This window comes from Vulpes vulpes, chromosome 3 (genome assembly GCF_048418805.1).
Source record: "Vulpes vulpes isolate BD-2025 chromosome 3, VulVul3, whole genome shotgun sequence".
NCBI classification, from domain to species: Eukaryota; Metazoa; Chordata; class Mammalia; order Carnivora; family Canidae; genus Vulpes; species Vulpes vulpes.
Window position 1 is genome coordinate 94,218,440 of NC_132782.1, and position 71,255 is coordinate 94,289,694.

General features: G+C 47.4%; 1 protein-coding gene and 1 pseudogene across 1 annotated transcript; one reads left to right on the forward strand and one right to left on the reverse strand.

The window, feature by feature from the left end:
- Nucleotides 1-16,340: 16,340 nt before the first annotated feature.
- On the forward strand, nucleotides 16,341-17,497 carry LOC112929335 (proliferating cell nuclear antigen pseudogene; annotated as a pseudogene).
- Nucleotides 17,498-28,577: 11,080 nt separating this feature from the next.
- Nucleotides 28,578-49,466, reverse strand: C3H16orf82 (chromosome 3 C16orf82 homolog). The gene is made up of 2 exons (XM_072751288.1): nucleotides 49,437-49,466; nucleotides 28,578-29,099 (listed from the first exon to the last, which is right to left on the reverse strand). Exons 1-2 carry the CDS (start codon nucleotides 49,464-49,466, stop codon nucleotides 28,578-28,580), a joined length of 552 nt encoding a protein of 183 aa, XP_072607389.1.
- Nucleotides 49,467-71,255: the final 21,789 nt, after the last annotated feature.

Consider the following 71,255-nt stretch of genomic DNA (forward strand, 5'->3'; position numbering starts at 1 on the left):
GATGCTGTGATGCGTTCACATGGTATACAGTGCTTTCTCTTGGACCTTCTAGACTCTGAGAGCAGGAAGCTCTTGTTTACCACAAGAGCTGTAACGCCGAGTTCAGTGTCTGGGATATAGTAGGTGCTCAGTAAACATTAGTCGCATAACCATGAGATGTCTGACTAAATAACTATCCTTCTAAACAGAAGATTTGGATCACCTCTGTTTAGAAGAATGCATCTGTACAAGACTAGCCTTGGGTAGGCATGCAACCATACTTTCTGACACTTGGATCTTTTTGATCTCAGACATCTAGCCCTCAGAACTTCTAGAAAATACATTTCCATGTTAAAGCCACTCAGTCTCTGGTGTTGTGGCAGCTATAGCAGACCAAAGACTGATTATTCCCCCCCAGGGAAACTGAGCCAGCTCCCTAACTCCCTTTGCTGCAGCTCTGGCACCTTAGTTTATCAAGAGACTCTTTCTCAGGGATGGCTGGCCTGGGGCCACTGCCTGTGGCCAAGGAGAACAAAACCACCAGCAGTTTCCACCTTTGGAGCCCTTGCAGTCTGGAAAATGCATTTCCTATAAACCTCATTAGGGTCAAAATACACAGGAATGTGCCACTAATATATTTAGCTAACTATTTAATTAGGCTCTTGGCAACAGTTTCAGAGGAGTCAGACTGAGTAACAACAGAGTATGTCTGACTATCAAGAAAAAAATGATAATGTGTCAGCAGGTAGGCACTACAAGAGTACTGCTAAGTGTGTCATCAACATGGTCTACCTGAATCCCTGAATCACTTTCTTCAGGTGGGGACCTTTGCTTTTCTGAAAGAAATGCTGCTGTAATTATGTTCACTTTTAGAGCACCGTGAAATAAATGAGAAACCCCAAATACACTAATATATCTCACCTTAAACTGCCTCCTACAGAATTAGTTGCTTTACCATTTGCAAAGGAGGCTTAGTCTTGGAAGAGTAGTAAGGGGACCATTTGTTGCTCTTCTGGACCTTTGCTGGCAGCAGATGTAAGGGTCCAAACTGTGCCCCGTGGCACTCGTTAGCTCAGTCCCCCAAAATGTCACCTGTATAACCGATGGCCCTCTCCAGCACACCCTGCTTGGAGCCACTCACCCCCTATTCCTAATCTGATACCAAGTTCTGTTGATTCTCCCTCTGTGGTGGACACATTCAGTACAGTGACGGCAGACAGCTCTGCTCCCGCTAGCGCCTATATTGTGAGTGCACTGTGCTATATATATAGCAGCTGTGACCACATCTGACTATGTAATTTTTAATTTTTAAAAAAGATTTTATTTATTTGAGAGAGAGAGAGAGCGTGTGAGTGAGAGAACACAAGAAGGGGGAGCAGCAGAGGGAGAAGGAGACATGGACTCCTCACTGAGCAGGGAGCTCAAAGTGGAGCTCAATCCCAGGACCCTAGGATCATGATGATTAACCTCCTGAGCCACCCAGGCACCTCTGACTATGTAAATTTAAGGTCATTAAAATTAAAGTAAAAATTGAATTTCTCAGTCATATTAGCTGTATTTCAAGTGCCAAGTAGCCACATGGGGTGAGTGGGTACCAAATCGGACTGTAGAGATACAGAATACTTCCATCATTGTAAAAGTCCTATGAGACAGGGCTGCTCCAAAGCCTCCAAAGGTCACTGAGCTGTGTGCACATACCACCCAGATGCACAGGGGAGCTACCACACCTGGGGGAGCTACTTCGTCCAGGGGGGATGGGAGTTCCTCAGGTTCCCTGTCCTCCAGTGGGCCAACTCCGTCTCCTGGAGCAGTTCTGTTTGGTTCCTCTGCTGGTCCCCAGTGGGACTGAGCTGGATCCAGGGGCCCACAGGGCTCATTTGTTCCTTGGCATATAGTTCATCTCCCTTTCCTGTCATATCTTCGCTATGGGTCTATAGCATCAGTGAAATAGTAGCTTCATAAAGTGAATTGGAAGTGCCATCCTCTTCTATTTTCTGGAAGAGATTCTGTAGAATTGTTACTTTTCTTTAAATATTTGATAGAATTCTCCAGTGAAACCCTCCGGGCCTGGAGACTTTTGCAAGTTTCAAATTACAGATTCACTTTTCTTACCAGTTAGAGGGCTATCCAAATTACTGGTTTCATATTGGGTGAGTTGGGGTCATTTGTGTTTTTCAAGGAGCTGGTTCATTTCATTTAAGTTATCAAATGTGTGTGTGTAGATTGTGTGTGTTGTTTGTAGTATTCCTTTATTATTGTCCTTTGGATGCCTGCGGGGTCTGTAGTAATATCTCTGCTTCATTCCTGATATCAGAATTTGTGTCTTCCTCCTTTTTGTTTCTGTCAGTCTTCCAAGAAATTTGTCAATTTATTGATTTTTTTCAAAGAACCAGATTTATGTTTCATTGATTTTTTTTCTACTGGTTTTCTATTTTTAGTTTTGCTGATTTTTGTTTTTATCTTTCTTCTGCTTTCTTGTAGGCTTATTTTTTCTAGGTTCTTGAGATGGTAGCTGAGATTATTATTTGAGAGTTTTACTCTTTTCTCATGTAAGCATTTATTTAAGCTATAAATTCTATGTCAACATTTATCTGTGTCCAAAAATTTGGTTATGTTGTATTTTCATTTTCATTCATTTCGATGTATTTTTAATTTCCCTTGAAACTTCCCCTTTGCCTCATAAGTTATTTAAAAGTGTATTGTTTAGCTTCGAAATATTGGAGATTTTATTGTTCTCTTTCAGTTATCCATTTCTAGTTTGATAGAGAACACACACTATATGATTTAAATTCTTTTACATTTATTGAAGTTTGTTTTCTATTCTAGGATGCAGTCTGTTTGGAAATATGTTTTGTGAGCCCTTGAAAAGAATATGTATTATGCTGATATTGGGTGGAGTGTTCCCTAAATGTCAATTAAATCCTGCTGGTTGATGGTGTTGAGTTCTTCTATATCTTTCCTGATTTTCTGACCATTGTTTTATGAGTTGTTAAGAGGGGTGTTGATATCTCTAGCTGTGTTTATGTATTTGTCTCTTTCTTCTTTCAGTTCTGTCAGTTTTTGCTGCACATATTTTGCAGCTCTATTGTTTGCTACATACAAATTTGGGATTATAATGTCTTCTTGGTAAATGGATTCTTTTATCTTTATATGGTGCTCCTTTCTGTCTCTGATAATTATTTTTGCTTTGGAGTTTACTTTATCTGACATTAATATATCTTGTTTTCTTGGTTAGGTTTTCAGGATACATATCTCTCCACCCTTTTACTTTTTTAAAAAATATATTTATTTATTTGTGGGGGCACAGAGGGATAGGGAGAGAGAAACTCAAGCAGACGCTGCACTGAGCATGGAGCCTGATGTGGGGATTGATCTCAGGATGCTGAGATCATGACTTGAGCTGAAGCCAAGAGTCGATGCTTAACCAACTGCACCACCCAGGTGCCCCACCATCTTTTTATTTTTAATCTACATATATTGTTACATTTGAAGGGAGCTTCTTGTAAAGAGCATGTAGTTAGGCCACTCTGCCAATCTCAGTCTTTTAATTGATGTATTTTGACTACTTATATTTAATGTAATTACTGATATGTTAGGGGTTAAGTTTGCCTTTTTATTTTTTTTTGTTTTATGTTTGTTCTCCGTTTTCTTTTACTTGCCTTCCTGTGGGTTACTTGAATAATTTTTAGAGTTCCATTTTGATTAATTTATAGTGTTTTTGAGTTTATATTGTATGCCTTTTTTTTAGTGGTTTTCCTGGATACATTATATATACATTATTTTAAACAGTCTACCAGTGCCAGTATTCATCAGTTTAAGTGAAGTATAGAAGCTTTTCCTTTCTTTACATCTCTTTACAATATTATTTTAAATATTTCTTCTACATACATTTAGAAACACATCAGATAGCATTATAGTTTTTGAATAAACCATCAAACAGAATTGAGAAAACTCAAGGGGAGGTGTAAACATACTGCATTTACCCATATCTCTTTTATTTACTCTTTATTGTTCTTTCTTCCTCCTTGACATTCCATGGTTCCTTCTTTAATCATTTCCTTCTGTTTAAAGAATTTGCTTTCATTGTTCTTTTAAAGTAGGCCAGCTGGTAACAAATGCTTTTAGTTTTCCTTTATCTGAGGATGTCTTGATTTCTCCTCATTCCTGAAGGATATTTTTGCTGAATTTAGAATTTTGGGTTGATAGTTCTTTTCTTATGGCACTTGAAAAAAATGCTACTCTCTCCTATCCTTTGTGGCTTCTGATGAGAAATCCACGGTCTTTCAAATTGTTTTCTCCATAGGTTAAGTATTGTTTCTCTCACTGACTTCCATTTTTTTCTTTTTCTTTAGTTTTTAGAAGTTCAATATGATAAGTTTTTGTGTGGATTTCTTTGGTTTTATCATATTTTGCTGAGCTTCATGCATCTGTGGGTTTCTGTCCTTTGTCAAATTTGTTAAGTTTCACATCTCTAAGCCCTTTTCAGTCCCACCCTCTTTCTCCTCTTCTGGGACTCCAGTGTTAGAGCTTTGTTACAATCCCAGAGATTCCTGAGGCTCTTTTCAATGTTATTTATTTTTTAAGATTTTATTTTATTTAAGAAATCTCTATACCCAATGCAAGGCTCAAACTCAACGATCCTGAGATCAAGAGTGGCATGCTCCACTGACTGAGCCAGCCAGGCATCCCTATTCAAGTTTATAAAGTCTGTTTTCTCTCTGTTGTTCAGATTGGATAATTTCTATTGTTCTGTCTTCAAGTTCACTGATTCTTTCCTCAATTTCCTCTTTTCTGCAGTTGAGCCCACCCATTGAGTTCTTTCATTTATAGTATTTTCAGTTCTAGAATTTCCAATTGGTTCTCCTTTATATATTCTGTATCTTCTCTAAGACTTTATTTCTTTGCCAAGACTCTCTATTTACTCCTTCATTTTAAGTGATTTTTAAAAATTGCTCTTGGAAGCATTTTTGTGATTACTGCTCCAAAATTTTTGTCAGATAATCATAACATGTCTGTCATATCAGTATTGGCATCTATTGATTGTCTTTTTTTTCTTTCAAGTTGAGCTCTTTCTTGGTATGATAAGTGGTTGTCCTTAAAGTAGGCTTTATGCCCAACTTGGGGCTTGAACTCACAATCCTGAGATCAAGAGTTACATGCTCTATTGACTGAGCCAGGCAGGTACTCCTACAAGTAATTTTTGATTGAACCCTGGACATTTTTGTATTATGTTCTGAGAATCTGAATCTTATTTAAACCTTCTGTTTTAGCTGGCTTCCTCTGACATTTCTCTGACAGGGGGTGAGAGGGTCCTAACCTCATTACTGCCAGGTGGGGATAGGAGTTCAGGTTACCCATTTGACATCTGTTGATACCCATGTGGGAGTCTCCTTGTTACTTCTGGGAAGAGTTGGGAGTCAACCTCCTCACTAGGTCTCCATGGATGTCTTGCTGGATGAGAATGTTTGAAGTGCCTCATCTTTGGTGCCCACTTGGCCTTCATGACACCGTGGGCATGGTGTCATCATTATTATTGGCCAGTAGAGAAATGTCTGACTCAGGGGTAGTGAGAGGTGTCTAATTGCTGTTTGGTTGAAGTTCAGATTCTCCACATGGTCTCCATTGATACTGATGTGATGCAGAGCTCTTCACCCCTTTGTGGGGTAAGTTTCCCCACTGGACCTTGGAAGACTTTGGGCGTCTTGTTCCAGCCTGTTGAGTGTAGCAGTTAAGTAAGCCTTGCTGGCATGGGGGGCAGGCCTAGAACTTTCTGTGGTACTTGGATGCACTAGAGTGGTTATTGTCCACACATTTTCTGCCTTGTTAGCTAACCCTTTTACATTCCTTTGGCTAGAAAGAACCATCTTCTGTTGGGGCTTTTGGTCTGTGACTGATGATGTTTCTGCATTGTTGGCTTCTTCAGCCCTAAGTCTGGGATATATGAGGCAAAAAGGAACCCCAGAGAACTCACTGTCATGTTGTGCCTTGGGTCCCAATGTCCTTAGCCATTCTGCCTCCTCTTTTCCACCTTTCTGAGTCTCAAGATTGTTTTATATAAAATGGCTGGGGTTTTTCAATAGGGCTAAGTAGGAGGAATAGGGAAAAGGATACCTACTCCATCTTCCTGGAAGCATATGTTGATAATATTTCAATGTGTATTTTTATTTTTATTTTTATTTTATTTTTTAAAAAAGATTTTATTTTTTATTCATGACACACACACACACACACACACACACACACACACACACAGAGGCAGAGACACAGGCAGAGGGAGAAGTAGGCTCCATGCAGGGAGCCCGATGTGGGACTTGATCCCAGGACTACAGGATCACACCCTGGGCTGAAGGCAGTGCTAAACCGCTGAGCCACCCCGGCTGCCCTCAATGTATATTTTTAAAAATCAAAGTTATTGCAAAACAATATCCAGGATGAACAGAATTCAAACATTTTAAATAAAGATCATCTCAGTATTATTGACTTTTCCTTTTGTCTTATGCTCTGGTATGGCTTGCCGCAGCACTATGACAGGCCTTATCTTCATCAAAAATGTTTATTTTGTTCCTTATATAATTTTTGCATTAATTTTGATTTTTGGAAATAATGCATTAAAATGTTTGTTATGGGGGCACCAAGTAGCTCAGTTTGTTAAGTGTCTGCCTTCGGCTCAGGTTATGATCCCAGGACCCCAGGACTGAGCCCCACATCAGGCTCCCTACTTAGTGAGGAGCCTCATCCTCCCTCTTCCTCTGCCCCTCCTCCAACTTGTACTCTCTGGCTCTCTCTATCTCTTTGTCAAATAAATGAATAAAATCTAAAAAAAAAAAAATGTTTGTTATGAGGGATCCCTGGGTGGCTCAGTTGGTTAAGCATCTGATTTTTGATTTTGGCTCAGGTCATGATCTCAGGGCTCTAGGATCAAGCCGCATTGGGCTCTCTGCTTATTGGGGAATCTGATTCTCTTTCTCCCCCAGCCTCTCCCCCTGCTTGTGCTCTCTTTCTTAAATAAATAAATAAATAAATAAATAAATAAATAAATCAATCTTTTAAAAAATGTTCATTGTGATTTTTGAAGGTTTTTTTGAGCCCCCTAAATATTATTCATGAGGCAAATGCCTCAGTTGCCTTACCCTGGTTCGAGTTCTGGTACATGTGGCCTTTTAAACCACCCCACCTGGGATGGCAAGTGGTCCTTTGGTTGGGGGACCATGTGTTTGTGAGTCCAGCTTCCTGAGTTTTGGTCAACAGGTCTCTTCCCTCTGGTGCCCTGCTCCAGGGATGTGGCCATAACAGCCCAGGGAGCACATTTTCAGCTGTTTTGAGGGCAGAAGCACTTGGGGCTGATGCAGGGATAGCTGCTCTTTCTGGCTACAGTAGGACTTTGAAAAATCCTCAAAGGCTGCCAAAACTGTTTGGTGACACAAATTGCTAAAAGTTCATAAATAGAACAGAAACAAAGATTTAGGGAATTAATTACCTTGTAAATTGATCATTTGGCAAATTGATTCTTCTATGCATTTGTGAGCATCCCTTGTGAGGTCACTGTTGCCTTAAGCCTGAGGTTGTCTCTAGTGACTTCCTTGCCTTCCAAACAGCGCCTTTCCTGGGTCTCCACCATTTTGCCTATACTGGGACAGGTAGGCAGAAGGTAGCTTCAGAATGTCCCATGGGAAGTGAAGGAAATGAAGGGAACAAAGTGACAATAGGTGATAAGCAGGAGGTAGCTGCTACATATAGGCAGGGTCCCTTTGAGGAGGTGATCATTTGGCTGGAGAGGGCGATGGCCATGGGAAGAGCATTCCCAGCAGAGGGAACAGGAGGTGCCAGGGGATGCGGCAGGATGGAGAGAAACCAATGCTGTTTTGAACCCTTCCTCTGCCACTTCTGAGCTGGGTGCTCTTGGCTTGGGCATATGGCTTCTTGGAGGTTTACTTTCATCATCTGTTAAATGAGGATAATACCCACCTCTGAGGGCTGATAGGAGGAGAAAAGAGATTAGAGCTGCTGTGGACTGAATAGGATCCCAGTCCTGCAAATGCATATGTTGAAGCCCTAAATCCAATGTGACTGTATTTGGAGATAAGGCTTCTGGAAGGCATAAAATGAAGTCATAAGCATGGAACCTTAATCTGATAGGATTAGTGGCTTTACAGAAAGAGCAAGAGCACTGTGAGCACCCACCAAGAAAAGGCCATGTGAACGCACAGCAAGAAGGTGGCCGTCTGTGGGCCAGGAAGAGGGCTCTCACCAGAACTGGCTATGCCAGCACCCTGATCTCAGACTTCTAGTATCCAGAACGGTGAGAAAGTACATTTCTGCTTTTAAGCCAATCAACTCTGTGGTATTTTGTTATGGCAGCCTGAGCCTGAGACTAAGACAAGGGCTGAGCATGATCTGTTATTTATTTCTGCAATTCTGTAATCAACACCTATTGAGCTCTCCCACTAATTAGCACGAGGTAGCATTCTAGTCACTGAACAAAAATCCTACATCTCTGCACCTGCACAGTTAGTGGGAAAGAGCAATGGATAAAATAAATGAGGAAATTCTAGATGTCAGATGTCACTTCAGGAAGAGGACAAACTGAACCAGGGCTACAGGATGGGAGAAGTGAAAGGATGTAGTTTAACACAGAGTGGTCACTGGGGTCCTAGCTGGCTTAGTCGGTGGAGCGCACCACTCTTGATTTTGGGTTGTGAGTTCAAGCCCCACGCTGGAGGTAGAGATTACTTAAAAATAAAATCTTAAAAAAAATAAAACAGAGTGGTCAGGGAGGGCCTCTTTGAGAAGGTGATACTTTTTTATTTTTTATTTATTTTTAAAATTATTGTTTGTATTGGAATTCAGTTTGCCAACATATAGCATATCTCCCAGGGCTCATCCCGTCAAGTGCCCCCCTCAGTACCCATCACCCAGTCACCCCAATCCTCCTCCCACCTCCCCTTCCACCACCCCGTGTTCATTTCCCAGAGTTAGGAGTCTCTCATGTTCCGTCACCCTCACTGATATTTCCCACTCATTTTCTCTCTTTTCCCCTTTATTCCCTTTCACTATTTTTTATATTCTCTGAATGAATGAGACCATGTAATGTTTGTCCTTCTCCGATTGACTTACTTTATTCAGCATAATACCCTCCAGTTCCATCCACATCGAAGCAAGTGGTGGGTATTTGACATTTCTAATGACTGAGTAATATTCCATTGTATATATAGACCACATCTCCTTTATCCATTCATCTTTTGATGGATACAAAGGTTCCCTCCACAGTTTGGCTATTGTGGACATTGCTGCTATAAATACTGGGGTGCAGGGAGCTCGCTTTTTTGAGTATCTGCATCTGTATCTTTGGGGTAAATCCCCAGCAGTGCCATTCCTGGGTCATAGGGCAGCTCTATTTTTAACTCTGAGGAACCTCCACACAGTTTTCCAGAGTGGCTGCACCAGTTCACATTCTCACCAACAGTGCAAGAGGGTTCCCTTTCTCCACATCCTCTCCAACATTTGTTGTTTCCTGTCTTGTTATTTTTCGCCATTCTCACTGGTGTGAGGTGGTATCTCATTGTGGTTTTGATTTGTATTTCCCTGATGGCCTGTGATGCGGAGCATTTTCTCATGTGCTTGTTGGCCATGTCTATGTCTTCCTCTGTGAGATTTCTGTTCATGTCTTTTGCCCATTTCATGATTGGATTTTTTGTTTCTTTGCTGTTGAGTTGAATAAGTAAGTTCTTTACAGATCTTGGATACTAGCCCTTTATCTGATAGGTCATTTGCAAATATCTTCAACCATTCTGTGGGTTGTCTTTTAGTTTTGTTGACTGTTTCTTTTGCTGTGCAGAAGCTTTTTATCTTTAGTCCCAATAATTCATTTTTGCTTTTGTTTCCCTTGCCTTCATAGATGTATCTTGCAAGAAATCACTGTGGCCAAGTTCATAAAGGGTGTTGCCTGTGTTCTCCTCTAGGATTTTGATGGATTCTTGTCTCACATTTAGATATTTCATCCATTTTGAGTTTATCTTTGTGTATAGTATAAGAGAATGGTCTAGTTTCATTCTTCTGCACATGGTTGTCCAATTTTCCCAACACCATTTATTGAAGAGACTGTCCTTTTTCCAGTGGATGGTCTTTCCTGCTTTGTTGAATATTAATTGATCATAGAGATGAGGGCCCATTTCTATTTTCTATTCTCTTCCATTGATCTATGTGTCTGTTTTTGTGCCAGTACCACACTGTCTTGATGGTCACAGCTTTGTAGTACAACCTGAAATCTGGCATTGTGATGCCCCCGGTTCTGGTTTTCTTTTTTAATATTCCCCTGGCTATTCAGGGTCTTTTCTGATTCCACACAAATCTTAAGATTACTTGTTCCAACTCTCTGAAGAAAGGCCATGCTATTTTGATACGGATTGCATTAAATGTGTAAATTGCCCTGGGTAACATTGACATTTTCACAATATTCTTCCAATTCATGAGCATGGAATATCTTTCCATCTCTTTGTGTCTTCCTCAATTTCTTTCAGAAGTGTTCTGTAGTTTTTAGGGCATAGATCTTTTACCTCTTTGGTAAGGTTTATTCTTAGGTATCTTATGCTTTTGGGTGCAATTGTAAATGGAATTGACTCCTTAATTTCTCTTTCTTCAGTCTCATTGTTAGTGTATAGAAATGCCACTGATTTCTGGGCATTGATTTTATATCCTGCCACACTGCCAAATTGCTGTATGAGTTCTAGCAATCTTGGGGTGGAGTCTTTGGGTTTTCTATGTACAGTATTGTGTCATCTGGGAAGAGGGAGAGTTTGACTTCTTCTTTGCCAAATGCCTTTTATTTCTTTTTGTTGCCTGATGGCTGAGGCTAGGACTTCTAGTACTATGTTGAATAGCAGTGGTGAGAGTGGACATCCCTGTCGCATTCCTGATCTTAGGGGAAAGGCTCCCAGTATTTCCCCATTGAGAATGATATTTGCTGTGGGCTTTTCATAGATGGCTTTTAAGATGCTGAGGAATGTTCCCTCTATCCCTACACTCTGAAGAGTTTTGATCAGGAATGGATGCTGTATTTTGTCAAATGCTTTCTCTGAATCTAATGAGAGGATAATATGGTTCTTGTATTTTTCTCTTGTTGATATGATTTATCACACTGATTGCTTTACAAGTGTTGAACCAGCCTTGCATCCCGGGGATAAATCCCACTTGGTTATGGTGAATAATCTTCTTCATGTACTGTTGGATCCTATTGGCTAGTATCTTGTTGAGTATTTTTGCATCCGTGTTCATCAGGGATATTGGTCTATAATTCTCCTTTTTGGTGGGGTCTTTGTCTGGTTTTGGAACTAAGGTGATGCTGGCTTCATAGAACAAGTTCGGAAGTACTCCATCTCTTTCTATCTTTCAGAACAGCTTTAGTAGAACAGGTATTGTTTCATCTTTAAACATTTGATAGAATTCCCCTGGGAAGCCATCTGGTCCTGGACTTTTGTGTCTTGGGAGGTTTTTGATGACTGCTTCAATTTCCTCCCTGGTTATCGGCCTGTTCAGGTTTTCTGTTTCTTCCTGTTCCAGTTTTAGTAGTTTGTGGTTTTCCAGAAATGCATCCATTTCTTCTAGATTGCCTAATTTATTGGCATGTAGCTGCCATAAAACATATTATGATATGTTTTTAAATCGTTTGTATTTCCTTAGTATTGGTGGTGATTTCTCCTTTTTCATTCGTGATTTTATTAATTTGAGTCTTTTCTTTTTTGTTTTTAATAAGGCTGGCTAATGGTTTATCTATCTTATTAATTCTTTTTAAAAATGTTTTTATTTATTTATGATAATCACACACACACACACACACACACACACACACACACAGAGAGAGAGAGAGAGAGAGAGAGGCAGAGACACAGGCAGAGGGAGAAGCAGGCTCCATGCACCGGGAGCTCGATGTGGGATTCGATCCCGGGTCTCCAGGATCACGCCCTGGGCCAAAGGCAGGCGCCAAACTGCTGCGCCACCCAGGGATCCCTATCTTATTCTTTCAAAGAACCAACTCCTGGTTTCGTTGATCTATTCCACAGTTCTTCTGGTCTCTATTTCATTGAGTTCTGCTCGAATCTTTATTAACTCTCTTCTTCTGCTGGGTGTAGGTTTTATTTGCTGTTCTTTCTCCAGTTCCTTTAGGTGCAAGGTTAGCTTTTGTATTTGAATTTTTTCCAGTTTTTGGATGGTTGCTTGTATTGAGATGTATTTCCCTCTTAGGACTGCTTTTGCTGTATCCCAAAGATTTTGAACGGGTGTATCTTCATTCTTGTTAGTTTCCATGCATCTTTTTAATTCTTCTCTAATTTCCTGGTTGACTCATTCATCTTTTAGCAGGATGGTCTTTAACCTCCATGTGTTTGAATTTCTTCCAAATTTCTTCTTGTAATTTAGTTCTAGTTTCAAAGCATTATGGTCTGAAAATAGCAGGGGACAATCCCAGTCTTTTGGTATCAGTTAAGACCTGATTTGTGACCCAGTATGTGGTATATTTTGGAGAAAGTTCCATGTGCACTTGAGAAGAATGTGTATTCAGTTGTGTTTGGATGTAAAGTTCTGTAAATATCTGTAAAATCCATCCAGTGTATCATTTAAAGCTCTTGTTTCTTTGGAGATGCTGTGCTTAGAAAATCTGTCATTTACAGAAAGCACCGTGTTGAAGTCTCCCAGTATAAGTGTATTATTATCGAAGTATGTCTTTACTTTGGTTATTAATTGATTGATATACTTGGCAGCTCCCACATTAGGGGCATAAATATTCATGATTGTTAGGTCCTCTTGTTGGATAGATCCTTTAAGTATGATATAGTGTCCCTCTTCATCTTTTACTACATTCTTTGGGATAAACTTTAATTTATCTGATATGAGGATTGCTACCCCTGCTTTCTTTTAAGGACCATTTGTATGGTAAGTTGGTTCTCCAACCTTTTATTTTCAAGCTGTAGGTGTTCTTAGGTCAAAAATGAGTCTCTTGTAGACAGCAGATAGATGGGTCTTGCTTTTTTATTCAGTCTGAAACCCTGTGTCTTTTGATGGGATCATTAAGCCCATTCACATTCAGAGTTACTATTGAAAGATATGAATTTAGTGTCATCATAATACCTATTCAGTTCCTGTTTTGTGGATTGTTTCTTTGGACTTCCTCTTTCTTTTACAGAGTCCCCCTTAATATTTCTTGCAGAGCTGGTTTGGTGGTCACATATTCTTTCAGTTTCTGCCTATCTTGGAAGCTCTTCATCTCTCCTTCTATTCTGAATGAGAGCCTTGCTGGATAGAGTATTCTTGGTTGCATGTTCTTCTCATTTAGGACCCTGAATATATCCTGCCAGCCCTTTCTGGCCTACCAGGTATCTGTGGAGAGGTCTGCTGTTAATCTAATATTTCTCCTCATATAAGTTAGGGATCTCTTGTCTCTTGCTGCTTTAAGGATTTTCTCTTTATCTTTGGAATTTGCAAGTTTCACTATTAAATGTTGAGGTGTTGAACAGATTTTTATTGATTTTAGGGGGGCATCTCTCTATCTCCTGGATCTGAATGCCTTGTTTCCCTCCCCAAGTTAGGGAAGTTCTCAGCTATGATTTGTTGAAATGCACTTTCTCGTCCTCTGTCCCTCTCAGCGCCCTCTGGAATCCCAGTTAAACGTAGATTTTTCCTTCTGAGGCTGTCATTTATTTCCCTTAACCTTTCCTCATGGTCTTTTAATTGTTTTTCTCTTTTTTCCTCAGCTTCCTTACTTGCTGTCAACTTGTCTTCTATGTCACTCACTTGTTCTTCTACCTTGTTAACCCTTGTCATTAGGACCTACAGTTTGGATTGCATCTCATTTAATTGATTTTTAATTTCGGCCTGATTAGATCTAAATTCTGCAGTCATGAAGTCTCTTGAATCCTTTATGCTTTTTTCCAGAGCCACCAGTAGCTTTATAATTGTGCTTCTGAATTGGCTTTCTGACATCAAATTGTAATCCAAATTTTGTTATTCTGTGGGAAAGAGTACTATTTCTGATTCTTTCTTTTGTGGTGAGTTCTTCTTTCTAGTCATTTTTCTCAGTGCAGAGTGGCTAAAAACAAGTTGTACTTGTTAGAAGCGCAAACTCTTCTCTTTGTAGCGTTCCAGTTGTTCTCTCTTTAAATCTCAGGTTGAATTCGTAGGTTTTCAGGATAATTTGAAAGTTATCTAGGTAAGTTGGCGGGGAGAGGTGACTTGGGGACCCTACTCTTCTACCATCTTGCCCCGCCCCCCTCTGAGAAGGTGATATTTGTGTGGTCTGAAAGAAGTAAGGATATAAAAAGTATCCCAGGATGGGGATGCCTGAGTGGCTCAGTTGGTTTAGTGTCTGCCTTTGGCTCAGGTCATGATCTCAGGGTCCTGGGATCAAGTTGCTCATCCAGCTCCCTGCTCCATGGGGAGTTTGCTACTCCTCTCCCTCTGCCCCTCGCTCTGCTTTTGCTCTCTTGAGCTCTCTCTGTCAAAGAAATAAAATCTTTAAAAAAAAAAAAAGAAGTACCCTGGGGTGGGGGAACAGCAAGTGCAAAGGCCCTGAGACAGGAGTCCTGGGGAGGCGAATGTGACAGAGCATGATGAATAAGCAGGAGGGAAGTAGAAATGAGCTCAGAAAGGCCACCATATGGACTTTTTATCAGAGAGGTGGAAGAGCAAAGAGGAGTTAGAGCAGAGGGGGAATGTAGCAAAGTGGTTTAACATGTCAGTCTAGCTGCCATGCTGAGAAGACACTATGGAAGGGCCAGAGTTGGCTGGAAGTACAGAGACCAGAGGGGCTGCTGCAGTGAGTCGGGTGACAGATTCTGGTGGCTTGGACCAGGATGGAAGAGGAGGCTGTGAGCAATGGCATCTTGGATGGACTTTGGAGATAAATCCAGCAGGGCTTGCTAATGAATCAGGTATGAAGGGTGAGAGATCCTTGCAGAAGTGAACTTGTCCAGCCCTTGGGAGGCAGCCCCTGACCCTAGAAGGCCCTGAGTGCATGTCTATGGCCCTGGTGAAGAGGAGATCACCCCAAATGCCTCAAAGATTGGCCACTAAACAAGAATGGTGGTAACATGCAACTCTAATTGCTTTGCATGTTTGCATCAGTGGAAAATCCAGCTCTTTTTATTAAAAATAGATTAGAAAGAGCTGCTCCATGGACACAGCAGGCAGGGCTGGGACACAGGGGGCATGCTAGAGTGTCAGTGCTTATGGGACACAGGTGAGGTTATGAGAGCTAGGGTGTCTGATACTCATGGTCACAGTCTACAGCCTTCCTTGGAACCACAACTGGACACACACTGGAAAGGGGGCAGGGATATCACCTAGATCAATGTTCCGGGCCAATGCCCTGAACAAAAATCCCAAATCTCTGCTTGGCCTCACCCGAGGGGATGCCCCTCCCAGAGGCAGCCATGGCCAGTAATAGGCTGGCTGGGGGTGTGAAGGTCTGGTCCCTTTGTTTCTATTCAGGGCAACTCTGAGGAGCCATTCAGCTCCAGAGCTCAGCGTGGGACAGTCAGCAGCCTCACTTGTAACCACACCATAGGCCAGCTTGTCCCTCCACCAGATCCTGCCTTCCTCACTTCCTTCTGGTGCCTCTCCCCGCAGAGAACTCCATCCGCCCTCTCCCAATTTGTGTCCAGGGGCCTCCCAATTGGGAGATTGCCTCCCAATCTGTGTCCAGGGGCCCCGATCTAGCACAGTGGGCCACCACGGTTTCTAACAGCTACATTGGGTGCTCCCCTGGCAAATTAATACTTGATTTGTCTGGGACTAAGTCCACCATCCTCCCTGCCTCCTCCATATCTGCCTTGGGACCTTCCTCATCTGAGGAATGGCATAGTCACCTACCCAGTTGCCCAAGCCAGAAATACAGATGTTGTCCCTGATACAGCTTCTCCATTCAGAATTTCTTCCCATTCGTATCTCCCTTCCAGCCATGGCTTATTCCAAGTGCTCTTTGAGAATAACATCATTTACTTCCAGAAAGTCCTTCCTTGTATGCAACTAAAATCCCTGGTGGTGCCATACTGTCGAGGTGGAGAGTGTACTGGCTGTGAAGTCACATAGACTTGGGTCCAACTTCTGTTCTCCTCGTTGAGGAGCTGAGGAAGCACAGGCAAAGACTGCGTCTCTCTCTCTGGGTCTTTTTCCTCATCGTAAAATGGGACTGGTGAGCCAACTTAAAACTTACTGCAGTGAGTTTTTGTAAGTCACATAAGTAGGTTGTGACCTTCCTGGGTTGCAGGATCTCAGCACTGGGTTCCCCGCTTGCTGTCATCCTGTGACACCTCAGCTGGCTACCCCTTCCTCCTTTTCTCCACCCATAGCTTCATCCTTGTAACTCGGCCACCATGTTCCAAGTGTGCCTAGTCCAGGGCTCCATCCTGAAGAAGGTGCTGGAGTCTCTTAAGGACCTCAGCATCGAGGCCAGCTGGAACATCAGCTTGAGCAGCATGAACCTGCCCAGCGTTGACTCGTCCCATGCCTCCCTGGCATAGCTCGTCCTGCGGTCCCAAGGTTTCCACACGTCAGGCTGTGACAGTGACTTGCCCTGGGCATGAACCCCACCACTCTGTGCAACATATAAAACTGTGTGGGCAATGAAGACATCATTATGCTAAGAGCTGAGGCTGATGCAGACACCGTGGCACCAGTAATGGAAGCTCCATTTCAAGAAAAGATTCAGGGGCTCCTGGTTAAGTGTCTCCCTTCAGCTCAGGTCATGATCTCAGGGTCCTGGGATACAGCCCCACATCAGGGCCCTGCTCTGACTCTGCACCTCCCCCTGCTTGTGCTCTCTTTCTCAAATAAGTAAAAGCTCTACCAAAAAAAAAAAAAAAAAAAAAAAAAAAGAAAGAAAGAAAAGTTTTCAGTCTATGACATGAAGTTAATGGATTTATTTATTTAATTTTTAAAGATTTTATTTATTTATTAATTTGAGACACACACAGAGAGGCAGAGACATAGGCAGAGGGAGAAACAGACTCCCTGCAGGGGATCCTAATGTGGGACTCAATCCCAGGACCCCGGGATCATGCTGAGCCAAAGGCAGATGCTCAACCGCTGAGCCACCCAGGCATCCCAAAGTTAATGGATTTAGATGCTGAACTTCGAATTCCAGAACCCGAGTGAAGCTGTACAGGAAAGATGTCTTCTGCTCAATATGCACCTGTACGCCGAGATCTCAGTCATCCTGGGGACCCTGGTGTAACCAGTTGTGCAAAAGACCTAGTGAGATTTTCTCCAAGGGCAGAAAACTGGGAACAGAAATATTAAGTTGTTTTGTTGGTAGAGAGGAAGAGGCTGTCACCATAGAGACGAGTGAGCCAAGTACAGCTAACTTTTCACGGAGGTCCCTGAACTTCTTCACAGAAGTGGCCCCACCCTCCCCTGTGATAACACTCAATATGCTGCACACAGACCCCTTGTTGTAGGGCATCAGATTGCTGGTGCCGGACATGGGATGCACTATCTGGCTCCCAAGATCGAGGATGAAGAAGGATCTTAGGCCTCTTAAAATCCAAGAAAATAAGCTAAGCTCTCTGAGGATTGCTTCTGAGATGCTAGCATATACTTTTTAAAAAAGATTGCATTCATTCATTTGAGAGAGAGAGAGTGAGTGAGAGAATGAGAGAGAGCATGAGCAGGGGGAGAAGCAGAGGAAGGGGGAGGAGCAGAGGGAGAGGGAGAAGCAGTCTCCTCGTCAAGCAGAGAGCCCAATGAGGGGCTGGATCTCAGGACCCTGGGATCATGACCTGGGCCGAAGGCAGACGCTTAATCGGCTGAGCCACCCAGGTGCCCCTATATATACTTCAGTGTCTTCTGCAACTGAGTGTGTGCCTCTGAGTACATGTGCAGATAATAGTTTTCTGTAAATAACCATTTTTCCCCTCCCGTTCTCTATAATTTGGTTAGAGAATCAAGTCTAAGCAGATCTAGTCTTGTTCATCTGGAAATACTTCCGCCTTACCTAGAAATACTCCTCAGGATTTTTAGAACAGAAGGGGTTTGACTCTATGTGCAGTTTTAAGACTTTTTCTCAATTTAAAGGAGTTATTTGAATTTCAAAAGCAAACCAAGAGTTAAATAAGTAGAAGTAAAGTGTTTAGCTTTACCCTTGGAGCATAAGATGCCAGTACATAGTAATCGTAAAAAAATTTGCTATTTTTATTGTTTCTTTTGTTCTGGGAGTTCCTGATACCTGTCTCTGCATGGGCTTAATGGTCTTTGTCTGGCTGCGGTGCCAGTGCCCTGACACACTCCTGACCCCTCTGAAATGCTTCCTCAGCAAGACAAACCTCTCTGTGGGAATTTTAGGGGCAGGACCACTCGTAGGAGGCCTTGGTTGTTGCTAGATGCCGAGAAAACAAATATTGTTTTAGAAACATTAATAATTGAAAGGTTTTCAGCACAGAATTGGCCAGCATTAAGGGAATTGAAAATTAAGACTAAGACACTACCTCAAGCAGATTTTCTGATGAATAATTCACAGAGTGAATGCCCACAAAGATCTAGAAGAGAAAATACCTTCTGTGTCTGTGCTCCCCACCCCCGCCACTGGCTCCATCACCTTGACTTTTCCCTGAGCCCTTGGCAGAGGGGAAAGGGGCATCTGGGGAAGTAAATAAAAGGCAACAACACAATAGAGTTCTGATTTGAATTTGTATTGCAGTTTTGCCCACATGTTGCTGTGCGACCACAGATAAATTGTGTCCTTCTCTGAGAAGCAGTCCTACCAACTTTGAACAGACTAGGATTCTTTGAGGTCCAAGTGATGCAAGGGACTTTGAGTACCCACTGGAGGCCTCCATTCCCAGAAAGAGCAATCTCCCAAAGCATTTATAGGATCAGGTTTATTCCATTTCAGGTCTCCCTCCTTCCTTCCTTCACAAGTTTGCTGAGTGCCTGCTGGGTGCTAAACATGGGGGGTTTTGTTTCCCCAGTGTAGAAACTGCACAGGCAAGTGGAATTCACAGTGACCTGGACAAAGAGAGTGAAGCAGAGGTAGTGGGTGCAGGAGTGACATCTAAATTCAGCCTGAGGTGTGATCAGGGAAGGCTTTCTGGAGGAGGCAGCACTTGACCTGAGTCCTATGGAGAGAGTTGGGTAGGAAAAGAAGGGAAGGAGGAGGGTATTCCAGGTTAGAGAGGAAATTTGTGTAAATCTCCAGTAGAGAGAGAAGGAAAAGTACTTTTGTGGGGACAGCAAGGGGACATGGGGCATGTGGGGGAGGGGCCCGGATAAGAGGCTGGACCCTGTAAGGCATTAAGGTCAAGTTAAGGCACTTGCCTGGACTTGATTCTGAGGGCAAGGGAGAGCCAGCGAAGGTGTAAGCAGAGTGCTGGGAACTCCATTGATTTGTTTTAGAAAGATCCTGGGAGTGGCGGGCAGAGCACTTGGCGGTGCGTGTTTTTTGGTGTAAACCCTCAGACTGTTGGTGTAAACCCTTCTCAGCCTGATCAAACAGATTGCCTGTCACTATTTTTGAAAAAAATTTATTCTTCCTGTTTCTATGGTCCATCCAATCTCAAGCTGCGTTCCTGTCTCAGTTCATACATTACATCTGATCTCTGTGGCAGGCGGGAGGGAATTTGTGTGGGTTCCCAAGATGGACATCCCCCTGCCGTGCCCTCCAGTTGCAGAGTTAGCTCAGACTTGATCTTGCCAAGTTCAGGGTAGGAAGGCAGTCAGTCCCCAAGGAACACTGGCTTCCTAGACCAGACTTAGAGTGGAAGTCTCAAACTGGTGGCTCCTGCGGCAAATCCGGAACTGTGGTATGTTTTGTTGGAGCAGTGTTTTGTTTGGGGAAAAAAAAATCAATATTTAAAAATCAGATTTCTCATAAAAAAGTCTGAGATTCTGATTTTCTAGAGGTAGCAGACATGGTGATCCCCTTCCTTCAAGACAGCCACTGCCGGACACTGAGCGGTCTCTGCCCTGTGGACGGTCCCCTCTATTCCCTGTCACTTCCCTGTTCTGGGGAGTGGCTTCCATCACTCTCTGCCAGTTGCAATGCTGGTTTTCTCCTACAAAGTGAGGAAGAATGTAAACTATTTCTTGGTATCCACCTCTCCATCAAACACAGAAAAATGAGAGATGACAAAAAGAGCCACATATTTCAAGAAAAATGAGCACATATTTCTTTTTTTTTCTAGAGATTTTATTTATTTATTCGTGAGAGACAGGCAGAGACATAGGCAGAGGGAGAAACAGGTTCCCCGTGGGGAGCCCGATGTGAGACTCAATCCCAGGACCCCAGGATCACTGCCTGAGCCCAAGGCAGATGCTCAACCACTGAGCCACCCAGGTGCCCCGAAAGCACACATTTCTTGATGGAAGTAAGAAAATCATTGTTTGATGTGTACACCACATGGGTCTGCTTGAAGGAGTACAGTCTAAGATGCTCTGATCAGTAAATCTGGCTCATGGGGCACTCATGCCTGTTACTCGTCTGGCCTGACCCTTGTGGGTTTGAGCCCTGGGGGACTTCAGAGTCCCAAATGTCAGAACCATCTTTTCTGTTGTTCTTCCCAGATTCCTGTGGCCTGGGATCCCACCAAGGGGACACATGTGGGATGTGGAGGTCTGGTTGGCTCAAGCCCTGCCTGGCTGCCCAGCCTTCTCCCAAGTGAGTTCTGCTCATACCTGTGCATGTGTCTACTTTCATTTGGGTTGCAGGAGGAATGGATTCAAGGACTTTTAAAAAAGTGCATAAAAGCCATTTGTCTGCTAGAGCTCCTTCATGTACCTTCAGGGCAAACTAAAGCCAAGGAAGGGGACTGACCTACCCATTGTCGCCTGCATGGTCCTGTGTGGGAACAGAGTCTGTGCCCTGCTTCTTTGTTCCCCTGGCTGCAGGCTGAGTGAGGCCCCTGCCCTCCCGGGCTCTATCCTCTGCTCTGCTGTGCTGCTGAACTCTCTGCACAGTTCACCCAGTGTTGTAAACTCTACATGGGCCAAGCCAGAAATGAGTTTGGAGTGGAGGTGGTCAGCCTCAGGGTGTGCTGGCAGGTGGGGATGGAGGCTGGGGCTGCAGGTCTCAGGGAGCCAGCAATTCGGGTCCTTAAGTGACATCTGTGGGAGGGCACTTCTGATTTCTGGCCCCAGCTCAGAGCAACTTGCAGGTGGAAGTGGTGCCCTCTTCTGCCCTGCTTCCCTGCCGCCTGGCGGACGCCTTAGCCAGTGAATGCGGAGTTCATTCATTCATTCATTCATTCATTCATCCCTCTTCAGTTTCTCCTGTCTTCAGCAAACATTCACCTCCATCTGCATTGTGCCAGGCCGTAGGTGGGGACCTGGGGCCAGGGCAGGGAGGGGCTGGGCAGAAAGAGCAGCCAAGTGACAGCAGTGCAGCCTGAGTGGGGAGGGAGCTGCCTGTGAGGAGAGTCACGCAGGCCCTTGGGCTCATTGCAATGTCAACTGTCATTGAGGTTTATTGAGGGCCTACTGTGTGCGCCGGGCCCCACGGGGCTTTACACAAATGAGTTTACCCTTTACGATCCCTCGGAGGACCTGCTTTCATCCCTTTTACAGATGATGATGATGGATGACCCTGAGGATCCAGAAGGTGAAGGCACATGTTCCTTGTATGTGTCAGAGCGAAGACTGGTGCCCAGGGATTCTGCATCCAGAGTCTGTCCTCAAAATCACTGCCCAGTCTAGGATTGGCTTGAGGCCACCCTGTGCCCACACTGGGGTTAACATGATATAGAAGCGAAAGATTTTCACCAGGAAGAAAAGGATTCTAGGCAAGTTTTCACAAAGTCCAACTGACATCCATTGAGGAGAGACTCAGATGAGCCCACAAGGTAACTCTTGTCAACAGTCACATTTATGACCTTGACAAACTTGATGAATGTACGACTTTCAACCTCTGTTGCTTCCCGTATTGTCACCTTTCATATTTTGAGAACTAATATTACAACCAAGGTTTGACCAGTTTCCCCAGCAATGCTGATTCAACTCATTCATTGTGAAGTAGGTATTGAGCACCTACTGTGTGCAGAGCACGCTTCTAAAGATGCTGGAGACACAATGATACACCCACTGTGAAAAGCCATTATTCTAGGCTCCAAGGACACAGCAGTGAGCAAAATCGACCCAGTCCCTGCTCCTATGGAGTGGGAGACTTATAGGCGAGGCAGATTTTAATCCAAGAATCACACAAGGAAGTGTAAGTGACAACTAGCACTATGTGCTGTAAAAGAGAGGGACTTGGTGGCCTGAGAGTGTGTCCTGGGGAGACTGGTGGGGTGGTGGGAGCAGGACAGCCTTCCCCAGGGAAGTGACATGGGAGCTGAGCTCTGCAGGAAGAGTAGTCAGTAACCAGGTGAAGGGGCAGAGCATATTCTAGATAGAGGACTTGTTGCTGCAAAGGTCCTGGGTCGGTGGGTTTGTGGAACTGAAGGCCTCACAGAGAGGAACGAGTTTTGTGATGAGGCTGGAATGGTGAGCAAAGGTCAGACCCTTGATGGTGGTGGTGGGAATTTTGTTCTTTACCCTGAGAGCAGGGGAAGGTCAGCAGAGCATTATCAGTTAGCTTTGGCTGTGTAACAAACTATCCCCAAACGTAATAATTTTAAGCAACTACATCTTATTTAGCTGGGGCTGGCCTGTAGGGCAAAAATTTGTTCTGGGCTCAGTTGGTGGCTCCTCTGGTCTGAGTCAGGCCCGGCTGATCATAGGTGGACTTGTTCAAGCATCTGTGCTCAGCTGGTGGGTCATGTCGGGCTGGCTGGTTTATGGTGGCCTCGGTAAGGATTGGGGGGGGGGTGCTGGAAACTCTCCTCAGGTGACAGGGTAGCCCAGGCCTGGTGACAGGATGGTTGGAGAGTGTGAAGTGTGTGAACAAAAGCCACAGGCCTCCTAAGGCCTAGACCCAAAAGTGCAGAGCATCACTTCCTGTCGGTCAGAGCAAATCACGAGATCAGCCCAGGTTGAAGGGATGAAAAAGTAGACTCCTCCTCTCCATGCAAGGAGTTGCTAAGAATTAGGGTCATTTTTGCCCACTACCATGAAGATTTTAGGTAAAAGAGTGATTTTATTTTTTAGAGGTTTAAAAAGATCCCTTTAGATTCTGAGGGGAGAATGGATGGGAGGCAGTACTTACCTAATATCTGTTCCTTCCGCCATTATTAGTAACAGAAAGCCAGTTTTTATTCCTACACATTGCTTCCTAGAATAAAGACTGGACTTCCTCAGCTCCATGTAGCTGTGTTGTATGAGACTTTTGGGGAGTCTCCTCACAAAAGAAGGTCAAGCCTTTCTTCTCTCCTTCTTCCCCCTGCTCTCCTTGGTGTGTTGAATGGAGATGTATTGGTGGAGTTTGGGCAGCCACATTGGACCATAGGGGTGCAGACTTCATCCTATGGAGGGTGGAATGGAGATCCAGAGGAGCTGGGGTCCTGATCACTCTTTGGAGACACTGTACCAGTTTGGACCGCTGGCCCCACATGGCCACTAATGGCTCACAGCTTTCCCTTCTCTGGAGAGTTGCCTGTTTGGACTGGAGCTGTTCCACCCAGGAGGTTATGTTTGGTGAGGGTGTGGAGGTACAAAGGGCCTGCCTCCCTTTGGCTGATGGGACCTACTCCAAGCTTCAGTAGATGCTCCAGAGCCCCCCACGGGGTCTGTCTGAGGACAATCTCCAGCCCCATCCTGTGTCTCTTACTACGCTTCTCCTTGGAACACCCTATCCATAAACCTTACAAGAACCCCCATCTCAGGCTCTGTTTCTAGACACCCTGCTCTGCTCTCTCCCCACAATGAGCCACAGACTAAGAGTCTGGCTTACCCACCAGGCTCCTGGCTCAGAATGAACCTTAATCACTAGACTCAATCCATTTCACCCACAGTTTTGCAGTGGACAGGGGAGGAGAGGTCCAGTGCTTGACTCCAACAGGGCAGGCCCCATGGTGTGAAGAACTCAAGAAAAATAAACTTCTTCCAGGCTGGGCCGGGGGATGGAGGCCAAGGGAGTGCTCAGGAAGGGAGGCTTCAGATCTGGTCAGTGTGTGGGGCCCACCAGCCGAGCAAGGCCCTCCCCTTCCCGCCTCCCTGCTCCAGGCCTGTTTGAAGTCTGTGAGTTGCCTGGGCTGCTGGATGGACAGCATTTGTAAGCAACTCTCTCCCTGGCCCAGTTAATAATTCAGGAGCCAGCGCCTGCAGCCAACCCATCATTCCAACCCCGCTGCACCCTGAACGCCAAGCTAGTGGACAGGAAAGAAAAAATCACCATACCCACTTGAAAAATGGTCCTTGCTTCAAGTGCTTGTTGTGTCCCCCGTGCTGGGGTGGGAGAGAGCTGAGTTGAGACATAGCTGCTGGGCAGACAGTGAGAGAAAGCTGGAGCTGTGCCGAGGGTGCAGGCATGCACACGGAACGGTGTTTAATTTTTGAATCCTGAGCCACATTTGTTTTCGGACAGTGGGATGTAGTTGCTGTAGTGCAGACCTTGGAGGACCCAGCTTTCTTCTTCTGATTCAGCTGTTTATCCTTCACTCACTGTCTCTACCATTCATTCATTCATTCATTTTGCAACCATTGTTGCCGCTGATGAGCAAGGAACATTGATGATAAAGGAAGAGTAGGGGAGTGACACCTGTCAGAGTGACACCTGTCAATGAGAGCTGCCATGCTTAAGGGGCTCGAAGCACAGCTGGCCGGGGGCTCTGCGTGTGGGGGAGGCCTGTCGCCTGGGTATGCCATGGCCCTATATGCCCAAAGCAGGGAGGGCAAGGTAGAGCAATTAATGGTTAAGATCATGGACTCTGGGGCCAGACTGCCTGGGTTCAAATCCCAGCCCCACCACACATGTACACAGAGTCGGCCTCTGTGTGCCTCAGTTTCCCCATGTATAAAACTGAGTTAATAATGGGAGACTGAGACAAACTACTCGTTATTGTTAAGACAATGAATAGAGACTTTGAGAGCGAAATGAAAAACCCAAACCCTGACAAAGACAAAGTGCTGGCAACTGTAAGTAAAGCTACTTTCAGAAAGTGACTTGGCAGGTTCTTACAATGTGGTACGCGCTTACGTACCAGCCAGCAGTCCCACCTGTGGGTGTACACCCAAATGAAATGCTATACTTATGTTCATACAGAAACCTGTACGTTAATGTTTATTACTCGCTTCGTAACCTCCTCGATTGGGAAACAACCCAAATGCCTCTCAACCAGAGAACTGATGGACTGTGGAACATTACTCAGCACTAAACAGACAATGTGGCTGTTTAAATGGCTAAGTGAAGGTGGCAGGCTTATAAGGCTCCTATGTACTGTGTGATTCCACGTGTGTGACATTCTGGAAAACCGTACGGACAGGAAACTGGTCAGCAGTGCTGGGGTGGGAGGAACTGACCAAAAGGGGCAAGAGGGAGATTTTGGGGGTGTGATGAAACTTATTTGGTATTCAGGGTGTGGTGGCAGATGCCTGACCATCATGTGCATGCTTGTCAAAAATCATAGAACCGTACGCAAAAAAGGGTAAATTTACTGCGTGTGAATTCCAACAGGTTTGAGGTGGTATATATCGAGGTTTTGAAGGAAGTAGCAGGAGTCCAGGGAAGGGAAATGTATTTAGGTCAGTTTGTTGAAGATCCTTGAATGCTGTGTCAGACCCTTTGGACAGTAGGAGGAATCGTAAGTTTTTAAGCAGTTAAGGAATATAGGTAGATTTTTGTGTCAGAAAGATCTCTGCATTCTCTGTTCAGGAGCAGAAGCCTTTGAGTGTGTGGTCCTGCAACTACCTTCAGAAATGTTCATTGACTCCTCCCTCTTTTTGAAAAGAATTAGAATCTGTGACTAATATTGAAAAATCAGGAGATTTTACATAGAATTCTGGATTTCTGGCTTGTGTTTAGACAGGGTGCATGTTCTCCAGTGTGCCAGAGCTCCATACCTATGTCAGTTTTAGGCTCCAGGGGGCTAAAGGGCATTTGAGGGGGAATAGAGCAAGGGCAACGGTGCTTCCCAGCCCTGGCTACACATTATCATCACCTGAGGAGCTTTAAACACTTCTGATGCCCGGGCATCTGTATCTTGTAATTGTTCCCAAGGTGGTCCTGCTGTGCAGCTGGGGCTGGGAACCACTGGTCTGGGGGGCAGGGAAGATGACAGCCTGGATAGGGGGTCAGCAGTGGGGGAGGGGAGATGTTAGGGACTGATGGGACCAGGGGCTGAGGCAGGGGCAGGCTCCATTGTGACCCTCAGGGGCTGAGGCAGGGGCAGGCTCCATTGTGACAAGGGTCCCTGCTTGAACAATGGAGGGGGATGATGCTGTTTGCTGAGAAGGGATGCAGGAGGCAGCGGTCAGGGGAAGGTGGTGAGCTCGTTTTGGCCACGCTGTGTCCAAGGAGTCCAGGCTGAGGGCTCCAGTGTGCAGTGCTCAGCTTTGCTGTGCCTACAGCTTTGCCTCTGTGCACCCTCTGCCCACCTCTGAGAAAGGAGAGCAAGGCAGCGATGGGGGTGTGAGGAGGTGAGGCAGCCCCGGAGCCTGCCGGGAGCTTCTCTGGTCTGCCTAGGTCATGAGTGCTCTGCTCCTGCTGAACGACTTGGCCTAGACGAGGAGGACACGTGGTGCTCTCCAACCGAGAGAGCTGGGTTGATGGCTGAAACCTATCAAACCATCTGCCGATCCATCCTGACTTCTAAGCAGATGCTATGGTTCTATTGCTATGGTTCTATTGCTTTTTGTGTTTTTTTTTTGTTTTTTTTGGTCAAGAATACATTGTCCATGTTAGCAGTCCTGATCTTTGTGTGCCTGTGAGTGAAGCAAGGCAGAAACCGCCATGCCCATTTTATAAACGAGGAAAGGGAAGGGTCTAAACATTTAGTACGGCATAGAAGGTACTTAATATATATTTTCACATAACCATCCTACCTATGCATGAAATAGGGGTTATTGTTCCCATTTTCTAGGTGAGGAAACCAAGCTCATAAATGTTAAGCATTTTGCCCCAGATCACCAGCTGGGAGGTAGCAAAGCTGGCAGCTAAGCCCTCCTCTCAACATAGTTCTTTGGTGTGTTTGCATTTCACTGCTGACTCGGCCGGGAACACACACGCATACACACACTCACAGCCTCTCCAGACACCTTTTATTGTCTTTGGTGCCCCCTCCGCTTTCTTTCTGGAACCTAGTGGACGTTTTTGTTGACTGTTCTGACTTCCAGTCCTCAGTGGACACCCTCACTCCCCAGGGTCTGTGTGGTCAGCCCCCAGGGAAGGGCTTCATTGTCCTGAGAAAGGGCAGACAGAGGCCTCAGTCTTCCCACCCAACTAGGACATGTTCGCTAAATGGTCCAGAGCTGACTCATCCCGGCCATTCTTGGCTGGGTTGGCTTCTGACACCATTAAGGATTGATCATGGCATTGTCTTGCCATAGGAAGCACTGTCCAACCGTCTCCACAAAGACGATCTCTGGCCTCCCTTCTTGTCTCATCCTCCTCTGAGATGCACATAGAGATAGATAAGGGGCACTGGGGAGCGTTTGCTTCTGGGAAGTTTCTGGGCTGAAGCTACCTGGAAACGCTGCTCAAAATGAAAGGGAAAAGCTCTCTTGGAGGATGCTCTTCAGGGATGGGGTTCCTGGAACACAGCCGTCATGAGTGTCCTCTCTGAATGCTGCTGGCTCTTGTGGGCAGCACATCTGACCGAGCTTGACAGGGATCCAGCAACCCCAAGGCTGCGGTTCCCCGCGGTTGGTGCTTCCTTCAGCTGGCTCTCGACATGGACAGTTCCGGCTGTGGCTGGTGCTTGCTTCTTCGGAGCTGATCACGGTTGCTATTGGTTATAGATGGTGTTCATCGCTTAGCATGGTTTCTTCATGGGAGTTTCTAACTTCAGATGGTTCTAAATAGAGTTGGTTTGCTGCTGATCACAATTGTCCCCACCAATGAGTTTTGGCACCGGTGGTCCCACCTCGATGTTTCTCAATACAGATGGTTTTGTCATTGATGGTTTCTGTCAGGGATGGTTGGTCACTGGGGCTCACAATGGCCAGGGGGGTTGATGCAGGTAGGCCTAGCATCGATGGCTCTTCATACAGATGTCCTCAACAGTGCTTCTCAGTAGAGATGGTCTCACCGTCGATTGCTGATTGTCAGTGTGGATGGTGCTCATCATCAATAGTTCTCGCTACACGGGACCCTGCTACAAATGAGGCTTCTCCATGGTTCCGAACTGTCAGTGTATACTTTTTTAAAGGCATTTGTATTGGCAATAACCACTCTGGGTGAAGTCTAGATTGGCTGGGTCCTCACGTCTGTATTTTTCAAGAACCTGGTGGCCAATGGGCCTGCTCATAAAGGCATACACATCTGGGCAGGCTGCTCCCCCTTGGCAACCTGGTCACCAGCTTTGACCTTGCCCCCAGCCTTGTCCTCCTGAGGACTGGTGTTACTTTGCACACCACTTTGCACATTGCCGTCCACTGGGATGTTCTGGCAGCTGCTGGCCTGGCTGGTGGGAAGGCTGCTGACGGAGCTGAGCAGCCCACTACTCACCCGGTAGTTCAAGGCACTGCTGCCCAGGCTGATGAAGCTCATGCTGGTCAGGCTGCTGTCCCTGCTGCTGGGCAGGCTGGTCTCACTTTTCCCCTCCAGTCTGCTTGATGCTGTGGGCTTGGCTGGCTAGCTGGTTCCTTATCTGGCTGGGCGAGTAGATAGCACACAGCTGGCTGGTCGGGGCCCTGCCGGCCTGGGTGAGGAGCCTTCTCTGCAACCTCAAGATTGGAGTGCTGCCCAACAGGCTGACCTCACTGTTCTCCTCATCCCCTGCATATCCACTGCTCAACAGGCTGATGTCACTGTCATTGCATTTCCCCAAGCTGGACTGTTGCAGGCTCAGCAAGCCGCTCTCACTGCTCCATGGGTTTCTTAGGCCACCCCCTGAAACTCTCAGGGGCTTCTGAGTTGCTCCTGTGTCATGGTGTGGCCAAGTGGGTGGCTGGGACTCTACGCTGGGGGGCGAGAGGCTTGGAGCTTGGCCCTGAGCATTCCAGGCAGCAGACTCCCCGTTTCTACCCTGGAGGAAGGTGGGGGGCAACTGATCTGGTTTATCCAGGGGGAGGAGGCCCTGGGAGGCCTGTGAGTGGTGTGTCTGGCTTATCTGGGGAGAGGAGGCTCAATTTATAGGGTGGCCTTTCAAAGGGGAGTGCTCTGATTGGCTGGCCCGGTTCCCATGGTGATGGGTTTATGAGGTGGGGTGGGGTGGGAGGGAGAACAATGCTGACCTGGCACCAGTTACATCAGTGGCTGGGGCTGGAGGTGGGCAGGAAGGGGCTTAGGGCCAGAGAGTGTGGCGAGAACCACCTTGCTGGGGACATTGCATGCAAGGCCTATGACCTCGGCTTTGTCATGTCAGGAGGCCTGGTGTGTATCCCAGCTGAGCCCCTTCTGAGCTGTATTTCTTTAGGATGCCACTTCTTCCGAGCCTCTTGTTCCATGCTGAGAACTTTGGGAGGACAGAGGGAATATGACAGTCAGGAGTTTATCCTAAACTCCGTGCCAGACCTCCAAGGCCCCGGCTGGTCTGGCTCCTCTCTCTCAGCCTGGTCCCACATCACACCCTACTCCTTCCTCACCTCGAGGGGGGTCACACTGGCTGTTTTCTTATTCTGAGCTCTGGCTGGCTGTAGGGCCTTTGCACTGGCTATTCCTACCACCTGGAATGCTCTTCCCTCAGCCCCTTGGCCTTCAAGCTTCACCTCAAGTGTCCCCCGGGAAGTGTCCCTGGCCTCTACAACAAGGTCCCTCTATAATTTTTTTTGTCACTTCCTAATTTATGTGCCTCGTGGCATCAAACACAGTTTGCGAGTCTTTTTATGTGTCGGTTACTTCCTGCCAGTTCCCTCTGCTAGATATCTTAGTGAGGGCAAAGATTTTGATCTCTTATTGTCTGCTGTGACTCCGATGCCCAGCATACTGCCTGACACATAGTAGATGCTCATTAGACATTTGCTGAATGGATGAATGAATGAACTGCTCTGGGGTGTGCATCCCAACCACCTAGGGAACTTTTAAAAAACATGTTTGGATTTCCTAGGACCATGGTTCTCTACCCTGGCTCTACATCAGGATGGCCTACAGATGCCTGGGTCCCACTTACAGAGGTTCTGAGTTAATTGATCTGGGTGAGGCTTTGCACCAGAATTTTAAAATGCTCTCCAGGTGATTCCAATGTGCAGCCAGCACGGAGCACTACCGTGCCAGGAGGCTAGGCTCCGCCTGGTGTGCTTCTCGTTGGTGATTCTGTGTGCTACTCTGGCTAAGTAGCATTGTAGATGAGAACACCTGACAGGGTACTTATTAGTAGATGCTGAATAGATTTCTGCTGAATTACTGGATGAGTCAAAACAAAATTCATTGTCCCCTAAAGGGTTCATAGTTGGGTTTTAAGGGCTTGGGGAATTCACTGAAATTGTAAGCAGAATTTGTGATGAGCTACATATATGCTTTCCCACCAGGAAGGAGTCACAGCTTTTGTCAGATTCTTAAGGGTAGCCGTGATCCGCAAAAGAGCAAGAAGCATAACAACTCAACTGTTGTCTTAGAATTTGGGAGACAGCTGGCCCTGGTGCTTAGCCTGACTGTATAGGTCTAGAGAGGGCCGGCTGGCTCTGCTTGGGATGCAGTGTGTGGGGAGGAGGAAGGCCCTCCTTGGAGAGTGCGCCACTCAGCCCCTTGGCAGTCATCAGTGCGTCTGTGTTAATTATCACTGTCGTCTTTATTATGAATTCCTTTCCTGTTGCCTGGGGCCATTCAGCTTCCCTCTGCTGTACACGGAGGCATCTCTTTTGCTGTGGATATCCTGATCCTTCTGGGAGATATGAGGGGCTTCTCATAGCTGCTAGGGGTCAGAAGGGAAGGGACAGACATGGTGGCTTAGCAGTGATGCCAGAGGAGGTAGTGTGGTGGGACTGAACTGTTGTGAGAAGCAGGGACCAGGTCTAGCTTTAGGGGGCTGGCAGGAGAGAGGCAGGGTTGGGCACCAGGCACGTAGGCTGAGGCTCAGGACTGGCTCTGCCCCTACATGAATACAAAGCAGGGCAGGTGCCCCAGTGCTGGGAATTAATGGGGAGTGTACTGTGACTCACTCCTGTCCCCATCCCACCTGCCCCAGTCACAGTGCACAGTGGGCCACGGGAGTGGAGTGAACACCTGGGGGTTTGTGCTGAGACCAGAACCCCCACCCCTACTCTGGCTTATTTAACACCAGAGTCAGTAGTAGCCCATGGATATGGCCGGACTGTGTCAATAGCTGTGGCTTGACCCAACACTCTCCTTCTGGAAGTCTCTCTTGGTTGCTTGTGAAGTCTTGGGAAGGCATATTAGGTGAGCTTTTCATTCTTGGGTCCAGTCCTCTCATTCCTATGTACACCTGAAGCCACCTGAGGGTGGTGCCCTTGTCCCTCTCCAGGCTAGGGGTCAGACCAGAGCTGACCTGCTCAGACGCTGTTTCAAGATACCCTCAGGGGGCAAGTGCTTGAGGGCCAAACAGAGCAGCACCCTTCTGAGTGCATGGTCCCAGAGCCTCAACACTCCCATGTCTGGGGAGAAGTGGGTTGGAGGGTGCTTCTCCACAAGGCCCTTTCTCTTTCTGTGGGCCAGGTATCAGCTACCTCTCTGATTTCCAGTCTTTCTTGCTGTTTGCCCCACCTCGAAACCTCTCCTGTGCCCCCACACACATTCCAACCTCTTTCTCCAGATTCCCTTTCCCTCAAGACTTTCAGATACTTCATACAGATGATGGACCCACAGGACCTCAGCCTGCATCCCGGGCAAGACTCAGACAGGAAACCTGGTGACAGACCCCGTGATCTGTACATCCCGGAGACTGGCCCTTTCCTGATATGACAGACAATGCTCTGTGTTCAGCAAACCATCTTATTTCTCCTAGGCCTGTAGAAACACATGTCACCCTTCTAGGCCTGAGATAGAAACACCTCATGTACATCTGCCTCTCTCTTCCCTTTCTTCTTCTTCTTCTTCTTCTTCTTCTTCTTCTTCTTCATTTATTCATGAGAGAAAGAGAGAGAGAGAGAGAGAAAGACAGAGACAGAGACACAGGCAGAGGGAGAAGCAGGCTCCATGCAGGGAGCCCGACATGGGACTTGATCCCGGGTCTCCAGGATCATGCCCTGGGCCAAAGGCAATGCCAAACTGCTGAGCCACCCAGGCTGCCCTCTCTTCCCTTTCTGCAGAGCCCTGGGAAGCCAAGCACTGAACATGGCAGGGCCTCCCAATGGCTGGAGCCTTAGTCCCCGAGTAGCTGTGTACATAGAGAACCCCTGCGCCCCACCAAATATATTTGTAATGTCAGTGGGCAAGAAGAGATGTCTGTGCTAAGCCACCAAGATGGGGGATTTGTTACCACAGCAGAGTGAGCTTTACACACCTATGTGCCACGTGCTCAGACACTGCCAATGCATTTCATTGGACTGAGCTTTATTTCTGAAGGTGTCTGCAGGGGCTTCTGGGCTGCCTTCCTGCCCCAGCGTCTACCCTCAGCATCTCAGCATCTGTGTGCCCTGATGGGGATGAGAAAGAGCTTCAGTAGCCCAGAAATGCAACCCCCTCTATATTTATCCCTAATATTCCAGCAGAAGCCCTGGCTAAGTCAGGCATTAGTTCTCTGAGTATGACACACTGGGATGACTTCTAACTCAGATGTTTTTCTGGTTTTCATTCATTCATTCAACAAATATTTCCTGACATCCTGTTTCTCCTTCCCTTCCACCAATACTTGCTGAGTGCCTGCTCTGTGTCAGGCAGTGGGCAAGGCTCTGACCTCAGAGATGGGTAGACAGATGTAAACAAGTATCTGTTGTGTGATCATAAATGTGAGAAGGCAAATAGAGCAGGGACACAAGGACAGAGATTGAGGGTATGTGTGTACATGTGTGTGATGTACTTGTCTTTATGTGCCTGTGACCATCCCGGGCCACTGTCCCTCAGGCAGAGCCAGCTGGCCCCAGGAGAAGAGGTCATAGAGGCAGCCATGGGGAGGCTGGGATCTGTGGCTCCAGTGAGTTGGAAGACAGTGGAGACTTTTCAGCATTCATAGGTGAACTGGAGTTTGAACAGGCTGCTGTGGTGGTGGGGGGGCGGTAGTTGGGACAGGCATGGTGCGTCTGAGAGCTAGTCAGGCTATAGCACAGGAGTCCCAGGAACAACAGGAAGGGCCCAGACCAGAGCGGTAGGAGAGCTGGGCAGCAGTGCTGGGATCTGGGGTGTATTTGAAAGGCAAGTCTCAGGGCTCATTGAGGGATGGGATGTGGGGGTTAGTAGAGGAAGAGCAGGGTCAAGGCCAGGTGTGGAGTCCAGGGTCCTCTGGGTTATGGTCTTCTAGAAACAGCTCAGCTTCCTTCTGAAGCACATGGAGTGATGTGTAGCTTCGTAATGACCCAGACAGGGGCAGAGCCTAGTGACTTAGAAGTCAGATGAACATGAGCTTGAGTCTCAGCTTCCCCACTTTAGAGTCATGCTTAAAGATGTCCCAAATGAATGGTGAAGGTTACATCCTCCACAAACATGAACTGAGAGGAAATAAATGCAAAGTGCCCTGTGAGACCCTCCAGAGACAGCCAGGAAGAAGTCCCTCCCTGGTAGACCCCACAGTCAAGTGTGGGTTGGGGCCACAGGCCCCTGGGGCAGGAAGTGGATGGGAGGGTAGCCTGGACAGGGCTCTGTGAATAGCAGAACATCCCTCTCCATCTTGGGGCTCTGGCATCCTGCAGATCACATCCCGTGTCCTCCATCTGTGGCATCCTGTGGCCAACCTAACCTCTCTGAACCCCAGCTTCCTGGCCTGGGAAATGGAGCAACACTGGTTAAAGCACTCCCCGGAGGGACGCTCTGAGGACAGGAAGCACCTGGACAGGGTCTGCCCAGAGCTTCCAGCACACATCGCTGCTGCCCAGCACTCATGGAACCTTCTACTTCAAGATGGAATATAGGTGTTGGTGTGAAAAAATACATAAATGCATACACAAGTATATTTAAACACATATATGAACATATATGTAAGTACGTATGTATATGTGTGCAAACACATTCACAGTATATGTGTTTATATATGAATACATAGGAATATGTGTAGGTGAATTCATAATATATATCCGTATGCATATATACATAGGTAAGTATATCCACATGAAGACACATCTAAGTGTAGTAAATGTGCACACTTTTGAAACCACAAAACCCTCTGGCCCTCAGCATCACCCTCCGGGAGCATCCACTCTCCCCTGAGGTTCTCCACGCAGAGGGCTCTTATCCCAGAGCCTCCCCTGTGATCCTCTGATAGATGCCTTGTTCTCTTTCCAGGAGCCCCCATCATCTGGCTCCATGTGGATGAAGACCTGCATTTATTGCCTTTACAGTCGTGTGCTCCCTGGACAGTGAGATGAGTGCTCCACCAAGAGACAGAGTCAGCGCAGGCAGGTAAGCACAGGGACCTCCCTGGACCAGTGCTAGGGCCGTAGAAGGACCACAGAGGGAGGACATGTTGCACATTGGGCACTGAGCTGGATGTTGGCGTGCATGGTCTCGTTTCACCTCATTCCATTCTCCATCTGCACCAAAGCCCAGCTCCTGACTATCTGACTTGGCTGCTGGGCAGTGCTTGTCATGGGGAGAGGGGGAGGCATTTCTGGGGGCCTGACATGGTGGGCATCTCCCTACTCAGGTGCAACTTGGCCCTTGAACAGGTGGATTCCCGATGGCAGGATCTTGGACTTTTCTACCTTCTCTGGAGAGCAAGACAGGGAGAGCCAGCTTAACCATGGCCTGGAGAGGTGATCTGCCAGGAAGAAAGGTAATTCTTCCTCTGGGTGGGTCACATGATTGATTCCCCCCTCCCCAAGCTGTTAAAATTATTTAAGATCTACAAAAATGAAAAGGGAAGAATAGGATGAAAACATCCTTGTCATCCTTGTGCTCATCACTCAAGAAAGAAGACAATACTGATAAACTCCAAACCCATTTACTGCTCCCCATGGCATTTCTCTGTGGCAATCCAGAATCTCATGCTCACCATTGAACTTGGTGCACACTGAAAAGGATGTACCCCTAAACCAACATGGAATTGTTCTACATGCTATCAATCTTGATATAAATGGCATTCTTTATGTACGCTTCTACAACTTATGTTCAATATTGTGTGTGATTCATCCGTGCTACCTGCGTGGCTCAAGTTCATTTTCACTACCATAGAGTATCCTATTGATGAGTGTCATAATTCATCCATTCTAACTGTTGAACATTTAGGTCATTTCCCCCTTCTCCCTCGCAATAAGCGTGCCTCTGTGTGTGTCTCTCACATGATATTTCCCTTACGGATTTCTGAGAAGTCTCCTCCCAAACAGACTGTGAAAGCTTCAACTTGTTTTAATTGCACATAATGAATAGAGCAGACACCTCTCCCCAACCCCTGGGCCTCATCGTCTATCTGAATGTTTCTGTGAGGTTCAGCTTAGGGATGGGCCGAACCACTGGGATATCTTCAGCGTGCATTACTTGGTCATAAAACATGGCCATTCAGAATGTTCAGCTTTAGCCGAAGATGAGGTCACAGAGTTGCCCCACATGGGTGGGGTGGGGGGTGGTGGCAGGAAATGGGGGGAGGCTGGGGGCACTGAAAGCCCAGGGCTCTTCACCCAGTTCCTGGAATCTGTGGCAAAACAATTGTCTTGTGTTCTTGGTGTGAAAGGGGAGAGGCTGCCTAAGGATGAAGAGGGGCACACGCATATTCCCAAGAACAAACGTGAGAACTGTACAGCACCTGAACCGAGCACTCAGTGTCTGAAGCCAGAGGTGGGAGTTCAAATCCAAGATGTGCTGCTTATCAGCTGTGATCCTGGGCAAGTGGCCTAACCTTCCTGCCTTGGTTTGAGTTCCCTCCAAAGCAGCCCTAAGGCATGGACTTGGATCCAGTAGTCCATTTAGGAAGTGGTCCCAGGAAGCCCCGTGAAGAGATGGGGCAGCAAGACAGAGAAGGAAGGAAGGAAAGCCAGTGAAGGCGGTGTCATAGAGAAGGTGCCAGTAGGCTTGGGCCTCTGTTTCTGGGTCCATCAGATGCTGCGTGGGGTACCTCTCAGGCTTGGCCTGCAGGTTAGCCATCAGCTCCCTGAGCAAGCCTCTGGGGTGTCTGAGGAAGCCCTGAGGCAGAGAGGGACAGAGGGAGGAGGGTGGCAGACGCAGTGCTTGGGTAAGAAGCCGTCACTCAGCACTGTCTGTACCTGAGGCTCATCCCAGAGGATCAAGAGGACATGGATGGGGGCATGTCTGCTAGAGTTGTCTTGTCTGCAGGGTGATTGTTCCATAGGTTGTAGTGATGATTCTGTGAGGCAAGTCAGCACTCAGGAAGCACTAAGTATCAGTACTCCTTATGCTCCCTTGTATGCCTCCAGAAGATGAAGGTTGTGGTAGGACCTGCTTGGAAATGGAAGCCCAGAGAGATGAGGTAAATAGGCCCTGGCCACCAGAGTCTTGGATAGCAGGCCCACGATTTGGACCTGAAGGCCTTCTTAGAGGATGCCGTATCTCATACTCTGGGGGCTTCAGGCTGCAGGGCATGGAGAGGTCAGCACCCCCAGAGCTGGATGCCAGGTGGCTGTTTGCCTCGTCAGCCTCAGGTGGCACATAAGTACCGACTGGAGCGGGTCTCAGGAGACCAGCAAGGAGACAGCAGGGTCCCCCGCACCAGGTAGGGAGTGTGTGTGGGGGTCCCCTCTCTGGCTAGCAGAGGCCACTGAGCACAGAACACAGTGCAGTAACCAGTCTGTGCGAATCAATGTCTCCATTCAGCACTTGACTGAGAGGGTTTCTGGGATGTGGGACTTTCTGTTTTAAACTCAACAGTACTGAGAAACCTGGGACGAGTTGGCCATCCTAACCTGAAGTCACATATAGTCAAAATGACCCCAGAAAACCTATTTGATCTGTCGGGCCCACAGTTTTGTGAAGAGATTCCTCCTCAGATATTCTCAGGCATGCTCAGGCTCGATAACTGTCTGGCGAGATGTAAGGTGGTGGGAAGTCCGTTCTCAGATGCCCTGGCATGCCAGCCCCTAGGCTCTGAACTACCCACAAGTCCTTGCTGGTGTGGTGGCTGTGGCAAGGGCTCTGGGGTGTGGGCTCTGGGGTCACACAGACATGGATTCCACCCAGGCCCTGCCTCCTTCAAGCTGTGCCACCTGGTCAAGTTATCCAAACCTCCTCAGCCTGGGTTCCTCTTTCATGCAAGAGGGCCAGTAAATGCTCTTGGTATTCTTGAGGTCAGGGAGCGTGTGTTCGGACACTGCTGAGTCCCCAGAGCCTGCAAGAGGCTCTTGTGTTCCAGAAAGTTTTGCTGAATGGGTAAAGCATCTAGAGCAGTGATGGATACTTGGAGAGTTCATTATGTTTAATTACTATTCTTATTCTGTTCTGATACAAAAACCTCTTTGTCATCAACAGAAGGCAAGGTAGACTTGCTCATATCGGGGGTGAATGAAATGACGGGGGTGGGGGGCGTTATACCTTAAGCAGGTGCTGCGTCCTAAAGCCAGAGGGATTTGAATGCGTGTTGGGTGGGATTCTGGTTGCTGGGGTGTGGTGTCAGGATGGAGGGAGCTTTGGGGAGCAGCCCGGGCTTATGAAGTCCCAAGTTACAGATAAGGAAACTGAGTCTCGGGGGAGAAGGAGATGTCCTAAGGCCACATGGCTGGCATATAGCAGAGCTGGGATTTGACCCAGTCTTCTGGCTCCCAGTCCAGTCTACTCTGAGAGGCACCCAGGGATTACAGGTTTGCAGGAGAAGTGCCTGAGCCATGAAGCAAGTGGAGGGGAGGATGGGTGTGGAAAGTGTGTGGGGCTGCATGCCCAGGGATATAGGGAGTGGCAGATGGCACTGGCATGGAGCCATTGCCTCTGGGCATGCTGGATTCTGGTGCCTCGGTTTCCCTAATGGTAAAGGGAGGCAATGCTGCCAAATGCCTCTCTCCCTGGGCTTTTGGGGTACAGATGGGGAGCCCCCCAAACTCCTGGAGAAGAAAACATCACCCAGTCTGAAGATGGGCCCTGGCTGCCTGCCCTCTGGCTCCCTGGTTCTTCTCAATTAACAGCCCCCCGCCCCAACACCGGGCGGCTCACAGGCAGAGTGCACCAGCAAGGGGCTGGCCCCAAGTTAGCACAGCCGGGGCTGTCCTTGGAAAGGGGCCACCACTGAAGGGCCAGCTTCATTTTCATCAAATTATTCCTCCACGTTCGCAGAAAGGAGGAATTATTGGCAGAAAATGAGGATAGAAAACCCCGCTAGAGCTGAGCACCTTCTAGGGGCACTGAACACTGAGCACTTGGAAGCATTCCAGCAGATTGGTTCATTTTTAATGGTCGAGGACTATAGTTCATCTGTTAATTCAAACGAGGTGACATAATATCTTTCATTTGGACTTACTACCAGCACGGTGGTGATTCGGCTCCCAGCATTCTCTGGGCAGGATCCTCTGTCATTACTGCCCATTTTCTGTTTCTGGCCAAATTGAAAGTCCGCGGGAAGGGCTGCAGCCTTGGAAAGGAGAGATCAACCGAGAATAGGTCACATCGGGTATTAAGGAATGAAAATGAATTCATTCTTTCCTCCTTGAATAAGCAGCTGTGCTTGCGTCTCTGTGATCCATGAAATAGGCTGTCAGGAAAAGAGGAAATGGGCTGCATTTGAACTTCACCTGCTGATGCTGCCCCGTCGCCCTGGAGACGGGCACTGCAGCCCGGGCAGGGGCAGGGCCGAGGGGCGCTCAGCCTTGAGGGGCACCCACCCCATGCCAGATGCCTGGCTTCAGCAGTCCTGGGAGGGGAGCTGCCCGAGTATCCCCATTTTGTGGATGAGGACAGCAAGGCTCCAAAAGATCCAGAGACTTGCTCCGGGTCATTTAGGCACAGGACCTGGCTTCCATCTGAGGTGCCCAGCGTTACAGCTGTGAACTTGGCCTGGAGAACCTTGAACCGTCACTCTCCCGTGGGCAGGCTGCTCAGCGTCAGGTGTCAACGGGCCACATGGTAGAAATCCCCACTGTTGCTGCCCTGAGGTGAGGGCGACAAGAGGGAATGGACATGATGGGCTTGACACTGGGCTCCCTGTAGAGTGACTGCTCACAAATGTCTTTGTTGTTACAAACTTCTGCTTTTCCATGTGTGAGATAATGGAGTGCAAGAAGGAAGCCCAGAAAGCAAGTGACTTCCCCTAAGACCTAGTGCAAGTGGGTCACGGGACTGGGAGCCCTCCTTGGAGTGACCCAGGAGTCCCTGTTCTTTCTTCTACACTGGGTAGTAGAGAGCTTGGGGTGGGGAGGGGGTTTTGAGATGTTGATAATGGAATTACCCCTTGTCTGCTCTTTGCCTCCCTAAGACCGTTCACCAGCCCTGTGTATTTGACTCGGTTACTTGGTTCATTGTTTGTCTCCCACTCATCCTGGCACTGATGTGAGGGAGGGTTTTGATCAATTTTGCTATTTTGTTCATTGTAGATACTTTTGCATTCATTGTTATTTTTAATAATGTTGTATAAAATACTGGTTATCCTGATTGCTGAGGTTTTTTTTTTTTTGAATCACTCTCTTAAATTTTTCACTTGAGTTGAGTACCTCACTTGCCTTACTCTAGTCCCAGTTCTGCCCTAGAACAGCACCTGTCACCTACTTAAATTTAGTAAAGATTTGTAGAATGAATGATGCCCTATTATGTATCAAGACATTTCCTGGATCCCCAGGGAAATCTTCCAAAGGGAATTCAAACTTCTTTGCATCTGAAGAAAGAAAGCCAGAGCCCCACACTGAGCTGCTTTTACTCAGCTCCATAATCTGGGAATGACTGAGTATTTCTGCTGGTGGTAAACTCAAGAGTAAGGGCGTGTCCCTTCCAGGATTTGATTGTGGAACCAGTTAGAACTCAGAGCTCTAGGACTGCCTAATGGAAGAATGGAATTCAGGAAGCCCATGGGGCTCTGAAAACCAATGTGGAATTTCCTGCTGTCATTAGAGACCACTGCACCTGTTCCTCTTCTGGATGTTTCTTGCAATTAAAAGCCACATCAGGTTGTACTGACAATCATTAGTGTAATGAGACCCGGCTGTGCAGTGCCATGAAGCCCCTTCGCCCAGGTTGAGCACCTAGGCGGAGTCAGTTTGAGGTCTGCTGTGATACCTGATGCTCCATTTTGATGAAGTATCAGATCTTGCCTCTACCTTTGGCTTTATTTCCCTCCAAATCTGAGATTCCATCGAGATGCATTTTTCTAATTAAGGCGGGAGTAAGAAATAACCTCCTATATAATTTAAAATGGTAAAATCATCGATACCTTTTCCAGCCTCAGCTTTAAATCTTAGCTACCAATGACTCCCCTATTAAAGGACCTAATTAAATCCATTTTTCAGGACGTCTTTGGCAAATTTCATTTTAGTAAAACTGTAGGTTTTTTTGTCTGATTTGTCTCTGCTCCCCAGAGCTCTCCTGTGAAAATAAGGACAGGGTGGATGCTTGTCTCTTGTGTCTTATACTCACTGGTTCACTTGACAAATATTTACTGAGCATGTGCTATATGCTTTGGCATCGAAGTAGGAGAGAACGAGGGAAGAGTGAAATGAAAATAAAGGGGGATCCCTGGGTGGCGCAGCGGTTTGGCGCCTGCCTTTGGCCCAGGGCGCGATCCTGGAGACCCGGGATCGAATCCCACATCAGGTTCCCGGTGCATGGAGCCTGCTTCTCCCTCCGCCTGTGTCTCTGCCTTTCTCTCTCTCTGTGACTATCATAAATAAATTAAAAAAAAAAAAAAAAAGAAATGAAAATAAATTTCCTGTCTCAATGGCCAGAAGGGAATGGGGCCCATTCATAAATTTATTCAACCAACATGTTTTGAGTCTACTAATAGTCTACTAACTGCTAAGTCCTGGTGTTGGGGTGCTGGGGTGCTGGAGACAGTTCATACTCAATGTAGTAAATACTCAATGTGGACAGGCTAAAGCAGAGGGTACTGTGAGAGCTCAGAGGACAGCTCCTAGCTCAGACTGGGAAGCTAGGGGTCAGGAAGCTTCCCTGGAGCTGAGCTTTAAGGGATAAGTAGGTGTCAGCCATGTGAAGCAGAGAGAGAGAGGAAGATGATGCAGATGGGCAAAAGGCTTGGGAGAATACAGGAAGTGTGGAGAACTTTAAGCCATTCATTGTGGTTAGGACACTGCTTCTCAGCTCTGGGTGCATGTTAGAATCATGTGGAGGCTTTGAAAAATACCAGTGCTTGCACCTCATCTCTGACCATGTCAATCAGTTTCTGGGGGAGTAGGGTCAGGCTTTGGCAACTTTTTTAAAGCTCTTCAGGTGATGGTAGTGCTCAGTCAGGGTTGGGAGTCACTAGGCTAAAGCATGCAAAGCAGTGGGAGGTGAGGCTGGAGAGGTAGGCAGGGGCTAGATCCTGGAGGGAGCTGGAAACCTGTGAAGGGGTTTGAACCTTACTTGTGAGCACTGACATCACTGAAGGGTTGAAGGCAAGGGAAGAAGGAGCTCATATTTGTACTTCAGAAGGAATTACTATGCTAGCAGTGTAGATGATGGGTGGGGCTGGAATCACTGGAGCCAGAGAAGCTGGTAAAGAGGCTATGACAGTGACCTGAACAGGAGATGATGTGGCCTGGGCCTAGGGGATCATGACCTGGGCATGGAGAAGGGAGATATTCAGGAGGGGTTGGGTTGCATAGTGACAGGATTGGGTGGTGAAACGTGCACCCTGGGTGAAGGAGGGGAAGCAGTTTAGGATGGCTCCAAGTGACTTGGATGACTGGGTGGGTAGTTGTGACATTAATCAGGGAGGGGTGAGGAAAGGATAATTTGTGTTCAGGACATTGTGGAGGGATTTGATTGGTAGTTGGAGCTGAGGTCTGATACTTGGAATTGTGCCCTATGTGGACAGAGCAACTGGGAAGTCAACTGTGATTCCTATTGGAAGGTGTCATCCAAGGAGAGTGTGTAACCTCACTATAAGAGAAGAAAGTGAAGGGTGGTGGAGTCTTTAGGAATCTCAATGTTTAGAGGGTAGTTGAAGTTTCAAGGAGCTGAGAAAGAACTTGATGGAGAATGGTGGAGAGGGTGCACTGAATTATTGTCTGAATGGTGAGGGAGCTGGGGTATTTATCCTCCAGTTCTCATCAGTCATTGGTTGAGGGCTGAACCTCATGGGTTGAGGAAGCCTCAGTTCCCAGGCAGGTGGCCTGACAGGTGCATGAGGAGCATGGGCTCTGGCAATCAGATAAAGTTCTTGTGTGAAAAGACAAAGGTGATGGTATTGGACGTTGGATCGACTTAATGCCAACAATAAAAACTGAAGGGATATGGGTAGGGTACCAAAGCATCTGCTACTGAGGGATTTCATTTTTTCCAGACTGAAAATAGTTTGTCATGATTGAATGGAAGGAAGAGAGGAAGAGAGGAGATCACTGATGGAGAGTGGGCCAGGAAGAGATGGAAGGGGTTATGAATACGAATATAAGTGGAGGGCTTAGCTGAAATGATAGGAAGTTGTGGTTTATAAGGAGGAGGTTGGAGTTCAAGCTCAAGCTTGAGCACATCATAATCATGGATGTGGATCGCTGAAGCAGATAGAAAGGGAGATCCATTGGACTTTACCTCCAAGGAGGTGAAAATGGGAACTGGTTCATTCACACTGGATGTCAAAGTCCGCAAGGGCTTGGGGATGGAGAGGAAGACTAAATCAGCTGCCAAGTTATTAATGAGTATTAAACATCACCATGGACCGCCCCCCCCCCCCAGGCCCACTCACAGGGTAGGGTGAACCATTTGTCAACCACTGGGTCCTGGATCTGAGAGGAGCCATGTCAGTCAGAGGAACAGATCAGTCTGAAGAGGCCTTGTCTAACTGGTGTGTCTGGCTGGAGATTTTGGAAAGAAGTCAGAGGACAGAGATGAAAGGTCGTAGTGGTACAGAGAGTCTCAAATTCAAGGGCTAAGCAGAAGGCCTTGGACAGGAACCAGGGTTGGGAACCAGGGAAGTCAATAAGAGGTTGATAGCCAAGTTCAAGATTAGTTGAAGTGCATGGTTCTGGATGAAGGCTGTGGATAAGGAGAGGAAGTAAGGGCTCCTGACTCCTGGGGGAACATGCAGTCAAGGAGATAACCCAAAAGTACAGGGTGCTGACTCTGCTTAGCTTTTCCTTGTTCCCTGATGCTTCGTACCCACCAAACCCCAGAGCTCCTGAGAATCTAGTTAGCCAACCATTGGTGAAAGGCAGTGAGTTCCAACTCTGGAGTCAGATCAAACAGGGAACAGAGAGAAGAAGCCAGAGAACCACATGACTCTGGTGTCATAAAAGCCAAGGGGAGGAAGTTTCAGAAAAAGGAGGTGAACTGCACTGCTGAATATTGCTGAAAGTCAAGTAAGGGAAGGAGTAAAATTTTTATGATGCTTTCATGTTCCTGATGAATAACTTGGAGGACCAATGCTCGTATTATTGGTACAGCAAGTTGGCGGCATGGGCTCTGTGCTAGTTAGCTATTGGTGTGTAAGGAGGAGCTCCAAAATGAAGACATGGCAAAAAGCTGTGAACACTTGTTATTTCTTATGTCCACAGTTTGGTTGTGTCCTTCTGGTCTGGACCAGGTGTGGCTGACCTTGAACAGACTCATTCATGGTCAGCTGGTAGGTTGGCCCGGGGCTAGCCAGTCTAGCATGGCCTCAGCTGAGACAGCTTCTCAGTGTTCCCTATGTCTAATCCTCCAGCAGGCTAGCCCAGTGGTTGTGGTCCAGGCAGAGGAAACAGCATGTGCAAAGACCCTGAGGTGAGAGCAAGCTTGGATGTTTGAGGAAGAGCAAGGAGGCCAGTGTGGCCAATAGCAGCCTGCACAGACAGGGAGGAGGGTGGCAGGAGAGGAGACCGGAGGCTAGTGCTCAGGAGAGAATATCACAAGCACTCTGCAGACTGCTGTAAGGACTTAGGGTTTTTATTTTATTATTACCATGAGACTTGTTTTCTGCTCTGTTACCCTGGCTGACTCTGGCTTGGCTTCCACTCCACAAAAGAGGTTTTGCATCTCATCTGGCCACGTTGCTCCTCCCCTCCTTGTGCTGACAGGTCCTACTTCATGGCCCCACTGCATGATGCAAGGCAGGTCAACATCACAGGTCTAGAAATCACACCACTCTTGCTCCTAAAAACCCCATCCTCCAGGACAGGAGGTTATGGCTTGCAGGCTACATCTGGTCTGCTGCCTCTTTTTGTGAATAAAATGTGATTGGAATGCAGCCATGCCCATTCATCCACCTATTGTCTGTGGCCACTTTTGTGCTACAGTGGCAGAGCCCGAGACATTGTCAAAGAGCTGGATGGCCTGCAAATCCTAAAATATTTATTGTCTGCTCCTTCGGAGATAAAGTTAAACCTTCTGGAACTTAAGAGGGAATGCATTCAATTCTCTCCTGCTTTGAGGGTTGAGAAAGTTCAGGTGGGTGGACTCGCGTCAGGGCAGTGGAAGGGAGCGCTTGCAGACCCACAGGGCACTCTGAGTTTCCAGCATCTTGCCCCTTGACCTTCCTGCCTCCCTGGGCTGACCTGTCGCCTCGCTCCCTCAGAGAGTGGCGCTTCTGATGATGTCTTAGTCTGCTCTGACTGCTACAAAATTCCATAGACTGGGTGGCTTCTAGTTTCTCCCAGTTTTGGCAGCTGGGAAGTCCAAGCTCAAGGTGGCAGCATAGTCAGGTTCTTGGGGAGGCTCGCCTCCTGGCTTGCAGATGGCCAGCTTCTCACAGCGTCCTCATGTAGTTGGGGAGAGGGGGAGGGAGAGCACATGCTCTGGTGGCTTCTTCTTCTTATAAGGACACTGATCTACCATTTGCTTCAACGTGGATGGAACTGGAGGGTATTATGCTGAGTGAAGTAAGTCGGAGAAGGACAAACATTATATGTTCTCATTCACTTGGGGAATATAAATAATAGTGAAAGGGAATATAAGGGAAGGGAGAAGAAGTGTGTGGGAAATATCAGGAAGGGAGACAGAACATAAAGACTCCTAACTCTGGGAAACGAACTAGGGGTGGTGGAAGGGGAGGAGGGCAGGGGGTGGGGGTGAATGGGTGACGGGCACTGAGGGGGGCACTTGACGGGATGAGCACTGGGTGTTATTCTGTATGTTGGCAAATTGAACACCAATAAAAATAAATTTATTATTAAAAAAAGAAAACTCAAACAGAAAAAAATAAAAAGGACACTGATCTCATTCAGGATCTCTAATTTTCATGATCCATCTGGCCTAATGACCACCCCAAGGCCCAGCTTTCCAATACTATCATGTTAGGGCTTAGGGTTTTGACACATGAATTTGGGGGTGGGGAGGACACAAACATTCCATCCATCCCACTGAACATCTATTCTCTTTGTACCTGTGGCTTCTCTTGGAGCAGGGCAGGGTGGGTGCTGTCAAGAGCACAGTCACCCGAATTAGACACACCTGACTTCAAGTCCCTGTAATCTGAGGGAGATTCCAGAACCCCAGCGAAAGAGCTAATGGTAATTCCCCCTCTTCGGGGTGCTGGGAGGCCCAGTGAGCATTGCTTGGACAATGCTTAGCAGGGGTCAGCAAAGAGTAAATGGTCAACTTTGAACTGTATCTACAGAAGGAATGTGAAGAGACCACCTTTTCCCCCTTTGTGGGAAGACAAGAAAAGTCGGTGGCAAACAGAGCCGGTGGCACCATCAAGTCCGTATTCATCCCCCATCTCAATGATTTCTGCAACTCTGGGCAGGAGACACCTGATTTCAGAAAAGCAGGGGAAGGAAAAAATCAATAACTCCAAGCTTGCAGCCAATAAAATCTCAGGAGTGGCAATTTCATCTTTACCGTGCCTGCCCGTATCACTAACAGTGTACTCAACACGAGGGTGGTGAGGAGTTTGGGGTAAGGGAAGCTCGTAAAAATGACCGATGCAGATATTAATGATTTAATCTGCTAATGTGGCGTGGCTGCCTCTGAGAATCCTATTCGTCAGCATCTAGGAACCCATCAGGAGGAGGCTGGGTGAAAAGCGCCGGGGATAGCACGCAGGGATGTGGTACGAATGAAGATGAATCACGGAGCACAGTATTGATTTGCCTTGCCTGGAACGGCTGCTTTCTGTTTGGAAATATGGAAAGCAAATTAATGAATAAATGAGCTGGCTCTGTGAGCTGCGCCCCACTGGGAGCCCTGGTGTTTAAGCCACATATGCCAACAGGCTCTGAGCGCAGACTGGGAAAGGCGGGGTTTGCGCAGAGGGACAGCATGGCTCGGCGTGGTGGTCTGAGAAACCGCACTCGGAAAGGCTTCGGAAAGTAGTGGCAGGTGTCCTGGTGTCAGACAGATTCTTGATTGAATTTTGGCTCTGCTAAAATTCCCACTCCTGCTAGCTGTGGGGCTTGTGAAATCCATGCCATCTCTGTGAACTTTTCTTCCATTGGCAGAAAGGGGGCAGTAGGGGATCAATGGAGGATCACATTAAATTACGAATGTTCTGTATTGGCTCTACCTCTTATATGCGGTGAGTTATAGGACAAGTTTTCTGACCTCTCGGTGCTTCACATATCCCTCCTATCTTACAGAGATAACAACACCTGTCCCTGGAATACAGTGCTTTTATAACTATTCATCATTTGGCAAATACTAAGGACTTACTATGTGTCAAATACTCCTCCAGGTGCCTGGCATAGAGCTGTGTACAAAACAGAGTGAGTGGGCCTGGATGGCTCAGTCAGTTAACTGTCTGACTCTTGGTTTCAGCTCAGGTTGTGATCTTGGGGTTGTGAGATCAAGCCCCATTTAGGGCTCCATGCTCAGTACCAAGTCTACTTGAGACTGTCTCTCCCTTTGCCCCCACCCCCATGCTATCTCTCTCTCAAATAAATAAATAAATCTTAAAAAAAAAAAAACCAAAGCAACAGAGCATCCCTTCTATCATTAAATTCATTATTATTTTTCTTTTTTTAATAATAAATTTATTTTTATTGGTTTTCAATTTGCCAACATACAGAATAACACCCAGTGTTCATTCCATCAAGTGCCCCCCCTCAGTGCCCGTCACCCATTCACCCCCATCCCCCGCCCTCCTCCCCTTCCACCACCCCTAGTTCATTTCCAAGAGTTAGGAGTCTTTATGTTCTGTCTCCCTTTCTGATATTTCCCACACATTTCTTCTCCCTTCCCTTCTATTCCCTTTCACTATTATTTATATTCCCCAAATGAATGAGAACATACAATGTTATTTTTCATTATGACTATCCAAATGCTCCTGCTCCATTTATTGAAAAAAACCATCCTTCCTCCATTGAACTGCTTTTGCATCTTTGTCAAAAACCAGTTGGCCATACTTGCGTGTGGCTCTTTCTGGATCTTCTACTCCATTGATCTCTCCGTCTGTCCCTCTAGTAATCACACACTGTCTTGATTTCTGTATAGTAAGTCTTGAAAATGGGGAGTATGGCTCCTCCTACTTTTCTTTTTCAAAATGTTCAAATTCTACTTTCTTTGCCTTTTCGTATGCATTTTAGAATAGGCTTGCTTATATCTACAAAAAAAATCTTGCTGAGATTTTGATAGGAATTATGCTAAACCTGTATATCAACTTGGGGAGAGTGGATATCTTTACTATGTTGAGTCTTCCAATCCATGAACACGGTATATTTCTCCATTTATTTAGATCTTCTTTGATTTCTTTCATCAACATTTTGTAGTTTTCAGCATAGAATCATCATAATATTTTGCTGGATTTATGCGTAGTGTTTTATTTTTCTAAGCAATTGTAGATGGTATTTAATTTCAGATTCTACTTGTTTATTGCTAGTATATAGAGATGCAATTGATCTTTGTATATTGGTCTTATAAACCCATGACCTTGCTGAACTCATTTTTAAGTTCTTGGAAGAGAGAGAGAGAGAGAGAGAGAGAGAGAGAGAGAGAGAGAGAGAGAGAGAGAGAGTATAGATTCCTTAGAATTTTCCACATGGATAATTATGTCATCTGCAAACAGGGAGTTAGTTTCATTTCTTCCTTTCTAATTTATATGTTGGAATTTATTATTATTATATCAGAAATCCTACACCCAAATGCTTGAAAGGACCCCTGTAGCAGAGACTGGAAAATGGGAGTCCATGCCAGTCAAGAGGGGCTGCTACTACCCAGCTATGTGGGTCCAGATGTCTAGATTGTGTTAAAAGAGATTTTGATGTTGGATTTTCTGATATTTAGATATTGGTAAGTTATTCAAATATTTAAACACCTGTCAGGCCAAACAGAACACATCTGTGGGCTGGAGTGAGTTTGTACCAGTTTGCAACCTGGCATAAAATAGGTGTTCTGTAAACAGAAGCACCTGCTCCTGCTGCCTGATGTCTCAGGTGGGTGGTGCTCAAGAGATGTGCCAGGCTGCACGTGCAGCTGATCTGCTCCAGATTTCCAGGATGGACAAGGAGATGGCAAAGCTGCATCTGAAGGTTTGCTCTGGGATTCTTGTGGCTTGGAACCACCAGGCTGGATGCTTCACTTTCTCTCTGGCAGCAGTATAGCTGTGGCTCTGGTAGGTGAGCTGGGGTGTGTGGCTGCAGAGTAATCTATGACAAGGGCTGATGGCTACAAGGGTGGAGTCAGGACTGGACCAGACAATATCGGGGAATACTATAGGAGGTGGTTGGGTTGTTAGGGGGCAAAATGGGAGATGGAGTAGGAGGAGATGAGAGAGGGCTGAGCATCTGTAATATGCTGAATCTAATGCTAGGTTGGTCCCTCTCTCCCTCCCACACTTCTTCCTTCTATCCTGCCTTCCTTCCTTCTATGCAACATGAATTTACTCAGAGCCCACTCTACACAAGGCCCTGGGCTAGGCATGTTTCTCCCACTTATTCCTTACATACTCCTACAAGATAGACATCACTTCTCCATTTCACAAATGAGGGAGCTAAGTGTCAGGGAGGGTGAATGACTTGCCTGGGGTCCCAGATCTGACTTCAAAGCTTGTACTGAGGGGGGGGGGCACTTAACGGGATGAACACTGGGTGTTACTATATGTTGGCCAATCGAACTCCAATAAAAAAAATGTGGGAAAAAAAAAAAGCTTGTGCTCTTTGCATCACATTCACCTTCACCTCAGCGAATGGCACAACAGACACTCTCGTGTACTCTAGCAGTCTGGTTCCCAGAGCTCCCATGGGGAGCGAGGAATGCAGCAGGAGCAGAGTTCAGATGGCTGCTGGGCCCATGAGTCAGGCCGACCATGAGCTGGGTTTGGGTTGTCTATGGAATGTCACGTGGCACCAGCAGGAGAACCTGGGACCACTATCCTTCTGTAACTCCTCTACAAATAGACAGGAATCAGGCAGTGCCCTAGGGTCTTAACCCTGTCCTCACTCATGGAGTGATTGAAAAAAGGAGACCTGAGTACCGGGCCCAGGGAGGCTTTGTCCAGGGCCATGGGTGGGAGATTTCTCTCCAAATCCCACCAGATGGGCCAGGCAGAGCTGTAGGGCCATGTTGTACCTCGGGCAGATTTGTCTGGGATGGGTTAGGATGGATCTTATAGATAAGCTGGTGGCACTTAGGACCTGCCACTGAGGCTCTCCTGGGAGATACCCTCCTCAGGCTCCTACTGCTCCATCTGATTTCTATCTGCTTCCTCCTGGGTAACTAAGCGAACAGTAGGTACTGAAGGGAGGAGGATGGCCTGAGGGAGAGTCCATTAATCAGCACCCTCTGGATTACCAGTGCCAGAAAGTCCAATTTTAAAGTATGAATCAAGAAAGGGGTATTCATTGCTCTGCATAGCCAAAAGCTCCAGGGGATGGAGTCTGTCTGCAGGCATAGCTGGATCTAGAAGCTTGAGCAATGTCTTCAGAATATGTTTCCACCTGCCTCGTCTGCTTCCCTCTCTGCTGGCTTCTTCCTCAGGCTCCCTCATGGCTTTAAGGTGACACCAGCCCTCATCCCAGCCATCCTTCCTAGAGAGACCATCCTTGCCCCAGAGATTCCAACAAAGGTCCTAGAAATGGAGTCCTAGGGGCTTGACTTTTCTCGTGTGCCTGTCTCTGAACCAATCACTCCTCCAGAGGAGACATGGAGTGAGATGGTTGGCTAGGCTGGGTCATGTGTTCCCTGTTGGCTTTGGTGGGACGGAGGGAGGGCCAGCCTCAGTTGAACCCCATGAACCAGGAGGGGCAGAAGTGCTTCCACAAAGGGAAAGGGATTGTTGCTCCTTGAAGAAAAACATGTGCTGGCCACAATCTCTTTCCTCCTGGACTTAATGGGAATGTTAGCAGTCTAGCCTTACAAGGGGCTGAGGAGTTGGAAATATTCACTGAGCTAGGGAGGACTTGGTTTCTTGTCTCTTTGCTCCCTACTTCCTTTTTCATTTCTCCTGCTCTCTGTGGACGGATCATTGCCTTACAGATTCCCGTCTTATACCTCTATCCACGCGATGAGCCTGCATTGATGGATGTGGAGTCCCCGTCCCTGAGAGATTTCCAGAATGTCTGTTCAGCATCTACCCACTCTTCTGGGAGTAGCTCCTTGATTTGCTATTGGGGAATGCCTCCCTGACCCCTTGCCCCTGAGTCCATGCGACTGAGGCAAGACTCTTCCCCTCCCCCCATGCCCCAGCTCCAGGAGTGAGCCTGTGACCCAGGCATAGTCAGTCACCACCTTCTAGCCCCTGGCCACTGTGATTTTGTTTTCCAGGATGGTCATATAAGCTAGGTAAGGATGAGCTAGGTAAGGTCCTCACCTTGGAGCTTTTGCTAGGACTTTTGGGAGAGAGACATTCTTTTTGTGCTCAGTTGCAATGGTGGTAGGATAGCCAAGCAGTGCTAGAGGTCATCCACGACACTGAAGAATAAAGCCGATCTAGGGGGAAGCAGCGTTAAGATGGAGTCTTGATAAATTTTTGTTTTTTGAGCCTCTGGATTCAGCTTAAGCCTCAGCTCTACTCTCCTAGGATTTTTGTTCCCATGAACTCATACATTTGCATTTTGCTTCAGCCAGTTTGAGTAGGAGGTCTGTCTTTGGAGCCCAGGATTTCACATGAGTGCATAGAGTCCCAAGTAACCCACTTCAGCTGGCTTGTGGGTGTGCCTATCAGGGTCATGTGGTACGACATGGCTCTGGGCAGAGGACTGTTTCTGGGGAAGAGATTTGTTGGTTGGCCCAGGCTTGCTGGTTTTGGGGATCATGAGTGGCTCATGGCATAGCTGTGTTGAGAAAGTCAGGGAATGGCCAAGGAGGTGCCAGAAAAGAGCCTGGGCAGCTCCTCAGAGAGAAGCACAGCTTGGTGGATTAGGCCAGGGTTTAGAGAGGTGGGGGCCCTGGGTGTAAGCTGTCGGAGCCTCCTCCAGGCACATCTCACCTGTGAGATGGAGACATGCACACTTTCCTTACATAGATGTGAAGGTTAGAGCCTAGGTATGCCACACACCTAGCACATGGTAGGCTCTCCACGGAAGTAGGAGACAGTCCCCCACAGGCAGTATGTGCCAGGGAGGCAAAGGTCTCCTTCCAGATAACTATGTCTGTTCCTCTACACCCTGGTCTCTGCTCGCCACCTCTCCAAAAATGTCACAGTTGGCCCACAGCTGGAGAGGACCGTGTCAACAGTCAACAGTGCCCGTTTTCTGAGATCCTGGGGCAGCAAGTCTCCTTCTATCTCTTTCCACTGTGAGATGCACTTCCAATGTGATCAGGCCTGGCTCAGGACCTCGATTGGAGATGTGCCTGCAGCTTGAGCACTTGAGGCACAGAGTAGGATGCCATAGCCATAGGATCTGACACTTCCCTACAGATGCAGGGGGAAGCTCAGAGAACCCTGGGCAGGTGGGCCAATATGTGCCACTGCATCCCCGTGCACATGCCCATGCACGTGAGAGCCCTGAAATTTCCTCAGCCCAAGTGCCACGTTGATGGGCCCCAGCCTGGTTTCCAGTGCGATGAGGGGACTGCTTGGAGTTTACCCTCAGAACACCCCATCACTGGCCAAGGAGTGCCATTAATAGCCTTTCATTCTGTCCCTTTCTCTTTCTACCTACCTGGGTGTCCATATGGACGGTCAGGAAAAGACAATTTAATGCAGAAAAAATTAATTGCATTTGTCAAATGGACTTGAAATGCTCTGCTGGCTGTTTCTCTGTCTGCATAACAGACAAGGGTCTCAGAAAATGGGCACTGTTGACTGTTGACACGGTCCTCTCCAGCTGTGGGTCAACTGTGACGTTTTTGGAGAGGTGGCGAGCAGAGAGCAGGGTGTAGAGGCAACAGACATAGTTATCTGGAAGGGGATCTTTGCCTCCCTGGCACATACTGCCTGTGGAGGACTGTCTCCTACTTCCGTGTAGAGCCTAAAATGTGCTAGGTGTGTGGCATACCTAGGCTCTAACCTTCACATCTATGTAAGGAAAGTGTGTGCGTGTGTCCATCTCACAGGTGAGGAGCCTGAGTGGGAAGTGATTTGCCTAAATGCAGTCAGCTGAAAGCCATGCTTCCCCTTCTGGGGTGTGTGGACTCTGGATCCTCCAAGGTGAGTCCCAACTTGTGCCTCAGGTCTAGGGAGGCAAAGAGCATGGTTAGTTAAGATGTCAGACTCTGGAGTTGGCCTTTAGGGTTCTGATACTTCCTGGCTTACCTTGGATGAACTGTGTCACCATTCTGAGCCTGTTTCTCATCTGTAAAATGGAGAAAGACCAATGTCCTTTCTTCCTAGAATGGCTGTGAGGATTAAGACAGATACTCTACAGAAAGCATATATCACAGAAGTGCTTAGCATTTGGTACTCCCTGAGCAGGAAGGTCTGGTTGCTTTGGGAAGGGGACCACCTGGAGCAGGATAGATAGTAAGGAGTGGAGAGTAGCTGAGCACCAAGGAGTATCTGCAGGATGGTGGTGGATTAGTTGGTTGTTCAGAAGATATTCCCACCCCGCCCCTCCATGTCAGGCTTGCTCAAAGGCTTGGCTTGTTTTGGTCACTAGATTGTAAGTTGATGGGACCACGTGGGAGTTCTGAGCCCAGGCCTTAAGCAGCAGCAGCAGGGATTCTGTTTGCCACTCTGGGAGCTTCTGCCTTATGACATGGGAGAAGCTTTCCTCACCTAGTCACATGCCCTTGAGTTTGGGCCTCAGTCTGAGATGCAAGGAGCAGAGCTTCTGTGGGCAACCTGCAACCCTGTGAGTGAGAGAAGTGATCATATTAAGCCACTGGTATAAGTGAGGCTTGTTACACAGCACTCTCCTGGCAGCTGCTAACCAATACACAGAGATACAGTGAGACCAGTGGACCTGTGATCTTGTCTGCTCAGCATCTTCTGGGTGTACCACCCCTCTACCCTCTCCCATCCTTGGTTCATGTGGACACTGCAATAGCCTTCTAGCTAGTGTTCCTGACTCCACCTCTTCTCCCCTCCAGTCTTTTTACCATCCAACAGAAAGACATCCATTAAAACATAAGTGCACCTAGGACGCTGTTTGCTGATAATACTCCCATGGCTTCCCATGGTGCTGGGAATACAATCTGAATTCCTTACCATGGTCTACAGGACCCCACATGATTTGGTCCTTGGCTAAGTCCAAGACTTCATTTCCTTCAGCAGTTCCCTAGCTTGGCTTAGAAACAGTGGGATAAGGGGCACCTGGGTGGCTCAGTCAGTTAAGCATCTGCTTTTGGCTTAGGTCTTGATCCCGGGGTCCTGGGATTGAGCCCCATGTTGGATTCCCTGCCCAGTGGGGGTCTGCTTCTCCCTCTCCCTCTGTGTGTTCTCTCTCTCTCTCACAAACAAACAAACAAACAAACAAATAAATCTTAAAAAACAAAACACTTGGGGGACCTGAGGAGGAGGTGGTCTCGGCAGGGCAAAGTCCTGGTGATATTTTTCTGACTGGGTTCAGCTGGTCACTTGTGAGGTTAAGGTGATCAGTTCATGAGCTAGTTTCTTCATCTGGCGGTGGGAGGGTGAACCCAGGAGCCCCCACCCCCTTTATTACTGAGCCCTGCCCCCACTTCCTCAACATGAGTATTCTGTAGGAGAAGGAACCCAGTGGGTTCTTTGTTGGGCGGTGATGGGCAGCATAGGGATAGGGATTTGGGGTTGAATATGGTGTCCCGCTGCATCCATCAGCACAGGATAATGGGCGGGGCCCAGAGAGGTCCCCTCCCATTCCCCTGGGGAGCTCTGGGGAGGGAGAGTCCTGGACATGACCCAGGGGTTCCAAGACTCATTTGCTAAATGATCTTGGGCCAGGCATGATCTCTTTGGGGAACAGTTTCTTCTTCTGTAAAATGGGTATGAGGAGAAGTGAGCTACATTAGATCAGTGTGTGACCTTTCTTTGAGCAATAAACCTCTCAGAGGTTTATTCTCTCAGAGAATCTGATACAAGATGTAGACTGCTGCCCCAGGTATAGGCATATGTGCAGGTACACCTCTGCAGGTCACTGTGATTTTATATGTAACTTTGGAGGATGTGAACCTCTTCAAAGCTTTTTATGGGCTGTGGGTTAAGAACTTCTGGGTTTTACAAGGAACAGCATTGTTGTGTCACCTTGTGACAGCAATGCAGTTCCTTGTGAAGTCCAAGCAAGGTATCTGGAGCCAATCTGCCTAGGATTGAATATCCCTCCAGCACTTATTGGCTGTGTGACCTTGGCCAGGTTACTTAACATTTCTGTCCTTCCTGTCCTCATCTGTAAAAGGGCAATGATAAGAGTACTTCCCACCCCACAGGGTTGTTGAGAGGAATAAAGGAGATTTTATGTATATAGCAGGCACATAACACAACACCCAGTGTACGTAGTGAGTGTTCACAAATCATAGGATCTTTCATATGGGGCAAATCTAGGACCTAGAAGCTTCTCTTTTTGCCTCTAGCTGACAGCCTTTCAGCCTCTCCCTCCCCAGTATCAAGCCCTGCAGGAGATCTCTGTCTCTGCTTGCCCCTTCCTGCTTCTAGGATGGGGGTCTTATCTGAAAAAATTATTCCTGACTTGCTGACTCTGCCTCCAGGCAGTCACCTTGCTGAGTGGATGATGTGAGAGACCAGGTGAGCTGGTCTCCTGCTTCTTTCCCTCACCTTCTCCCACTGTTTCTGCTCCACCTTCTGCTGCTTGGAGGCCTCTGTTGGTCCATCTGTCTGCTGTCTGTCGGTCTCTCCCTGCCCCAGCTAGTAATGATCCAGGCTGACAGGTGGAAGCCCCTGCCCTCAGTCCTGGCGCTGTGCACTCGGTGTCATTGATGTTTTGAAATCCTCATGACGGCCTTATGCAGTAGGTACTGTTTCTTATTTAGTAAGTCTCTATTAGGCCCCGGATGTGATGCCAGACTCTCCTAGGCACTGGTGATCCCCGGGCAAACATAACTGACAAAGGGCAAAGCCTGTAGGAGCTAGCATTCTGGCCTCCGGATGAGGAAACTGCTTGGAAAGGTTATGTGACATGTTAGTAAGAGGCTGTGTCGAGCTCTGTGTGCACAGTCTCTACGACTGGATTCTGGGTAAGGTCTCAACCAGGGTAAATGCTCGAAGATGGGTGTACCGGACAGAGTGACAGCCCCCTGCCCCCGCCAGGACATCCATATTCCAATCTGTGTTTCCTCATGTGGCAGGAAGGCAGGCGTCATTGAGCTGAGGACCTTGAGATGGGGAGATCATCCTGAGTATCTGGGCAGGCCGGGTGCAGTCACAAGGTCCTTCCAGGAGGAGGCGGGTTGGTGGGTGGCAGAGTTAGGGACGACGTGATGATGGGAGGTGGAGAGGTCAGAGAGAGAGTTACTGGAAGCTGCTGCGCCACCAAGAGCAGGACGACTCTAGGAACCTCAAAGGCAAGGACTTGGAGGAAGTGGATTCTCCCCCAGAGAGTGCACGCCTGCCGAGGCCGTGATGTTAGCCCAGTGAGACCCATGTTAGCCTCTGATCTCCAGAACAAGAGGTAATAAATTTGCATCCTTTAAGCCGCTAAGTTTGTGGTGAATCACGATGGCAGCAACAGGCAGGGACGTCATTGGCAGGCCCGTCATGCGGGGCACCGTGAGAGAAGGCGCTGTGGCACTTCACTAGAGCAGCAGGGGGAAGCCAGGGGGCGCCTTCTGAAGCTCTGCCCAGCACCCCGGTCACGGGCCCACTTCCCACTTTCCGTGTTCCCCAGGGCAGGAATGCTGCCCGGTGTTCTGTGACCCCTTCTGATCCCATGCTCATGTCCTCCTGACCCCTCGCTGTGTCCTCCCTGTCCAGACTTCCGAGGCCCGTCCAAGGCAACGCAGGCTCCCTCCAACACATCCCTCGGTGCCCGCTCAGCACCCGCCTTCTGCTTGTCCCCCCGCCCCCACCGGCCATTCCCACACGCCTGTTACAGCAGAACTCCGCTCCCAGGTACCAAAGTCTACATCAGCTACTGGTGGCTGCAGAACAAATTACTGCCCCTTCCACCCACTGCAGAGGCTGCAAACAACGAGCACCTTAGTTTGTGAGTCAGGAATCAGAGTCCATCTGAGCTGGGTGCCCTGGCTGAGGGTGCCTCCAGGGCCACACTCTGGCATCCCCACCTGAGCTCACTCCTGTGGCTGCTGGCAGCTTCGGGTCCTTGCCACGGGGCCTCTCCCTAGGGCCACATAGGGTGGTCTTCTCTGCTGCAGTCAGAGCTCCGGGGATGGGATTAGTCCCAGGCCTTGGTGACCGAATTTCAGAAGTGACATCCCAGCAGGTTTGCCATATCCAGTTTGGTAGAAGCTGGTTACCAGCCCTGGGGTCCACGAAGGTCCTCAGGGTTTCACACGAGGGCGTGAACCCCACAGAAGAGGGGTCCCAGAGGCGTGCTGAGGGGCTTGGGGACCACTGGTGAGGGCTGAGTGGGTGCCCCAGGTTACAGATGGGGAAACTGAGGCACAGAAAGGCTGAGTAGCATGCCCGAGGTGGTACAACCAGGCTTGGGGCCAGGCTGCCTGACTCCAACCCTCAGGCTGTCCCCACTCTGCCTGGCCAGGGAGCTCCCCTGCCGCCCGCCCGGTTTGCCTGCAGTCTGCTTTCCCTCCTCCCCTCCTCCGCCACCTCTGAAATCTGCTGCCTACTTCTGCCTGTCAGCGTGGCTTCCCCATGCCTTCTGATCCGTCACCCTGTGTCGCTTCCTCCTGCTTGCTGTTCTCCGCTTCTTTCACCTCTGCCCCCATCTCCCCGTCTGTGCTGACCTTGCTTCTCTGCCTCGACGTCTCATCTGTTTCTTGTCTCCAAGTCTGCTCGTGTCTCTGCCTCTGTGTGTGTGTCTGCTGTGTCTGGGGTGCTCTATGTCCCTGTGTCAGCCCTGGGCTTTTGTCCACGGGTCTCCCTGTGTCCTTATTCCCACTACTGTCTGTCTATCCCGTGTCCCTGTGTCCCTGCTTCTTTCTGAACTCTTTGCTTCGTCCCTCCCCCACCCCCAGCCTGTCCCTCTGTGTGTATCTGTGTTTTTCTCTCTGCACTTCTTCTGGATGCTGTTCATCTCCCTCCTTCTCTGGCCACAGTGAGCCGCTTCTGGGTGGATCCAGTCTGGGAGGCAGTTTTGATTATTTACGATGCTATCACTTATTAATCATCATCTTTATAACAACCTCAAAATAACCAGCTTCGAACCCTGGCCCACCGGTGGACAGTGGCCTATCAGCCTCATCCTGCTGCCGCACAGACAGATGGAAGCTCCCCGCTTCTATTCATCAGGCTTCGATACGCATCTCCTTTGGAGACTGTCGGCTCCAATGTTACAATCACAGCAATATTAGAATAACAACTTAAAACCAATCATTTTTATGGGGACACACACAGTATAAAAAGACCTGCCTATCTGAGGACACATATAACATCAGTGGCTATTGTCCCATAAAGCTGTCAGTTAGAGAAACATCTCGGGGAGTCCTTGAACACCATCACCCAACTTTAACGAGAGAGAGGGAGAGAGAGAGAGAAAGAAAGAAAAAGAGGGAGAGAGAGAGAGAGGATGGAGAGAGAGAGCTTTGCAAATCATTTTTCATGGAGGTCTGGGGAAAAAAATGTGAACAATCGATTCCATAGGGGACCATCGGATTTAGGTAAATGGCTCAGGCCTGGCCCCAAGTGGTACTTGACATACGTCTCCTGAAATTCTGGAGCAAGCTTTGAAAGGGGCAGGGACAAAGGGGGGCCCAGCATGCATGGCCTGGGCCATTTCTAGGTTCAATTTCCCTGAATCCTATCCCCAGATGAAGCTTTGTGTGTTAAGATTTTTATTTGGAAGCATTCCCAGGGAAAGTCAGAGGGGAGAGAAATGACACAGAAAGGTAGAAGGCCGGGGCCAAAGTGGTCAGGCAAGGTCCACCCCACGCAGTGGACCTCAGGCTCAGTTCCATAGGGTGGCCCCAGAGACATGTGGGTGACACCTTCTCACTGGAGCCAGCCAGGAGAGTATTTATTCCCCCACCACAAGTCATTGGTTAAGGGCTTCCGAGGGGCAGGTGGGATATAGCCCCCAGCCACTTCTGGCCCTTCATGCATGCAGGCAGAGTGGTTCCAGCAGCCTGCAGGCGGGTCTCCTGAGAACAGGGCAGGTGCTGGCTGTCGGGATGAAGCACGTCAGGAGCCGGGGTGCCTGGGAATGGTGAAGGCAGCTGAAAGCAGACATGTGCAGGGTTGACAGCCCCTGCCATGGGGCCCTGGGCAGTGCTTGCATCCAGTGGCAACACTGGTCTCTGCTGCTTCAACTCGGCTTGGGATTGGGGTGGACGTAGACAGGCCTGGGATTCTCTGGGCTGATGGATACTCAATTGTGGTTATAGGGGAAGAGTTTTTTTTTTATACTAAATTTATTTTTTATTGGTGTTCAATTTGCCAACATACAGAATAACACCCAGTGCTCATCCCGTCAAGTGCCCCACTCAGTGCCCGTCACCCATTCACCCCCACCCCCCGCCGTCCCCCCCTTCCACCATCCCTAGTTCGTTTCCCAGAGTTAGGAGTCTTTATGTTCTGTCTCCCTTTCAGGGGAAGAGTTTTGTACCTCCGAAGTGGGTGTCTCTGGTTCGCCCTGAGGCTCCTGAGTGAGTGATGGGCATCTTAAGATGCAAAACCTCATGAAGAAGAGTTCACTACCAGGTACGCTGCGAGAGGACCAGCTCTTTGGAGATGAAATGCCCCACATATTAAGTCATGGGTTCAAGTCAAACATGCTCTAATGGACACATAGTGGAACCAAAGGCATAGTTTAGCAGCAGGTCTTCCGGAAAACAAGCAACCAACACAAGCAAAACCCTGACTTGCTAAGACAGAAGGTGGGAGTGGGAGCAGCTTTGACAAGGTCAGGTAATTCTACATATTGCGTTTGTGTAAATTAGAGCAAGTGCCCCCTGCTGGGTGGATGTGGCACTGCCAGACCATGGCTTGGCAGGTCCAAGGCAACTTTCTTGACAGAAAAAATGCCTTTGGGGATGGATTCCGCGGAGTGCCAGAGCACACGATTTGGTGAGGTGAGGATTTCAGCCCTCATTCACCCCATCTGCTGGGTGCCATTGTGCAGTGTGCACGCCGTACAACTCTACATGACAGTCCTGAGCTTTTAGCTGACTGTGTGCTCAGCACTACCAGCAAGAAAATGTAGATTGTGCATTTCATGAAGGTGAGGGCTAGGTCAGGGCTCTTTACCACTGTGCCTCCTGGCACTAAATACAGTGCTTGGTACAGAGCAGGCATTCAGAAATGCTTGTTGAAAAAGTGGATGAATGAATTGTAAATGTATCATAGATGGTCTGGCATGCCACCGTCAATAAGTGTTTGCCAAACGAATGAATGACTACTGTCAAGTCTTCTGTGAACTTCCGTGGCACCACAGAAGGAGAGGCAGTAGAGCCTACAAGCTTGAACAAGCCTATTTGGATTAAATCCCAGTCTTCTACTGACTAGCTGTGTAATCTTGGGCAAGTTACTGCTACTTTCTGTGCCTCTGTTTCATCTTCTGTAAAATGGGGGTAATTAATAGGGCTTACTGTCAGAGGGCTCTTATGTAGATCAATGTACCCCTCAATCATGTTAGCTACCTGTTGTTATCATGACCAGAGATGATAGGTCCCCAATGCTCTGTGCTGGTCAGACCTCCTGGAGAGCTGTGTTGCCTTCTGGGTGCCGTCTTCTAGAAGAGACAATGACAGCTGCCTTGACCATGAAAGCCCCACAGGAACTTCCTTATAAAGAACTATTGAATGAATAAGGTGTGTCCCACAGAAGTTGTTCAGAGTAGGGGTAATTTAGGATGGATAATATAATATCTAGTAAGCTCTTTTTTTTTTCTAGTCTAGGCCCTGTAGCATAAACTTTTTTACATAAACTCACTAATTAAAAAGCTCCACTTTGACCCTAGTAGCCCCTCAGTGATTGGAGGGGAGAGACCCATAGTCCCAAGGATGAGCTCTCCTTGGATTTATCCAATCTCATACAGATTTGGAGCCATTCCCCCAGGGATTGGTTCACAGGTGGACAGGTGACCCGTTTTGGACCAATGAGATGAGAGATGTTAGCTGGAGGGTTCTGGGAGAAGCTACCTGGACATGATGCCTGCCTGCCTCCTTGTGAGAAGGCCGTCCTGGAAGCCTCCCAATAGCTGTCTTGTCTCCATGGAAGGTTCCAGCCTTGGTTTGGAGCAGCTCCCCTCGACGACAGGGAGGGCAGTTGGCCATCTGGGATGACGCTGCCACCTCTGACACAGCTCTCCTGCTGGCCTCGTCCATCACCTGGACCACTGAAGTCCCGCTGAGGTTTTATCTAGGTCGAGGTCAGTTTTCTGTTATCTTCTGGAGGATGGATGGCTCCTCACTGGTACCCTGGCTCTTCATTTCTTCCTTTTCCAGTCTGCTCCTTATGGTATGAACCTTATACCTTGAATTTGGCAGGGCTCAGTGTTTGGAAGCTTTAAAGCCTTCTCATTTCTTGCATCTCATTTCTTCCTCAGAGCCACCTGTCCCCTGAGTCTGTGCATGCGTGCCTAAGTACCAGGGCTGAGGAATGCAGAGACAAAGGGCTCCAGAAGATAGAAGGGGAAAGCATGGGTTAAGATCTTTAAATGTAGTAGCTGCCGCACTGTGTGAGGCACAGTACCAAGAGTTTTACCTGTGTTGCTTTTCACTTTTCCAGCCCTGTGGCAAATACTGTGGCTATTGCCATTCGCAGATGAGGAAACCGAGACCCCAGGTTGGTCTGTCACCCCTCGGAGTCACACATATGGTAAGCAGCTTCATTTTGTGTTGACCCCACAGAGCTGATGGCTCCTAATCAGGAGCTGTGCCCCCGCCTGGGAGAGAGCACTGGCTGAGAAGCAGGCCAGGCCCTGAAGATCCATATGGGAATTGCACACAGAGTAATTTTATAGACAATTAAATTTGTAAAGATTGGCCGGTATGTGTACTTAAAGCTGTGTGCAGAGGTAATTGCCAAGTTTCCTTCCATCTGTTGAAGAGATTTTAAACAAAGGGGATGGTCTACCAGGCTGAATGCTCAGCAGACCGGTTAGGGCAAGGAAGAGTGGGTTTGGGTGCTAGGAAGTGGCATGGCGAGAGGACAGGGCTGGGGGTGTCCTGCTCCATGGGCCTTCTGTCTCAGGAGCCCATGTGCTGGAAGCCACCCGGACTGGCCAATGCCTGCTTTCCCACTCAAGAACTGTGGGACTCCAGGCGAGCACCATCTCCTTCTGAGCCTCTGTTACCCCATCTGTACAATGGGGACAAAACATCTACCAGCTGGGGTTGCTGCTGGGATTAGATGGGATGATGTCCCAACTGTCTTCCTGTCACATTGTCCAGAGCCTTCGTTATCTGTTCTCTCACCACCCAAACCTGGGGTTTATGGACCATAGTTGGGGAGATCTGCCTGAACTGAACTCTGTATTCATAGAGTTTTCCACCAGCCTCAAACACTTGGGGCCAGTCTTTTCTAAGCCTTTGGGTGATCTTCTCTGAGTGATACAGTAGAAAGTGGTGGTATGACATTACTTAGGGTCATCCACTCACTTGGCCAATAGTCTTAGTTACTTCACGACCTTGTCCTTATGCCATACCCTCTATCAGTTACATATTGTCCTTATAATGCCACACAACAAACCGACCCAAAGTTCATGACTTAAAACAACAACCCTTTATGGCTCCTCATGAGTCTGTGGGCCAGTTGGTGAGGTTGGCTGTCCTGGGCTGGGGTCGCTGCTCATGCGTCTCCAGTCAGCTGGTGGATCCGCTGGGGACTGGTTGATCTAGGATAGCCTTAGCTAGGCTGGACACGTTCTCATGGCAGAAGCAGAGCGGCAAGAGAGGGAATCAAAATATACAAACATTTAAAAAATTCTCAGCTTGTGCCGAGTTTGCTGGAATCCTATTGGCCAAAGCAAGTCCGGGGGTCAATCTCAGTGTCCAGTGGGAGGGCAGTGCCAAAGGGCGTGGATAGAAGGAGGCAGAGATGACTGGAGTCATGACAGCAATCCATCTATCATGTATCTTCCTGGAGATCTGATTGCAGGATCTCGGACTTTCCTTCATATTTTTCATTGTACAGGCAGGGAGAAGAACCCACAGACGCTGTTTGAATGATATGGCTACAATCTCACAGTCTCCAGCCTCAGCTGCATCCTTCATATTTCCTAGATACGCCCAATGACCTCTTTAGCTTCCCTTTCCCTGTAACAGATGACATCTCCCTCCCTCCTAGCAAATGATCTATATCTCCTAGCTCATAGAGATGATAGAAATTGTCAGGAGAGTCTTTCAACTTCCTACCTTCTTTCATTCATTCATACTTAATTTATTTTTTTTTTAATGAGCACCTACTGTGTTCCTGGCACTGTGTTAGATGCTGCTGCTCAGTGATGAGTAGGATAGAGTCCTTGACACCATACAGCTTGTGTGTGAATGGAGGGGGCCATAATGAACAAGTGAGCAAGTGAATTCATTTACATGGTGATTCAGGCAGTGGTGAGTGCTGGAAAGACAATGGAACAGAGAAGAGAGATAGGCATGCCTGGTTGTGTACACGTGTGTGCTCACTCTGGGAAAGTCCATTTACAAAGATGTGACTATGACAGTGAGCTCTGAACACCACTGAAAGGCCAACCTTGAGAAGAGCTGGGGAAGGGTGTTCTAAGGAAGGAAGCAGCCAGTGCAAAGGCCCTGGGGCTGGAATAAAGGGGGCTTGTGTGGCCATAGCACAGTCAGTGAGGAGAGTGGGGGAGAAGAGATCAGAGGGGCAGGAGCAGATCACACTGTGCCTTGAAGACAGTAGTGAGAACTCTGGGTTTTCTCTAAGGACAGTAGAGGGTCTTGAGCAGGAAAGTCATGATCTAGTTGATACTTCTAAAAGGGCACACTGGCTGCTGCGTGGAGAATGAGCTTTCCTGTGCGTATACCCATTCCTTCATGCATTCTTCCTCATGATGTCCTTTGGGCTGCCCCATGCTCTCCAGCCAGGCTCTGGATGCATCCGCTCCCCATCTCAGGCCTCTACTTCTAGAGGATCTCTTCTTGGGTGTGGTCAGGCCCCTCTACTCCCTCTGTTGTTTCCTCTTCATTGGTACTAGTGTGTGTGTGTGTGTGTGTGTGTGTGTGTGTGCCTTTGCCTACATATCATCTTTTTCCATTTAAAAAATACATATTTTTGGACAGGTAATATATCTCTGGGGGACCTCTTCCTATGCCTGTGCCCTTTGCCAGGCACCTCAGAAGCTCCTTGCCCTGGGGATAGAGTGTGCATCTTTGCCCTTTGACTTGGGGCTCGCTTTGGCAGAAGTGACAAGTCAGTTCTGAGCATAAGTCTCTAGAGTAGCTGTGTGTGTGCTGTCCTTTTTTTTTTTTTCCTTTTGCTCTTTATTTGTCATCATGCCTGGGAAACCAGGAGACAGAGATGTGTGGAGCATACCCAGCCCACCACCCATATCCAACCTGTAGCCCACAGTCCAGCCTGGCGAAGCCCAGTCTGAGATTTTGTGATCTTTGACTTTATAGCAATAGTTGATTAATATAGAGAAAGAAGCAGAAGGTTCAAAAGTGCAAGTCCTCCTCTTACCCTGTCATTACAACCCAATTTCCCTCCAGGAGACTCCCAAACTTGCCATGTATGTCTCCAGAGAATCTTCGGCACACAAACCAGTCCTTACGTTTGTGGTCCCATTACACACTGTTGGGTATCTTCCCTATCTTCACTTCATGTGTCTTGGGAGATCATTTCATATCAGCACACAAAGAAGTTCCCCAGCCCTTTTACGGCCATACGGCATCACATTAGATGGATTCTCCATAGTTGATGGAACCAGTGCCCTACTGATGGACACTTGGGTTGTCCAATCTTCCACAGGTTCAGAGAAGGCTGCTGTGCCTATGTTGGGGCATACACATCATTTCTCACACGTGCCGGGCACCTCTGTTGTATGCATTCCTGGAAGCATAATTGCTTGGTGCCTGAGCACATGCACTTATAATGCTTCCAGCTGGAACCACATTGGTCTTCATAGGGGTTGTCCAGTCCACTCTCAGGGATCCTCAAGTCTCTCCATCTTAAAAAACAAACATAAGAATAAAAAAGCAATGGCAAGAGGTCTCAAATGACCCTATCACCACTTCTTCCTTCAACCTTGCCCGGTCACTTTTGCTTCTGGAAAAGGGCTCTGCATTCTCTGCTTTGTTCCCACACAGCCTGTCTGCTTTCTACCTCCACCCTCTTATTTCTTAAAGATCATGGGTGACTGTCTGTTGGAAAGACCATTGGGCACACATTCACTGGATTGGTTTCATATCACTGAACGCAATTTCCTCTTCTTTGAATGCTCTCTTGTCTCTCATCCTGGAAGATATAAGGAATTCCTTCAGCGGTCCCCATAGGAAACGTAAAAAAACCTGACATACTCCACAGGAGGGTTTAGAGAGACCATTGGGTGGGCTTGATTGCTGTCAACACTTTATTCACAAATAGGCCAAATTGTTTGAATGGTGTATTGGGGAAATAGCTTGAATATTCAAGCGTAGTGAGGCTAATGGATAATGAGATGGGATTTCTCTGAGGATGGTGTCAAATCTCTGGATTGAGCCTGAGGTCCAAAGTGTGGCCTAGACTAGTGTTTCTCAAACTTTGACGTGCGGACATTCACTTGGAAATCTTGTTTAAAATGCAGATTCCACTTGAGTAGGTCTGGAGTGAGGCCTAGATTCTGCATTTCTAACAAGATCTCAGAACCATACTTTGAGTATCAATGTGAATGACATTGGTTAGTGAAAGCAGTGTTATTAATAAGTAGAGGGATTGTTTCTGTCTGTAACTTTTTTTAAAAAAGATTTTATTTATTTATTCATGACACACACACACACACACACACACACACACAGAGGCAGAGACACAGGCAGAGGGAGAGGCAGGCTCCATTCAGGGAGCCCGACGTGGGACTCGATCCCAGGTCTCCAGGATCAGGCCCTGGGCCGAAGGCAGGCACTGGGCCACCGGGGCTGCTCTCTGTCTGTAACTCTTTTTTTTTTTAAACTTTTTTTTTTAATTTTTATTTATTTGTGATAGTCACAGAGAGAAAGAGAGAGAGGCAGAGACATAGGCAGAGGGAGAAGCAGGCTCCATGCACTGGGAGCCCGACGTGGGATTCGATCCCGTGTCTCCAGGATCGCGCCCTGGGCCAAAGGCAGGCGCCAAACCGCTGCGCCACCCAGGGATCCCCTGTCTGTAACTCTTGATGGCAATTTTAGTCTCAGGGACAAGTAGTTTTGGGTTAGCACCATGGAGCTTCCCCAAGGAGTTAAGCACATTAACTCCAAGACCTTCCACTTTGCCCTGCCTGGAAGTAGCCATCGCCTTAAACCCTTAAGCAGACAGCAAAAATAGTGGTGGTCTGCATCTAGGCCAGATCAAGGCCAACCTCAGGTGTCCTGGATCCTGGGATCTCTTGGACACTTTGCTGGAGCAGAGAAAATAGGCAAGGATGATTACCATTGGCTTGCCTTCCTTTCGCTCCTTCTCAACCTATCTGGGGTAGACAGATCTGGGATTGGGAAAGAGAAGTTCTCTGAGTGTATGTAGTGTTATCCGTGGCTATGTGGCACGTGGGATCTGCAGCCACAGCACTTGCCTAGCTGGTGGCCTTGGGCAAGTCACTCAGCCTTATTTTTCTGTGTGTTGGCTCAACAGTGGTATAGGCCGAGAGGCTTCCCGAGAATAAATTAACTCAGTAAATGAGTTAACACAGGACAGTACCTGACACATAGCAAGTGTTACATATTTGCTAGTAATAATAACAATAATAGGACAAGTCACCCCCCGCCACATTGTCACTTCGTACTTGTCCTCCTCTATATACAGTCAATCCCCAAATACCTCTGATCTACCTACTAAATTTTAGTAAGTCTTTTCACATATTTCCAGTTCTTTAAATACCACTTTCATTTAGATCACAGGGGAATATATATACATATATGCATATTTTTACACAGTGCTCATCACAAGTGCCCTCCTTAATCACCGTCACTCATTTAACCTGTACCCTCACCCACCTCCCCTCCAGCAACCCTCAGTTTGTTTTCTATAGTTAAGAATCCATTTTATGGTTTCTCTCTCTTTTTTTCCCCTATGTTCTTTTGTTTTGTTTCTTAAATTCCACATATGAGTGAGATCATGCGGTATTTGTCTTTCTCCGGCTGATTTATTTTGCTTAGCATAATATACTTTAGCTTCATTCATGTCAACCGCAAATGGCACGATTTCATTTTTCTTTATGGCTGAATAATATTCCATTGTGTGTTGTGTGTATCACATTTTCTTTATCCATTCATCAGTTGATGGACATCTGGACTCTTTCCATGTTTTGCCTATTGTGGACATTGCTGCTATAAACACTGGGGAGCAAGTACCTCTTCAGATCACCACATTTTTATCCTTTGGGCAAATACCTAGTAGTGCCATTGCTGAGTCTTAGGGTAGTTCTATTTTTAATTTTTTGAGGAAGCTCCATACTGTTCTCCAGAGTGGCAGCACCAGTTTGCATTCCCACAACAGTGTAAGAGGGTTCTCCTTTCTTCGCATCCTCACCCACACTTGTTTCCCGTGGTGTTAATTTTAGCCATTTGGACAGGTGTGAGGTAGTATCTCACAGTGGCTTTGATTTGTATTTCTCCGATGCTGAGTGATGTTGCATATCTTTTCCTGTATCTGTTAGCGATTTGTTTGTCTTCTTTGGAAATATGTATATTCATGTCTTCTGCCCATTTCTTAACTATATTATTTGTCTTTTGGGTGTTGAGTTTGAGAAGTTATTTATAGATTTTGGATACTAACCCTTTATCAGATATATCATTTGTAAACATCTTCTCCCATTCTGAAGACTGTCTTAAGGAATATTCTTTTTTGTTCAATATTTTGTTCTCTGAGCCCACCACAGAGCCTGGAACATAGTCGGTGCTCAGCAAGTATTAGAAGCAAAAAAAGACCAAATGAATGCATGAATGAATGAATGAATGAATGAAAGATCTGGTTTCCAAACTGGCACCTGCTTCCTGCTAGCTGTGTGTTCTCTGACAAGTGAATAAACTTCTCTGATCCTTCACACAGAGTTGTGAAGATTAAATGAGATAACAAATATAAAGCCCTTGCTTTATCATAGTTGACATTTACTTAATGCTGATAATAAGGTGTGTGTGCCCACAGGCTTTTGTCTTGTCTGCGTCTGATTGTCCAAAACACAGATATTCACTGAGTGCCCTTTGTGTTTTCAGGCCCCATGCAATGCCAAGCAGATCAGCTCCTGCCTTCTTGGGATCTACTCTTCAGGGTTTGGGCTCTAATTAAAACTTTGGTTACCTCCAATAACAGCACACCGGTTCTTTTTCCAAGGGCAGGAGAGCATACAGTTCTCTGGACCATGGTTTTCGTGAAAACCTTTCTCTAGATGCCTCTAGTGTTATCTGCTTTCCCTTCCTTGACTGCTCCCTTTGTTTTTGTTTTCTGAAAGGACAAAGCAGTCTGCCTTTTATCTGTTTATCCTGCCAAATCCGCCCTCCCCCCGCCCCCAAGAGGCCAGGCTTTGAAGGCGTGGGCGGGTTGGAGGCAGCTTGATTCGTTTTGCCAGCTAAGCTGGGCACATTCTCATGAGGGAAGTATGGGACTTCCAGAGCAAATCTGGGTATGGGCCTGAGCTGGACAAGACATTTTAAAAGGGAAAAACCAGTGGATAGAAAATGCAGTTTGCCTTTGGAAGTGGGGGCTTCCCATTGCCCAGGGAGGGGTGTGTGTGGATGCTCCCGGGGAAAGTCCAGGTGATGCGGGAGCAGGGGTCAGGCTGGAGTTAGTTGACAGTGAATGGAAGCTGGAGCCCTGTGCCTTTGTGGGGTGCAGGCCTCTGCGTGTGTGCACATCTGGGCACATTTGATGTGTGCTTCCATGTCATTAGTGTGTGTCGTGTGGCCTGGCTCTGTGACGTGCTTTCTGAGTGTACATGTTGTCTGATCTGTGTGACACAAGCCAGTGTGACTCTGGTGTGCATGCATATGGCTCTGAAGACTGGATTTCTCATGAACGTCTTGACTCACTCAGCCATGCAGTCTGCAATCTGCAGAGTACCAAATGCTACATCAGGTGTTGGGATATAAGCAGGGGGTGGGGCAAGAAGGGAGAGAGGAAATGTATTTGTTGCTGTCCTAAAGCCAGAATGGAATGGAGGAGACAGAGACGGACTAAGAATGACGAGAATAAATGGGAAATGGTCCTGGGAATGGATGTGCAGAGGGAGAGGTGCTGGATGCTGTTGGGGGCACATAGTGAAGATGCTGTCTGAGTCGGGTAGGTCATGCCCTGGGCTCTGAAGCTGTGTGAATGGAAGCTGTTTAGGTGAAGAGAGGATGGATTTGGGGTAACATGATTTTTTATTTGTATTTTTGGACCTCAGTTGAACCGAAGTGAATAAACCACACTTCTCAGGTTGTGTGGTGCTGACACACAATGTATGTTGAAGTGCCATAGACGTTTTCTCCTATTTCTTGTTCCATGTCACTGCTCCCCCAGAGGCAGCCACTCTAATGCATTTTAAATGTGTTCTTAAATAAGTATGTATTTTGGAGAAATATATCATGCTGGTTTTAAGTCAGTATGTGTGTGTGTATGTGTTTGTGTCTGTGTGTTTAAGATTTTATTTGAGAGAGAGAGACTGAGAGTGTGTGTGTTCAGGAGAGAGAACACAGTGTGGGGAGGGGCAGAGGGAGAAGCAGGCTCCCACTGAGCAGGGAGCCTGATGCTTGACTAGGACCCCGTGATCATGACCTGAGTCAAAGACAGACACTTGACTGATGAAGCCACCCAGGCACCACTCTTTTTTTTTTTTTTAAAGATTTTGTTCATATATTTAGAGACAGAAAGAGAGCAGGAGGAAGGAGGGGCAAAGGGAGAGGGAGGGAGAGAATCTGAAGCAGACTCAACGCTGACTGTGAAGCCCAATGTAGAGCTTAATCTCATGACCCCGAGATCATGACCTGAGCCAAAACCAAGAGTCAGATGCTTAATTGACTAAGCCCCTGTTTTCTTTTTTTAATTATGACAGCAATATCCCATTATATTTTCCTTTAACTTTATGTATCAGAAACCTTCCCCTGTGGCTTTTCCTTTATTTTACAACATCTGACTCCCTCATAGTATCTGTTCCCCTGGTGTTGGGCACCTACCTTAGCTCCTGTCCCAAGTTACCATGAGCAAGGCTGTGATGAACATTTCTACGTGTATTTGGGTGGAACTGGCTAAGAGTTTGTCTTCATTTAGGTGGCCTTGAACACAGGGCCTTAGACAAAGATTTGGGTGCAGTTACTCAGTTGAGGAGGTAATTCCAGGAAGCAGGAATGAGGGAGCAGAAAAATAAGAGAGGGAATGGGGATGTTAAGTGTGCTGATGAGCTGATTCCCTGCGTGGCCACCAGGGACCTCGGAATCCCTGGAGGTTGCTTTAGGGGGTCCCCAGGGGATAGAAAGTCCTCGTGTATGGCAGTTCCCAATCCTAGCTTTTGGCATCTGTCCCTTGTTTCTATTTTCTCCCTATTGCTTCTTTCTTTACTTGGTTCCTTCTACCAGGCAGTAATCAGTACTCTAAGGATATATCAGTGAATGCAACAGATGGAGTCATAGCTCTCATGGAGATTACATTCTATCTGGGAGATGTAGATAATTAACAAGAGAAATTTCAGGTAATTTCAGACTAAAAATGCTATGAAAGAAATAAGACATGGGAATGGTTCAGAAAGTCCCTGGCACAAGGGTAGGGGTAAGCAATTTAGATTTGACAATCAGGGATGACTGAACTTCTCTGAGGAGGGGACCTCTTCTGAGCTGAGCTGAGAAGGAACTAGCCATGGAAAGGTCTGGAGGAGGAACATTTCAGGCAGAGGGAACATGTGCAAAGGCCCTGAGGTAGGAACATGCTTCTGTTTAAGGAGTGGTGAGGAGGAGAGGGAGTTTTGGGTAGAGTGGGATGAGGTGAGGTCAGAGAGATGAGCAATGGCCAGATCACACAGGACGTTGCAGTCCACAGTGAGGAGTCACCAGACAGGATCTCAGAGAAGGGCCTAGATAAGCCAGTGATCACTGGGCTGATTCATCCTTCTGGTTAATTTTGGCATTAGGCCTAACTACTTAACAAAGAGTCCTAGAACTTCACCAAGAAGTTCCTGGAAGATTATCCCTTGAATAGGAAAGTACCTTAGAGAGGATCTGTTGTCCAACCTCCTGTTGGACACTGCCTGGCAGATGGCAAACACCTGACTGACATTGTCTGTTGTCCAACCTCCTGTTAAGGCTGAAATGCTGCTATCATATCCTACCCAGACTACCATTCCACCTCTGCTTGCACATCTGCAGTGCATGAGGAGCTCATGTAACACCTGTTTCTGTCAGTTAGGACTCTTGGTTGCCAGATGCAAAAACCAAGCAAACCAAAGCAACTTAAATGTAAAAGGAGTTTGTTAGTTCAGGTAATAGAAGAGACAGAGAATAGCTTCAGATTTGGCTTGATCCAGGTCCTAAAGGCTGTCACTCAATTCAGTCTCTCTCCGTCACTGAGCTCTGTTTTCTCTGTGTTGGTTCCATCTCAGACTGACTTTCTTTCCCTGGAGCGGCATAAAACTTCTGCTCTAAAGCTGGAAGGAAAGTCTTTGACCTGTTCCTGGACCGTGTGGCCCGCATGCATATCCCTGAACCAATCACCTTAGCCTCCTGATTGCTTGGGATCTTTGGGTTCTTTCTGCTG

Excerpts from the sequence above, each read along its gene's own strand:
- C3H16orf82 (XM_072751288.1), bottom strand. The coding sequence starts at position 49,466 with ATGGCCCTGGACAAAGCCTCCCTGGGCCCG. Across the intron at positions 29,100-49,436 it reads ACAAAGCCTCCCTGGGCCCG|ATAAGCCAGACACACCACTC; the intron begins GTACTCAGGTCT and ends TCCTCTCCCCAG.